At 43.4% G+C, this 72,089-nt stretch overlaps 1 protein-coding gene across 1 annotated transcript; it reads left to right on the top strand.

Moving 5' to 3' along the window:
* The first annotated feature begins 13,266 nt into the window (after nt 1-13,266).
* LRRC8B (leucine rich repeat containing 8 VRAC subunit B) lies at nt 13,267-47,336 on the top strand. Its single transcript, XM_029618520.1, has 3 exons — nt 13,267-13,638; nt 43,872-46,024; nt 46,561-47,336. The coding sequence occupies exons 2-3, from the start codon at nt 43,898-43,900 to the stop codon at nt 46,834-46,836; spliced, it is 2,403 nt and encodes an 800-aa protein (XP_029474380.1). The 5' UTR covers nt 13,267-13,638; nt 43,872-43,897; the 3' UTR covers nt 46,837-47,336.
* The last annotated feature ends 24,753 nt before the right edge of the window (nt 47,337-72,089 follow it).

Below are 72,089 nucleotides of genomic sequence, written 5' to 3'. Positions count from 1 at the left end.
GTATAAAAGGGGAGGTTTAGGATTTTGGAGGATTCAGAAGAGTATTAAGATGGATTAGGAAGAACCCAGTCAGGGACTAGGTTTCAAGTTTCTGGTGTTTATCCAATCAACACCCATTTTATTCTGTTTGCATTGGGAATCTTTTATCAATGTTTATCGGTTAAAACTTAAAATCAGAAGGCTAGACTTTTGATAATATAAGCTTGGTTCTCACAGATTCCTATCTCATTGAAAGAAGCAGGTGGACTGACAGAAGCCAGGTGAACTGAAGATTCCCGGAGGTTACAGCTTTAATTAGAGGTCTGGCACCAGCAACAGAATTCAGGCCTACTATCTATTTACAAAACACAGAAGATCAGAAGGATCAGAAGGAACAAAGTGCATCAAAGCCATGTTGATAAAGGAACTTTTTATGGTGGGAGGAGTTTTCTCAGGGTAGAGGAGATTAGGTTATGACATTGACAAATTGGTGAAGGATCCTCTCACAAGCATTTTCTATGTATGGGTTAAACTATAAAATAACAGCGTGTACTAGAGATTACAAGACACAGCGTTGCTATGCCCATCTTGAAGGATAGCTCCTGTTCTTCCAAAGATATGAAATATTAAAATTATATTTGTTCTAAAATTCTGAGTCATATCTTTGTTTGAAAAAGTGCTGACAAGCGTCTTATGAAAGTCTAATATTTAGACATTTTATAATCACACATATTACTAGATAGAAGGACAAGTAGAAAAGGATTTAAGACAGAAATTGTGACTTGCATGTGGGTTATTAAACTCCTTTGTTTCAATTGCTAAAGGACACGTACTACAATGACCATACTACTGATAGTGCCCAAGTGGCTGAAATTTGTGGCATAGTTACATAGTAGTAAGGCTTTAACCAGATAATCTTGGGGAGGCTCATATTCAGAGAGTGTTTAGCACTTCTTAGCTGGATAACTATAACTTATTTGGCTATATGGCGGCTGCTGAAATATCTGGCTATGTTCAGTGGCTGCCACTTAGCTGGATAAGTTGATAGCTGGATAGTCAATGGGAGCGCAGTGAATGGATTGGGGCGGTGCTACTTATCTGGTTAACAAACAGATAAGTAGCAATATTCGCTGTTATTCAGTTAAGTTAATCGGATAAATTAGCATGCCATACCAGTCTAACTTTGCCAGATATAATTTATCCATAAAAGTAGTCTTTTGTGCAGATATTCAACAGCAAAGCCATGCTGCGAAATATCCTATGTAACTTAGCTGGATAAGTTATATTCCCTGCTAGCATCAGTTTTGTTCTCAAGGCAACATTTTCTCCTTTCAGGACCTCAGTAGCAGATTTGGATTGAGGGAGAAGGATAAGTATGTTTACTGACAAGTTAAACATTTTCTATCCAATAAATTGATATTAGCAGGAGTAGCTAGACCTTTAACGGTTTTTGAAAATCTTTGTACCAAAAGTGCTTCAGAGAAGGGATTGATGTCTAAACTATATAACATGTTGTCTCCAGAACCAACAACTAAACCTAAACATATAAGTGAATGGGAAAAAGATTTTGGGGAAAGAGCTAGACGATATTATATGGGATCAATACTAAGACCGTACCACCAGGAGCTCAATATCAATACTGATTGTAGAAAATGGATATATGATTTTGTGCTGCTGGTTCCTAACACTCAGCAAGTTACATAAAATGTGTACATTAGTATCAGAGAATTGTTTGTGATCATGTGGTCATAATGATAATTTTTGGTTGTGAGAAGATCCAGATATTTTGGAAAAGGGTGAAGAAAATACTAGATGAAATATTGGCTATTGCTGATTTTTATATTGTCTATTGTTCTCAAGCAATGGCCCAAAAAGAAGTTACATTTGATGATACAAATAATCATAGCAACCAGAGGTGAAATAGCTGCTAACTGAAAGGGGGATGGTATTCCGATTTTAGATTCATTACAGGGGAGGATATTTGATATATATTATATGGGCAAACTAACATATATACCAACAACCTCAGTAATTTCCAAACATTATGAGCAGCCTATGAGGCTTGGATTTCTGTCAAGAATTAAGTCTTTGTTATAATATATTTAGTAGTTGCAATGCTTGGAATATCTCACAATTATACGAGAGCAAGAGAAGGGATTTGGAGAGGAAGGGAGGGCGGAAACGGTTACAAAATTATTGTACTGAACCTTGAATGAAAGAATGTATACTGTTTTGTGATATTTATTGATCACTGATTTCAGTGGGTTGGTCCTTTCTAAACTTTAAATTAAAAAAAAAAAGTTACATACCTTCCTTACTACTATTTAACATTTCTATAGTCCTGCATGACTTATGAAGTGCTGTACTGGGCCCTTAAATTTTGTGCCTTCTTGAATGCAAAGTCAGGAAGTTCATGAACAATTTCAAACCCACTAGTCCAGTGTTTGAGAATAATCTGACTTGGTGGGCATAAGAAGAAAATAGTAAACACACATACTTATCTGTTTGTAGATTCTTTAGCTTTAACAATAAGAAGCAGATCTCTATTATTGTCACAATTCCACCTGCTATGTAGCCTCCCTGCCAGCAGAGGGCAGCAGCGAGTCTTGCTCACAGCCACTCTACCAGATCCCATGATGTGGCAATTCCAGCCCTACTAACCCCAGTCTGTTGATTCTTTCCTTGCCTCTTTATTGAGTCACCTCAGCTCCTTGACATGGCCATTCATGCTTCCATGCCTTGTTTTCCTTCCTTGGGGCCTACCTAGGTCTCCTGCCTTGCTCAGTGGCCTCTTGAGCCTCCCTGACCTGCCTTGTGGCCTTCGAGCCTTCTAGGTTCACCTAGCCAGCCTTGTGCCCTATTTGGGATTTTTTGTTTACTGTTGCTTGTCCTGTCCAGTCCTTATACTGTCTAATTCAGTTCAGCATGCCCTGCCTCCACTTCCAGACTGGTATCTAAGTCCTGCATGTCTCCAGCCCTAGCCTGGCCCCTGTCTCCAACCAGTGCCCCCAGCCTGTGCCTGAATCCAGCCTGTGCCTTATCACTATGATGTTCTCCAGAAATAAAGTCCTACTGGCCTCCAGAACCCAAGGGCTCAACCTTGGGGGAAGGGTTTGGTTAGGCAGAAGACTATCTCTAGTCCTGCCTTGCAGTCCTATGTCGCTTCTGCGAGGGTGATCTCTTATTCCAGCCTGTCTGACCATGACAATTACCACATTAAGCACTTTTGTATGCTTGATATTGAATAAAATGTTTGCCCATATTAGCCGACTGACATTTATACTATCTCACAGTAGCACATTTATTCATTTATTTAGTTTTATCTGTCGTATCATAAATGCCCAGAATGGATCACAACGTAAACATTTATAATAAACAGATACATCCAAATACAAAATATAACTAGCACATTAATCCCTAGCCCCATTTATTTTTCCACTCCCCCAGTAATGTCTTAAATATGGGACCTGTGCCATGGGAATGTTTTCTTTCAGTGCACGAGGATGACAACTATAAAAAGATACAAATTTATTTTTATCTGGTAGTTTTCTAAAAATAGTGGCACTAATACTGCATTCTTCCCGAGATCTTAATATATTCAAAGCGGAATCACTGACCAAATCAATCTGGTATGTGTATTTCAAATTGGGATAACCATGATTAATATATTGAAAAAGTGAAAAGAAATTCTCTTTAGACTTTTGCCATATCATGAATATGTCATCAATATAGCAACATACAGGGAAAAACACAGTCCATATGCACATACATATATTATAACAGAGCCCTCATAATAGGAACTACCGGCTTAGTATAGAGGCCTTCTATTGCCTTATATTAAATCATTGGATTAGTCCGTGGGTAAAATATACCACAACTTTTTTTTTTTAAATTACTTAACTTATAACACCATAAGCGACACAGTCATGAGAAAACCCAACATGGTTCATGTTTCGAAAATAGGATTCTGCAACAGAGGGTATCCACAGGCAATAGTAACAATCCAAATGTCTTTGAAGGACGACGTGTTTCTTCTTCAAAAGTACATTCTTTCAAATATAAAAATATAAAAGAAAATGCACAGTAGTAAACATTCTTTGAAATCTACACAGTTCAAAACTCTGAGGAGCTGACCTGGTAGGGACAGCATCTGCTAAATGCACGCCAACAGTGTATCCAGAAGTACAACCTTATAAAACCAGAGACAACTTAATCAGAGAGTACCAATCAATCTCTAAATTGAGTCCGCCAGAAAACAAAATCCAAAACTTTTTTCTGAAGTTTAGCAGAGCCTGCCAGTCGCCACCCCTGGAGGGAGAGGCAATCTGTTCCAAAACACCCCAAGTGAGATCCTGAAAGCAGCAATTAAAAGTCAGTGCTAAACAACTGGAGCCTGAATTTTTTGTGTTTGAATATAGTTCTAGTGTTCAGTTAAGTTAATCTTAATCATTCTCGTTGTTCACCTAATGTAATTCTTAGGGCATGTGATGAAATAGATCATGTAAGATTATCTAGAATTAGTGAGAACATAAGAAATTGCCATACTGAGTCAGACCAAGGGTCCATCAAGTCCAGCATCCTGTATACAACAGAGGCCAAACCAGGCCACAAGAACCTGGCAAGTACCTAAACACTAAGTAAATCCCATGCTACTGATGCCAGTAATAGCAGTGGCTATTCACTAAGACAACTTGATTATAGCAGTTAATGGACTTCTCCTCCATGAACTTATCCAACCTTTTTTAAACCCAGCTACACTAACTGAACTAACCACATCCTCTGGCAACAAATTCCAGAACTTAATTGTGCGCTGAGTGAAAAAGAATTTTCTCTGATTAGTTTTAAATGTGCCCCATGTTAACTTTATGGAGTGTCCCCTAGTCCTTCTGTTATCCGAAAGAGTAAATAACTGATTCACATTTACCTGTTCTAGACCTCTCATGATTTTAAAGACCTCTATCATATCCCCCCTCAGCCGTCTCTTCTCCAAGCTGAACAGCCCTAACCTCTTTAGCCTTTTCTCACAAGGGAGCTGTTCCATTCCCTTTATCATTTTGGTTTCCCTTCTCTGTACCTTCTCCATCGCAACTACATCTTTTTTGAGATGGTACTATGTAAAGTAATTGATTTTTAGAAACAGGATCTGTCCTTGATATGAATGTTGTAGTTAAGGCACAAAAAGAGCAACTGCCACAGGGAGAGTGTCCGCTCTGTCGGGGTGACTGAGGATTGCTCGGCAAATTTTGAGAATGTACAATCAAATCACATATGTTATGTCCTCTTCTATAGGCAATCATAGGAGCAAGTTGAAATGTTGAATAAAATTGTAAAATGAACCAATATTTGTATATTATTGATGCAATTTCCGAGGCTGTGAGTGAATGTTGTAAAACAAGCACGAGTGTCTGAAGGTTTTTTTTTGCTGTCACTCAGAAGCCACATTCTCTCAGCATTGAATGCCCGTTTTTAAATACATTTAATCACATAACAAAGGTAACTCCACTCCAGTAATCTCACTCTCAGAAGAATAAAATCATGATTATCAAAGCATAAGCGACGTATCCTTAGGAACTGGCCATCTGGTAAGATGGCCCACAACCGGTAAGGATGGTAGCTATTGAAAACCAAAAGGTTGTTTCTATCAACCTGTTTGTGGAATAAAGTAGTCCCAATCCTTTGGCTGTCACAGTAAAAAAGGATGTCAAGAAAGGGGATCTGCAGATGATAAAATTCCATGGAAAACTGCAAATGTTGGTCAAGGGTATTCAACCACGAAAAAACTGGCGGAGGGTTAGCGATGAGGCCCACCTTCAAGGGTTCACTTGTTATCTACTGGAGATTATGGGAGAAGAGAAGTAATAACAGTATCAGTTTGATACTTTGAGGAAAACACGAGTTCAGGAAAAGAAAACAGTTGGGGAGGTAGGAGATATGAAAATATGTATTTGGAAGAATATCTACATTAAATTGGACTATTAATAAACAATATTAATGGGGGGAGCTTAGACACTTGCCTTTAACCACAGGGAAGAGAAGAACTAACAAACTGGCTTTATCATTTTAAAGTTTAATAAGACTAATTTTTTTTACAAATTTATTAATACGTGGATGATAACATTTGTCTATTGAAGAGAACAGCTGTAGAGAGCATTTCATCATTGCGCATCATTTCGGTAAACATATTGTTGGAAACCACTTCAGCTTCCAGTGTGTTTTTTGCTGTATAGTGACAATTGTGCTTGTCACTGCAGTATATAAGAACTTATTCTGGGGAATAAGTACATGCAATGCACAGGGTCTAGAAGACTCGTCTTCCTTCTGCTCAGGAAATCCTGGATTTTATTGAAGAAGATCATAAAGGAAAATGCACCTCCAGAATCTGTATTTGCGATATGGGCCTCTGGAACCTCTAGCCAGGAATAACCAGCCCAGGGGTTACATCCAAAAAGGTAGAAAAAACAGCATGTCCTCCTAGTTCTAAAAAAGAGAGGGGCTGAGTTGCCCTGGTTTTGAAGTATTTATTTATTGTATTTATACTCTCTGCCTTTCAATCACTTCAAAGTGGATTACATTTAGGTACTATGGTTATTTCCCTGTCCTCAAAGCGCTCATAATCTGAGTTTGTACCTGAGGCAATGGAGGGATCACAAGCAGTGGCAGCAGGATTTGAACCCTGGCTTGCTGCTCTAACCATTAGGCTACTCCTTCCCCTTTCCGGGATATTGTATCCCAGAAAAAGGGAGAAATGAAAAGTGGTGTCTGTTGTCCAGCAAGTATCACTGTAAAAAATAATCTAATTTTTATCTAGAAAAACAAACAAGCCATCTGTTTTGGCTTCTGACTACTCTTGACTTGAAAGATAACATTGATTACATACTGAAATGACATTTCAAAGGAAGAAAAAGTTCAAATTTGGGGAGTTTTCTGTAAAAAAAACCCCAAAACCTGAATCAACTATTGCTGCTCTTTTTAACACAGTGGTTCTCAACCCTGTCCTGGGGACCCCGCCCAGCCAGTCGGGTTTTCAGGATATCCACATTGAATATGCATGAGAGAAAATTTGCATACATGCATACATGCACATTTTCTCTCTGGCATATTCATTGTGGATATCTTGAAAACCTGACTGGCTGGGGGGTCCCCAGGACAGGGTTGAGAACCACTGATTTAACAGCATCTCACAATACAGTCTGAAGCGTCTCCAGCTTCTACAGAAAGCAGCTGCTAGGATCTTGGTAGGAGCCAAAGCAACCGACCACATAACACCAATACTACACCACTGCACTGGCTCCCAATCAAAAGCAGGATACAATTCAAAACCCTCTGCTTCGTCTACAAGTACATTATTAATCAAGCCCCTGAATGTCTCTCTCAACCTTTTTTTCCCTATGCTCCCACTAAAGCGCTCTGATCCTCTCAAATGGCCCTTCTCTCCTCCCCTCCTCTAGCTTCAAGTAGATTACGCTCCAAAAATCCAAAACAAGGTACTGCTACCCTACATCTTGAGCCATAAATAAATAAATGTTACCTCTCTATCAGAGAGAAAGCTAAGGCATTGCTCTTTGGCCACACCTTCCCTTAGAGTCCCATTGGCAAAGACATTAAACTTTTCTGACTTATCTACTTAAACTGTTGAGTAAGGATTATAAATTAACCCATGGTCTCTCAATGCTATCCATTGCAAATCTGATTCAACTGTGATTGTAAATGACTTTCAACCAATGTACTGTAACGTAGTTAAAATTTATTTTGTAATCCACTTTGAGGCCTCTTGTGAAAGAAGATAGAATATCAAATGTCTATTAATAACTAACATTCATAACTGCTGGAGGGAGATTCTGTCTTCAGCCCCCCATCTGTGCTGCTTGATGAATTTTCCTTCCTGCATTTTGGGATTTTCTTTATTTATGAGTTTTCAAAATATATTACAAGGAATAACCTTGCAAGGAAATACAGAAAAAAGAAATATCTAGGAAATTTACATACATTCCCTTATGCATATAATACCAAATACAAAATAATCTCTATTGGTTTTCATTGGAAATTTAAGGAGGGAGGAGATGGAAAAATCAGAGAAGACTTCAAAGGAAATACAAATTACAGGCTTGTAACTCTCTACTATTTTTTGCCCCCCAATTAACATAATGTTATGTCCCCCCATCCAAAAACTGTCTCAACTGTTCGGGCAAAAAGAAAATATATGTATTCCTAGCTGATTTTACAAAACATTTGCAAGGAAATCGAAGTAAGAAACTCACTCCCTTGGCCAAAATCTTGGGACGCATAGCTATAAATATTTTCCTACGTTGTTGAGTGGGCCGTGAGAGGTCTGGAAAGACCCTTACCACACCACCCATAAATGCATTATTTATATTCTTGAAATATGCTTTCATCAACTGTCCTTTTTCTGCTTCTGTGAAAAATTGGGCAAAAAGAGTTGCCCTTTCTGTGACTTCCATATTAGAATTTTCCAAATATTGTGTTAAATTTATAAATTCATCCCTATTTTCTCCAGAGGTAATCTGAAGACTATTCTTTCGAGGTATTAGAAAGAATAATTTCTTTACAGAAGGCACCATTGCTAATGAAATCTTTAGGGATTCAGTCACATATCGTTTGAAAGTCACTAGAACTGGTACTCCTAATACTTTAGGAAAATTAACCATTCTAACGTTTAAATGACGAAGGTGATTCTCTACAGACTCAAGTCTCCTTTGTGATATAATACAATCCTTCATAATGGATGAATTAAGTAACTGAGTCTGATTTAATTTCACAGTTAAATCCTGAATAAGGTTAGACTGGTCTTGTATTTTCTGAGAATGTTCTTTTTCCACAGTATCCAATTTCTTCTCAGATTTACCCAGTTGTTGAGACTGAATCTTCAGGGTACGGACCATAACATCCATTAAATCCCATATGGCTTCTAGTGTGATTTCCGCAGGTTTCTCAAACTCCAGGGGATCAAGCATATTTTCTCCTACCTCCTCCTGTGGTCTTTCTCTCGCTGTCTCCAGAGATTCAGTTCCTGCACCGACCAAACTCCTCGCAGGCGTTTCATGACCAAACAAGGGTGATAGGGCTATCCCAACTCTCGCCTGATCAACGGACCCACCACGCTGATCTCTTCTGGCTGCCGTTGCGTCGGGGAGTCCAGCTCTGTTGTTAACGCGGAGGGGAGAGCTACACAATGGACCTCGGAGTTCTGGCGGGCTCAGGGTGACCTCGCCTGGCGAAGAACTGCTCCTCTCAGCTCTCCCGCAGCGGCGCTCGCTGCCCCCCCCCCACTGCAGAGGGAATGGTCGCAAAGTCGGTAATATACTGCTGTCCCACCGGGCTAGGTGAGTCTGGGGGGGGGGGGGGGGTAAACTCTCACCTTACCCTTCTGCTTGTGAGGCATTTCTTTGCAAAGAATATCCGCAACTTGTGCGGTGAAGTCCAAGGAAATAGCGGGTGGCGGAGCAGCTTGATTCAGCGTCCTCAAACCGTGGCCATCTTAACTCCTCCTCTGCATTTTGGGATTTTGGTGAGACTGGCTAATAATGCATAAGAACTGAAAAATTTACAGACCATCAAGCCAATGCAATACCGTGCACTCAGGCTAGTGCATCTAAACCAGTGCATAAGCTAACAGCACTCACACATATAAATGCCTTGTTGATGAGGCTATTAGCTAGTACCCCCGATATTAAAAAAACCCCAAAAAAACATGTATCCGATGCACACATTTTAACTTTCGAAAATTAACGCCAGCCCCGGAGCTGGGGTTAATTCTCGAGGAGTCCCAAAACCTTAACAGAAGAACAGAAAATACTGCTTTTCTTTGGTTCCTCAGACTTCATATACTTGCAATACTAAGTATGAGGAACCACAGAAAGCAGCAACATGAAAGAAAAAAAAAGTCTTGACAGCAGTCAGGTTAGGAAAACGGATGCTCAATTTACTGAACCCGTGGCTGTGCACAGGTTAGGCCCATGGTACTATGTGCCAGCCTCCAGCATCAGTTCCCAGAGTGCCTGGAAGTCAGCTCTAGCCTCCCTTGTCCCCCCTCCCCCCCGCAACAGTTCCCGCCAAGGCATGTCAGGATGGGAGGTGAGGGCTCAATGTGGTGAGGCAGTTCTACAACATGCTATTCACCAGCCTATTCACCACTAAGGCCCTTCTGCAGTAGGACACCAGAAGCATCATGCTCTTCCATGACCTCAGGAGAGCTTCAATTCTCTTTTCAAGCTCCAGCCAGGTGATCGAGGCTGTTGTTTCCATGATAGATAGGCAGACCTCTAAATAACTTATGGTTTCCCTGCCCCATGAGAAGTTCTCAAGCTGGCTAGGGAGAGTGTCCACCCACTGCAGTCCTACCAAAGGGCCTGAGCATTTTGGCCCAGTTGATCTTGGCTGAGAATGCTGCCAAGTAGACCTGCTGGCAGTCACACATCCTGTCCAAGTCAGTCAGCTCCTGAGCCACAAATAAGTCGTTATCGGCATAAACCAAAAGGGTCACTCACATGTCGGGATCTCGCTGCATTAGTCCAGTGAGCTACCTGCAAAGCATGCATAGGAATAGCTCAATGGCTAGTGCATACAGTTGTCCCAATAGGAGAGCACGCTTGACATACCCCTCGTTGAATGCCAGAGGAACCAAAGACCACTCCATGCTCAAGTACAGGAAGCAGAGAAGACTCACAAAGTGATCCACCCTGTTGAAGGACTTTTCCTGATCAAATGACAAAAAGGCCACAGACAAGCTATATCTATGAGCTAAGTGCATCAAGTCTTGGACCAAAATAATATTATCAAAGATGGTCCGGCCCAGGACTGTATAGGTCTGGTCCGGGTGGATCACCTCTGCCAGCATGGACGCCATCCACAGGGAAAGTACTTCAGCTAGGATCTTATAGTCCATGTAGAGCAAGGAGATCGAGTACCAGTTCTGTATATCTCAAGGATCTCCCCCTTTAAGAAAAAGGGTCAATACTACACGACAGCAGGATGGGGCAATCGACCAGTCTTCAGGGCTTTGGCCATAGGAGGTTGGGTTCCAGCAAGTCAAAAAAGTGACCAAAAAACTCTGTTGTCAACCCATCAATGCCTGGGGACTTCCTGCACAAATCTGGCTGCGGGCATCTGTGAGGTCCGACATAGATATTTGTCTAGCCAACTCAGACTTCCCTCACTGACTTTGGGAAGCCCCTTCTACAAGGTCAACTGGTTCCAGGGAAAAGAGAGCCAAGCAGAAGTCCCAGGCTCTTGCCCTGATCCTCTCCGGCTCCATGAAGAGTGGGAACTAAGGGACCTGTGACACCCACAGCCCCCTATCCTTGGTCTGCCTCTTGGACATTCACTCACCCCTCTCCCCAAATTGCGGGACTGGGATTGTCCTCTGTTACCAGCATCCTGGGAAATAGATCTCTGGGACTGAAGCTTCCTCCCACGGCCTGCCTCTGGGGGCTGTTCCCCTCCCTATGGGGCTGTGGCCCAGCCCCAACCCAGATCAATACAAAAGGCAGAAGGTAGGGAAAGAAAGGGGGAGTAGTGAGGGAAGAAGCAAAAGTGGAGGTGGGGGCAGAGTTAGAACAGGGATAGTGCTGGGGGGTACAAAAGAAGGGTGGGGCAGTAGGAGAGGGGAGGCAAATGTACCTCTGCCTTCTGGGTGTTACAGGTTTATGATCTGGGATCTCTCAAGCTTGAAGCACATCTTTTGCAAGATAAGATCCTCCACCTGCAAGAGGAGGGCTATTCCACTGGGGTGCACCCTCTGCTGGCTGTCCCTCATTCTCAGATCCCACCATCCCTCCCACTGGACCATATCTCCCACCCCCAGAGCCATTCCCTGGGTGTTAGCCTGGCTCCATGCCCTGGCTACTGTGAAGAGGTGCCGAAGACCCATCCTCATGACCTCCACGGGCCCTGCCGCATCTGGCCAGTATCATGACAGACCCCAAAATGTATTTCAGCTACCCCACCCGGTTGTTCCTCAGCAAAGGTAGGCTAGGAGCCCAGAGAGGTGGGTCTTGCTTCCACCTTTTTGGCAGAGGCACCTCAATTTTAGGAGGAAGGGGAGGTTCCTATCTATATCTCCATCTCCTCTGAGGGTGCTTGGTTCCCTGGCCTCACAACAACTGGTTCATGTGATGGGGGTGGAGAGGGCAATCACACTCCTGTATAAAGGGGGGCGGGGTGGAAGCTCCCTGCTTTCCAGCAGAGACAGGGGTAGGAGTCCCTATATCTATCTCTGCAGGGTCTGTCCCCTTGACCTCCTCCTGTCCCTGAATACTATCTGCCTTATTCTTTGGGTGGGCAGCAGGACTTGCATTGGCCTCAACTGGGTTCCTCTGGGCCATATGTTCCTGCCCAGGGGGGGGGGGGGGGGGGGGGGGCTGTGTAGTGCTCCACTGCCATCCAAATGCTTTTTTTCCTCTCCCAGATGCTTGGTTTTTTTTTTTCCTTCTAAGGAAGTGACCTTCTTTCCTCAGAGGATTACACCAGAGAAAAAAGGCAAAGGAAAATAAAAGGGGGAGGAGTACAAAAAAAACCCCCTCCTTTTTGCTTTTTACTTGCAGAGCAGGGAACATCAAGGAGAAATGGTGGTTTAATTAGTTGAAGCAGCCAGCCCTTGGAGAGATGCTGGCTCAGTTAACAAATTGCTTGTGTGAAAAGAGGAAAAAGGCAGTTTAAGGAGGGTTGTGCAGTGCAAAGAAGAAAGCAATAGAAGCAGTGCAAAGATTAAGTAAAAATCAGTTTAATGAATGCTCTGTAACTGAAAGGGGGCGTTTAAACTGTCAATACTTAAAAGTGAGGGAAGGAGCAGGAAGGGGTGGGGGGCATTAACAATTAGTTTCAGCAGGGTCCTCGCTCCCCTCGGTTGTTACCCGACTGTTACAACTGGCTCACTAGCCTGCAGGCTTTGAGGATGGATTATGAATCGATTTCCTTCACTATCCTGCACGTTCTCCTCTCCTCCTTCTTTTAGTTTGTGCTTTTCTGAGATCCAAGTGCCTTTCCCAAACTAATGCCTCCTTCTTAAACACCACTTAATTCTCCATTCTCCTCCCGGACTTTTCCGCATAATGCCATTTTCTACCGACCCCTCTCAGTCAGGATCCCGCCCACTTCCGGCTGGAAACGAGCCTGAGCTCCAGCAGCTCGGTAAGTAACCACGCCCCCTCCTCAAAACAAACCTTCAATCGGGAAGCGGAGCCTAATCACTCACCAGAAGAGAGATTAATGCGCATCCCTAGGCAACTGCCGGCATCTAAGCCTGATGTCGTCATATGCTTAGATTCCTGAAGGACTTGCTGCTCACGGAAACCTCGAAACTTTGCCGCCTGCAGGAATATAGTTCGGCTATTGGAACACAGGGAAGCTCTGACGCCCCATAATTATTTGAACAAGTTCAAAAATATGCCAGCCAGAAAATGTAGCTCCATAATGTATTTGTTTTTAAGTAATGTAATACTATGAGTGTTTTAATAGTGCAAAATGATTGAATCATTTAATGTTTTTTTTGTTTGCTTTTTACAATGATCTAATCTACATTAAAATGATTAGGCGTTCTAATCTAGAATGAAGGAAAATGCGGAGATGGAGCCTCCAAAAAATTTTAAGAGGCATAGACCGCCTGACTGAAGCTTTTCCTACCACCTCAGCCTGACCAGTGCAGTGAGTATATACCAAACGTGTTACCTGCTACAGGTGTTGTTAGTAATGTTTCGATCTGCTATATGATGCTTTAGAAGGGTGGAAGGATGGGTCTCAGCCAATGGGAAGCCAGCTGCCTGCATGTACTGGCTGCCCCAATAATTGGTGATCACCTATGAAGTTATGGAGATAAAAGGGGGATTATTATTATAGATTTGTGCAAATGGACACTTTTTTTTTAACGTGTATTGTGATGGCAGAAACTTGGCTTCTAATGCAACATATAAACTTAACATATATTAAAATACTGTTTTAAAGCTTCCTTCTTCATATACTGATCTCTTATATATATATTCAAGAAAGCCTACAAAAAATTGCCTATTATGGCATGGGGCTGATTCATGTAGCAGCTACCTTTGATGGACGGTAACAGATCTGTTAGCCGAATGTGGGGTTGGTAGGTTGTGCTGATGTTTCAAAATAAAAATCAGATTTTGTCTTTCTGGAAATTCTTTTGCTATTTATTTCGAAGGCAATTGGAGGCCCAGCATAAGGAGTGCAAATATAGACAAACATGTAATTGCCATCTAGTTGCCACTTAAGGGAATGTGAAAGTACAAATTGTGACAGACAAGGGGTAGAATATATAACTGCCTTCTGCTGCCACACCCTCTCTAACATTTCCTATTGTCAGAGATTCTACAGAATAAACTCAGTATTTAAATGTAAAGGGTATAGAGAGAGCCTGCCAAATATTGGAAGAGAAAGTAATAGTATCAGGTGAAAAGGTTATCAGATAGCTGATATGTTACCTGTATATGTGTATACATACAAAATGATACATTTCCCATAGTCTCTTGTTTGTCATGTATGTTCATCTTGATTAGACTGTAAACTCCATGGAGCAGGGATTGTCTCTTAAGTGTATCTTTATAGTGCTGCATTTGTCTAGTAGCACTTTTGAAATAATAATCAGTAGTAGTAATACAACACATCTTATGAACTCCAAAAAGAAGCACATTGCAAGTATTAGGAAGAACACTGGCAGTATATTTGAGAAACTGAGATTGTACCAAATGTACCCTGGCTCAGAGCTTGTTACTAAGTGCTCAAAGGATTCAGAGTTTGGATCCAGAGACAGGGCTGACCCCCCTGGCTGGGCAGGGGTATCCTCCAAAGGCAGGTTCCCTGGACTTTCCCTCCCTGTTGTGATCAAAGGGCACAATACTCAGCTGCATAGTTGTCTGAGTGGCACCATCTCATTAAAGAGAGGGCCAATCGCATGGAGCAGGTATCCCTGAGTTGCCTACCTGTAGTGGGTTTGTCATCAGTGAGGCCTTTTTTAAGATTGTGAAGGCCTCTTTAAGATGTGTTAAATTGGTGTCCCACTATACACTATGACATTATGCAGGTGTACAGAGGAATAGCCTTTATGGCAGGAGTCCCCACACTTTTCAAGGGAAGAGCAACATAGGAAATTCCAAATCACTGACTGCCTGATTCACTAAAGCTATTCTCCCATTCTGTATCTATGGGAAAATGCCTTGATGAATCAGGCTCTGAGAGGGCTGTGTGGTGTTTCCCCCCCCCCCCCCCCGCCACCTTGGAGTTTCTGATGAATGGAGGGAGGGGCATAATCAAAACACATCAGGCAAAACTGACTGATACATGGGGATAACCTGCACGACATGGCAGATACTCCCATGGTAAACTTGCTGGGCAGACTGGATGGACCATCGTTCCTTTTCTGCCATCATTTCTGTATTTCTGTATGTGTGCCCCTTTTTAATGCTTTGAAATGCTGGAAAAGCAGGTACGCATGGGGCAAGGTTCCCAGGACTGTGGTAAAGAGCAATAGTAATATTTATAGATCTACTATTACTATTTATCACTTCTATTGTGTTTTATCACTTCTATTGCATTGCTTGGTGTGCACAGCACTGTAAAAACACACATAAGAGACAGTCTCTGCTCTGTAGTACATGCAATCTAATCAAAACCAGGACAAAAGAGACTGAGAATTTCATTTATTAGAAAATGGTTACAATCAATAAGGCTGTGATGGGTTAAGATTTAAAAGCAAAGGTGGGTTTTTAGAATAAGTCCAGAGAGGGAGCATGGCGCACTAATTCAGGAAATCTGTTTCAGGCCTATGATGCAGCAAGGCAGAAAGCAAGGATTCAGAAATTGGTGGTGGAGGAGAAGGGCATAGATAGGAGTAGCTTCCTGAGTAGTGGAGTTCACAAGGACAGTTATAGGAAGAGATAAGAGAGGAGAGGTAGGGAGGAGCTGCAGAAGAAAGCCTCTTGTAGCTGTCCCTTAGCTCGCTAACTTTTTATATAGGTAAAAGATTAGCCAGCTAAGGGGGTCCTTTTCTATCTGTATCGCATGCGAAAAGTCCCTTTTCGCGTGCGATACCTTGATAGGGGTGGAGTAGGGGCGGCGGCGGGGCTTCGCTGGCGGCGATAAGGTAGGACCCGTTATCGCCGCCAGTAGCGCACCCAATAGCACCACCTTTCACGATGGCGCTATTGGGTGCGAAAGCCGGCAGCCATAACACCGCGGTGGTGCGATCGCTGCCGGCTTTCGCAGGCCCACTCCCCATTACCGCGGGATTCATTAAGCTGTGCGACAATAGAAAATCCCGGCCTAAGTGAGGGGCAAGATGATGGTATTCTGGGGTGGAGACACTTGCCTGACTAATTTAGCAGGATAAACACCAATATTCATAATTATCTGGCATAGTTAATTGGATACGTTTAGAACTATTTATGCGTTCTCTGCGGCAGTACAGCAGGGTCTGGAGGTGGAAAACATGAGGAGAGGTCCACCTACAATGTTTTCGAGACAGTGGCAAGAGTGGCTGCAGTGGGCATTGGTGCCCACAGGATGGCCTGGCTTCTTGCCTTGGACCTCCAGCCGGAAGTCGAGGAAAAGCTGACTGATCTGCCCTGTACGGGAGAGAATCTCTTCAGGGATAAGGTCAGGGATGCGGTAGGCTAATTGAAGGACCACCATGAGACCCTTCAACAGCTGTCGACTAGCACTTCCGATCCAACATCCTTGCTCAGGAAGTCCTGCGACAAGGCTCGAGGAAATCCTTCTGTCATCAGAGGAAATATAACCCTCCAACCTCGCAGACTCACACACCCTGTGCTGGTTCCAGGGGTTGTTCCTGCCAGCAGCGGATCCCCCAAGCCTCAGCCAGCCCCCCAGCAGAGCCCCTCCACGGGGTTTTGACTGGGAGCAAGGGAGCGTGAGTCGGTTCTCCATACCTCCGGCATCTTGCCCCCTGGTCGGGGGCAGGCTGCTTCGCTTTGCCCACCGCTGATCCCTCATTACATCAGACTGGTGGGTTCTCACAATCACCCACCAAGGGTATCGGCTGAATTTCAGGGATGTCCCTGCAGACTTTCCCCCATGTGTCCACCCTGAGTTTCGTCCACTCCATAGGAAATACGTCTGACAGAGCTCTCCGCTCTTCTAATGGCAGGAGCAATCGAACCCGTTCCCTTCCCTATCTCTTTCTGCTATACACAAGCAGGCCTTCAGCTTGGAGGCCGTGTTAAGGCTCACTCTATGAGGGCTATGGTGGTGTCGGTAGCCCACTTGTGGTTGGTTCCCGTCAAAATTTGCAGGGCTGCGATATGGAGTTCTCTACACACGTTCACTGCCCACTACTGCTTGGACAAGGATGGTAGGCAAGACAGTAGCTTCGGCCAATCTGTCTTTCACAACTTCTGCCAGGCTTAAACCCAACTCTCCCTGCCTAAGGCCCATTATTTGGAATCAGGCTGTCTCCTCCCAGAGTTGGGTTCTGTTAAGCATTAAATCTGCTTAAAAGTGCTGCCCCATGAACACAAAGGCACCATGCCCAATTTAGTAGAAACAAATTTAAGTTTATTTTTGCATATCAAAAAGCAATGCTGGTACTTTTTGGGAGAAACGGAGTCGCAGGTCTCTCTGTTGGAGAAGTACCACTCTGTGTCTCAATGTATGTCAGTGACTGCTGTTTTTTTATAGGTAAAACATACAATAGTCCCTAATAGGGAATCCATGAGAATACCACATATTTCTTGTGTCAAAACAAGATAAATTAAACCTAAGTTAACCTGACCCCTCCCAATTGAGGCCCACTTGCCCGATGTTCCCGTCAATCTTCTGTTAGTCCTTTGTCCTGTCAGGTTGTTTCACTCTCAGGTCTTCACCCTCAGGGAGGTCTCCACGACTCCGGCCTCACTGGTACCAATTAGTGGAAACAGCCTGTGAGATTCTAACCTTTTCCTCCTGCTTTTCTGTGACCCCATAATCTTCCATCATAAGTTTGACATCTCCTGCTGCAGTCCAGATGTCTCCTGTAGTTTCTCCAATGCAGGGTCAATAAGGCAGTTAAGGTTTTTGTGGTCAGAACTGCAAACAGGCCTAGGGAGCGGAGGATTCTGGGTGAGCCATAGTTTCCATGTTGGTCTTAGTCTCAGGCACATATGTCAGTTCTCCTGTGATTAGTTGTTTTATTTTTTCGCCCATGTTACAAGACTGAAGAGGGACCCTGTGTAGGATAGTGGCATGGTGGACATGCTCGGTGTGCCAGTCAGTCAAAGTTCTAGAAACTTTGACAAAAGTTTTCCGTGCCGGGCTCCATCTGATGATGTCACTCATCTGTGAGGACTAACATCCTGCTGTCCTAGGAGAACACCTGTTATATAGGTAAGCAACTTTGTTTTCTTAAAGGACACCTCATAGGAAACCATTTCTCATTTTGGTTCACAGATCTGGTAAAACGTTTTTTTCTTTCATTACCCCTAGGGTGAAAATCTCATACTAAATGGCCCAGGTTCAGAAAATATTGCCTGATTCTTCAGGATGAACTGCTCTAAGTCTTTATTTTGACTTGAGGACAGTTGCTTTCATATCAATGCTTTGGCTATTAATATTTATTTATTTATTTATTTATTTATTTAGAAACTTTTCTATACCGGTATTAGTGGGGACATCATACCGGTTTACATTTGAACAAAAAGGCTTGAAAATACATGTTAACAGGGGAAGCAAACTGGAAGGGGGATAACAAGGAGCAGCGTGGAAGGAAAGATTAACATAACAGCAACAAGCATAAGTTAACAGTATAGTTAGTTCCTTAATATAAGGAGGTTGTGATCACCATGCAGGGATGGGGTGGGGGGGGGGATCTATTCAGGATAGGCTTGTTTGAATAGTAGCGTTTTTAATTTTTTTTTAAATTTGAATGAACATGGTTCGAGGCGCATGTGTACAGGGAGGGAGTTCCAGAGAGAGGGGCCTGCAATAGAGAGGGCGCGATCGCGAGTGGAAGAGAGGTGGGCTGTTTTCAGAGAGGGAACATGTAGTGTGCCCTTGTTGGTGGATCTGGTGGGGCGGGTGGACTGTGGGGTATTGAAGGGGATGTCGAGCCAATTGGAGTTGTGGGTGTGGATGGATTTGTGTATTATGGTCAAGGTTTTGTAGTGAATGCGGGAGAGGATGAGGAGCCAGTGAAGGTCTTTGAGGATGGGGGTAATGTTTTCGTATTTGCGTGTGTTAGTGATGAGTCTTGCTGACGCGTTTTGCAACATTTGTAAAGGTTTTATGGTAGAGAGGGGGAGCCCTAGGAGGAGTGCGTTGCAGTAATCAAGTTTGGATGTTATGGTGGCTTGTATTACTGTGCGGAAATCCCGGGTGTACAGTAGGGGTCTGAGTTTCTTGAGTACGTTGAGCTTGAAAAATCCTGTTTTGAGAATGGAGTTGATGTATGGTTTCATACTTAGTTGATGGTCTAGGAAGACACCGAGGTCCCTGACAAAGGGTTGTGCTGTGATGAGGTTGAGTTTGGGGTTGTTAGGCTGAAGGGGGGTGGGGGCGGAGTGTGAGGATATGAGGAGGAGTTCAGTTTTATTAGTATTGAGGGCAAGGTGTAGGTTAGTGAGCAGCGAGTTGATTGCTGTAAGACAATTTTGCCAGTGTTCTAGTGCATCAGAAATGGAGGTGTGGATGGGGATGATGATCTGAACATCATCCGCGTAAAGGTAGAATTTGAGCTTGAGTTCGGAGAGTAAATGGCATAGAGGGGTAAGGTAAATATTGAAAAGGGTTGAGGATAGAGATGAGCCTTGCAGCACTCCTTGTTGTAGAGGGTATGAGGTGGAAAGGTTGTTTCCAATTTTGACAGAGAACTTTCTGTTAGAGAGATATGATTTGAACCAAGCAAGGGCTAGACCAGAAATGCCAATGTTTTCTAGTCGAGTTAGGAGGTGATGGTGGCTGATGGGGTCAAAGGCGGCTGAGATATCGAGGAGGGCAAGGAGGAAGCTGCGGCCTTGGCCAAGGCCATTGAGGAGATGATCTGATAGGGATAGGAGTAGGGATTCGATGTTAGTGTTTCCGGAAACCAAATTGGGAAACATGGAGGATGGCATGATTTTCTAGATGGGTCCATAAGTTGGGAGTTAACAACCTTCTCCATCAGTTTGGAGATGAGAAGGAGGTTGGATATAGGGCGGAAGTTGGAGGGGTCTTTCGGGTCTAAGGAGGGTTTTTTCAGGAGGGGTTTGACTACTGCATGTTTGAGTGAGTTAGGGACTGTCCCATGTGCTAGAGAGCAGTTGATAATATCAGCTAGGGCTCCGGCTATGGTGTTGGGTATGGCTATTAGGGCTTTAGTTGGGATAGTGTCATTGGGATGTGAGGCAGGCTTGAGCTTTCTGAGGATATTGATGATCTCTTTAGAAGAGGTGTAGTCGAGAGTGGCCATTGCAGGTTGGGAGGATGTGGAGAGGAGCGGTGTGTTGGGGGGGGGGGGGGGCGCATTTATTGGATGGGGGAAATCTAGTGAGGATGTTGGAGATTTTGCTTTGGAAGTAGTTGGCCGGTTCCTCACATTTGGCTGCTGCTTTATTGTCTGGAATGGTGGGTGGTGGAGAGGTGGTGAGACTTGTAACGTATGAGAAGAGCACTTTGGGGTTGAACCTGTGGTCATGGATTCTTGTTGCGTAGAAATCTCGCTTATGTTTGAGGGTGGAGAGTTTGTAGATGTGTAGGGCTGTTTTGAAGCTGGAGGTGTGTTGAGGGGTTGGGTCCTTGCGCCATTTTCTTTCTTTTTGTCTAAGGTTGTTTTTTTAGGGTTTTTAGCTCTGAAGAGTACCAGGGCTTTGTGGGTTTCGAGGAAGCATCTATGACACGTTTGGAGAGAGGGCAGAGCTTGTTGGCAATGTCTTCGGTGAGACTGTTCCAGGATGCTATAGCTGTGACGGGGTCTGAACATGTTAGCCTTGGTAGGGAAGACAATAGGACTTCTGCCAGTTCGTCGTTTGGGCAGGTTTTCCTGAATATTATGGTGGAGCTATGGGTGCTACTCGGGGGGGGGGGGGGGGGCCTTTGGTGGTGAGCAGGCTTTCTATGAGGCAGTGGTCGGACCATGGAACAGGAGTGCAGGAGGGTGAGTTAGATGTGTGGATGTCCGTATTGATGAACATCAGGTCCAGGGTGTGCCCGGCTTTGTGTGTGGGAGATGATATGATTTGCCGGAAGCCCATGGCAAGGAGGGATTGAATGAGGGACTCGCAGGAAGCGGAGAGGGGAATTGAATCTACATGGAGATTAAAGTCTCCGAGAATAATGGAGGGGATGTCTGTTTTTATCCATTCAGCAATGAATTCAATTAGGGGGGAAGGGTTGGACTCGAGGAGGGCGGGGGGAGCGTAAACTAGACAGATTTGAAGTGTGGCTGCTCTAAAAAGGCCTATTTCAAGATTGGGTGGTTGGGAGTGCTAATAAGCTTGAGATTTAGGAATTTTTTGGCCGCCAGTAGGAGTCGTCATCCTCTTTTCTTGTCGGTGGATAGGGAAGATGTCATAGGAGGTTGTGGGGAGTTGATTAATGAGTACAGTGTCTGAGTCTTTGAACCATGTTTGGGTGACGGCACAGATGTCTGGTTTGCAATCAATGAGAAGGTCATTAAGGATGGGTGTCTTTTTGGATAGGGATTGGGCGTTGATAGATTCACTGGGACTTCCAACTCAAAGTTGGCTGTGGTAAGCGCTTGCTGGACAAAGGTGTTGATGGGTATTGTCTTTCTCTTTAGGAGGTTGATGTAGTAGGCCTGTGTCTTCCTTCATTTCTTGGGCCAGGAGACCTTTATAGCTGACCAGTCCTACTTGTTTGACTATCTCATAGGGCCCCTGCAATTAGATTAGAAATTTGCTCTTAGAGAATGCAAGGAGGACCACAATCTGTTCTCCTATTTAGTATATTCTGTTAGTGGCTGAATGATTATTATACTTGGCCTGCATGGCTTGAATGTTCTGCATGCAGGCCTTTACTATGTCATCCACTTTCTTGAGATGAGCTTGTATTTGTAGTACATAGTTCACTATGTTTTTCACCAGATTTTGGTAGTATTCCTAGATTTCTTGGGTGACATCTTGGATTCCCCAGTGTCTTTGTCAACTAGGGCTCCAAGGGAGATAAGGTGGAGAAGACCCAAGGGACTGTTCTAATTGCAAAGAAGGGGTTTGGCAGTAAGTAATCCCAATCCTTGCCCTCCATAGCAATAAATGTCTGCAATATTTGCTTCAATTTTTTGTTGAAATATTCAATTAGGCCTTCAGTCTTTGGCTGAGAGATGGGGGTATATGGAATATCTTGATTTTCATGAGCATAAACCTGGTTTGTGATCCTAGATGTGAAAAGGATGCTGTGATCTCTTAGGATCTTCTCTGGGTATATCCACTCAGAAGAATATTTCCATGAGAGCATTTGCAACTGTCTTGGTCTTTTAGTTTGACAGCCCCTGGGTAGCATGTGTCATCGTCCAAAATTACCAGGATAAGTTGGTGCTCTTGGGTGGACTTCTCTAGTCAGCCTACCAAGTTCACAGCAGTCTGCTTGAATGGGGTTTCTATAATTGCCATAGAGGCACTACTCTAGTCCTTTGTGAGCTTGTCTGTTGACAGGCAAAATTCCTCAACCTTGCAGTAGATTCCTTAACAATAAAACCATGGTAAAAGTCTGAGTTTTATCAACCTACAGATGGCCTCCCAACAAATGACTATGGATAATTCTCAACAGAATGGTCAGGATATGGGGAGATTTTCCCATACTTCCCTCCCCCCTCCAGATTTCCCTGGCAATTTGATAGTAAGTTTTTCTTTATCATGAAGAAAGGGAGAAGAATGTCGCTAATTCCCCATTTCATGGATTCCCATCTTTTAATTGTGCCATTCCAGAGCAAACTTAAGGGAATTGTTTTCTTGCTATGCTCACTTGATGCTGCCTGGGCTGCTTTTCCCTTCCCATTCTAGGGATACTTTGAGAGTTTCCACATTAGTTACATGATCTTCACTTCCTGCAACTCATTATGGTGACCTGAGGCTATTATTATTATTTATTAATTTTGATGATTGCATTTCTTACATATGTATATCAATGCAATGTATATAATCAAAAACACACATACCATACATTTAAGCTAACAGTGATTAAAAACAAATTAAAATTCAGGTTCTTAAAACTAAAATTAAAATTTGAAATCTTAAAACAATGAGAAGATAAAATGAAAATTAAAAAATCAGATACAAACAATAGTAATTATAATAAGTAAACTTAAATACATGTAAAATCAGAAAACTACTAATCTGGGAAGGCCTTTGAGAAAAGGAAGGTTTTAAGAGACATCCTAAATTTAAGATAGTTTTTTTTTTTTCAAGGCATAACACCAAAGGAAAAGTATTCCCAAGATGGGGAGCCAAAAAAGAAAAACATATTTCACAAGTGTGCTCTAGCCTTATCAATTTAGGCAAAGGGAGAACTAATAGCTCTTGTTGAGAGGAACATAGAGTGCACGTAGGCAAGTATGGGATAAAAAGATTGGATAAATATGAGAGTACCCCAGTGGAAAGTTTTGAATGTTAAATGCCTTGAATTGAATCCTGTAAGAAACTGGGAGCCAATGGAGTGACATGATCATATTTTTTCTTACCAAAAACTATTTTTGCTGCTGTATTCTGTACTGTTTGAAGTCTGAGAACTTGGTTGGAAGAGAGGCCGTATAGTATGGTACAATAGTCTAACCTGGTGAGTATAAGAGATAGGTGAGCGTCTTCAAGTCATTAATATCTAAAAATGGTCTGAGTCTTCAGATGAAGTATATGAAAAAGTAGGAATGCTGAGTTAGAGTAGAAACATATGAGGAAAATTTGAGTGTATCTAGTTGAACCCATAAAGAAGTTACTGTATTCTTCAGAGGTATTGGAGTTCCAGCCATGATAGGAGTAGGTAACTCCAAGGAAATGCTGTTTCTGGTGAACCAAACAGCCTCAGATTTTTCAGGATTAACTTTAAGTTTAGAGGACCGAAGCCAAGTAGCTATTTCAAAGAGGCAATGATTGAATTTAGTAAGAGGGTCACCCTTTTTTAAATTAATCTGCATAAATATAGCCTGCTGAAACCAATACTTTGAATCAATGTAGCATGTGGGGAGAGAAACAAATTGAAAAGAGTAGGAGAAAGGGCAAAGCTACAAGTAAATGAGTGGCTAGATGAATCAATGAATTCCTTCACTGCCCATCACGTACAACTCTTTTGGATTGCTGGACCCCAGATGCATGACTCTGCACGTCTTGGCATTAAATCCCAGCTGCCAAATCCTCGACCACTCTTCAAGCTTTTTTAAATCACTTTTCATTCTCTCTACTCCTTCAGAGTGGACATGCCTGAAGGCGGTGAAACAATGTAACAAGGCGATAGCTAAAGCCAGAAGAATGCTGGAATATATAGAGAGTGGAATAACCAGTAAGAAAAAAAGAGGTGATAATGCCCTTCACAGGTCCTTGGTGAGGCCTCACTTGGAGTACTGCGTTCAGTACTGGTGCCCATATCTCAAAAAGGATAAAGACAGGATAGAGGCGGTCTAAAGAAGAGTGACCAAAATGGGGAGGGGTCAGCATTGGAAGGCTTATGAGGAGAGGCTGAAGGATCTGTATATGTATATCCTGGAAGAGAGGAGGTGCAGGGGGAGATATGATACAGACCTTCAGAAACCTGAAAGGTTTTAATGATGCTCAATCGACAAATCTTTTCCATTGGAAAGAAATCGCTAGAACTAGGGGTCATGAAATGAAACTCCGGGGAGGATGACTCAGAACAAATGTCAGGAAATATTTCTTCACAGAGAGAGTGGTGGATGCCTGGAATGCCCTTCCGGAGCAGGTGGTGAAGACGAAAACAGTGAAGGAATTCAAAGGGGCACGGGATAAACACTGTGGATCCCCTAAAGGTTTAAGGATGGAAATAAAGAAAAGAATGCATGGTGGTAACTGGGGGTAACTTGCTGGTGTGCAGTTGCAAATAAGCCTTGATACTGTTAATGCAACTCCATCATTGCTCTCTATTTAATGGCAGTGGGGAAAATGGGAATTGAATTCAGACAGCAACCAACAAGGGTCCTGACTTTTATGATTTGGGGAACAAATAAACATGGGGGTAACCTGCTGATGCGGCACTTACTACCCTTAATCACTAAGCCTGATACTTTTGATGCAACTCCAGCATTGTTCTCTGCTTCCACGGCAAGGAGTAAGGGAAATTGGATTCAAACAGCATCTGAGGACCCTGACTTTTACGGTCTGGGATACTGATAAGCATGAGGGTAACTTGCATAGTGCAGCAGATACTGGCATAAGCTTGCTGGGCAGACTGGGTGGATTATTTGGTCCTTTTCTGATGTCATTTCTGTTTTCTGTATTTTTACAGTGTATTTGAAGTTTTGTTTGTTCTAGATAGGATTTGAATCAAAGAAGAGAAGAGTCCTGAATACCAGTGTCAAATAAACAGTTAAGAAGAAGCTGATGGTCAATTGTGTCAAAGGCGGTACTTAGGTTGAAAAAAAACAACACAAACAAGAAGACCTTTGTCCAAATTTAAACTGATTTCCGAATCATTGCAGTAAAGGCTCCTTCAGTAGAAAAAACCTTTTCGAAAACCTGATTGCCTAAGGTGTAATACCAAGGTTTTGTCAAGAAAGTTATTAAGTTGTGCATGTACAACTTTCTCAAGGATTTTTGATAGGACAGGCAAATTGGAGACAAGTCTATAATTTTCAGGTTTAATAGAATCAAAATGTGGTGTTTTTTTTTAATGGAATGAACTGTGGCTACTTTTAAATTGGTAGGTAAGATACCTATTTCTAGACTATGATTAATGATTGCTGCTAATGGAGGCAGGAGTCCTAAATCAATATTTTTTTAATGAATTTAAAAGGAAAATCAAGAATAGATGATGCAGAATTCATCTGTTTCAGCATTAAGGCTAAGCTGGAGGGTGTAATTGAGTTGAACATGGAAAGCTTGCTTGTGAAAACACTATTAGTTGTGGTAGAAAGCAACGTTAAGACTATGGAGGCCAAAGAGGGAAGAGAATCTGAATTGAAATCAGCCTGAATATTTCTAATCTTTTCCTCAAAACTATAAGCAAACGCCTCTGGAAATAGTGTCTCTGTTTTTGATGATACAGACTGTTGTGTCCCTGAAATTTCCATGGCAAGTTTGAAGAGAAATTTTGGTCTGTTTTCAGCTTTACTCAAGAGGTTCTTATAGTAGATTTTTTTTATTGTACTTAATCTCCTTGAGATAATTCTTAATGCTGTTGTGCAGCATTAATTCATCATTAGATGACTTGCTTTTGTGCCAGCGCCCTTCTAATTGACATGTCTGCCGTTGTAAAGTTTTTAAAGCAGAGTGATACCAGGAGACATCACCAGTAGATTTTAGTATTGTAAAATGAATGGGGGCGGCCTGCTCATAAGCAGAGGATAAGATGTGATTCCAAGATGAAATGTTATCTTCTAATGGTAAATAAAAAAACCTCAGAAGAAAATTCCAAAGCAGAGGCAAGCTTGTCCTGGTCCAGATCTTTGGTTTTCATGACTGGGACCCTAACCTCAGATGATGAGGGCTGCGAAGATTGACCACATAAGGAAAAAGTAAGCATAATTGGTCAGTCCATATGAACTGTGTAGTCTTAAAATTTGAAGCAGAAGGAATAACATGTTCTGTAGAAAAAATGAAATCCAATGTGTGTATCCTTATGAGTGGTATGTTGACCCATTGGGTAAGTGATAGGTTTGACATTGCTGCAAAAAACATAGATTCAAGAGGTTTTGTGGCCTCGTTCGTGTGTAAATAGAAATCTCCTAGGGCAGGAAAATGAGAGCTTCTAGTGAAGCAGTTGTTCATAAGGGCAATTATATCGCAAAGATTTGAATTATTAATGGTCGGGGGGGTATGATTAAATCAGAAGGAGATTACATTTTGAATTGCTATCCAATTGAAGATGGATGAGAGGGAGTGGATAATTCTTTGATTTTAAGTGAAGAATGAAAAATTACAGCAATGCCCCCATCTTTCTTCTTTGGCCGGATTTAAGAAAGAAATTAAAATTAGGAGGGCAAGCTTGTTTGAGGCAACAAAAATCACTTGATTTGAGCCAGTTTCTGTTAAGAAGAAGATATGCAATCCATGAGAAATAATGAGATCACAAATAAGCTGAGCTTTATTTGTGATGGAGCATACATTCAAAAGTGCACACTTTTAAGAGTGAGGACGGAGACGGTTTATTGATGGAAGGTAAGAAAGTAAAAGCTGGTGAGATAACAGAAAGGGTAGATGCTCTTGGAGCGTAGGCTTTGGGGTAAAAACCCCTGGAAGAATATTTCCCATTTCCCTCACAAATGAGAATAGTACACACATCTAACATTAAGGTTAATGCAAGGAATAGGCAATAGAAAGAGGATGAAAGCAGCAATCTACAAAAGAGTGCACAAAGGAGCATGCTCCTTTGTTCGCGCTTCTTTGTGCATGCAACAAATGCACACGCCCCACTGGCATGCACGCCTCCAACATCAGCACAGGCGAGAAGTAGCAGACGAGCCCCTACATCATCAGGGTTAGTGGGGCTGAGATGAGGTGGTCAGCTGGGAGAGTCAGCAGAGCTGGAGAAGCAAGCAAACAAATCTTTGCAGTATACTTCCAACACAACTTCCCAAAGAAGGTCCGGAGACATGGGGGCCAAACTGTTTAATTTCCTGATACAACTATCATTTAATCTGCTGGATTTTAGGATGGCTGACAAACAGGTCCAAGTCCTCCATAGAAAACTCCTCATCAGATGGTCTCTTCTTTTTAGAAGAGAGCCTGCTTGGAGCTCCAATGGCCCTATCATGGTGCCATCGAGTGACTCTAAACCTGGAGAAATCCTATCAATAATTACTAGGTATGGGAGTCAAGATAATACTCACTTGGTCTGGCAAGGGATATGAGCATAATCTATGCCATTGGATTCTGTTGTAGTGAGTCAGCAGGGACCCTCAGTGGGCCATGTTCCTTGGTGCTCAGTAGGGCTTGGAGGTCCTGCTGGTTGCCATGTTTCCTTACACTGCCACAGGATATAAGCCTGCCTCTCTGAGAACTGGACCTCAGCTAGCTTCCATGTTTGATCCTTGTAGTGGCCCTCCACTGTTTTAGCTCTAGTCTTGCATTTAGTCTTCTGCTTTGTTTGTTTGGCCCTCATTTTGTGGCCTTCTGGATCTATATGCTCTGCTTTTATTTTGGTTCTTGTTTATACTGACCCTACTTTTGTGACCTTCTGGTTTTGTTTGACCTGTGTCTGTCTAGTCCTGGTTTTGCTCTGTATTGTGGGCACCCTTTCATCCCCTTTCTCAACAGAAGCCCCAGCCTTGCCCTTCTGGGTGCCTTTTAGTGCTCCTCTGAGTTTCTTTTACTGTCCTGCTGGCCACCAGAACATGAAGGTTCAATCCGACGGGGAGGTGGGTCAGTATAGGCAGAAGATCCTGCCAGTTAGGCCAGTCCTGGTCTTGTTCTACCCAGCTCTAACTGCTCCTGCTCTGGGGATTATCAAATAATGGCTGTCCCGCTGTCACAGCCATCAGTTTTCATGCATACACAACAGTGCCACCTTACTTTGGTAGTTACCTGGGTCCATTTTCATACACCTGGAATCAACCAGAGCTCAGGAGGTGGTGCCAGCCAATTTGACAAGGATTCTGAAAGTCTTTTTTTTTTTTTTTTTTTTTGAAGGAGCATCAGGTTTTACAAAACTGAAACAATGGATGGCCATCAAACATGAGAATGAATTAATCTACCTTTGAGGAGCTTGTGTGATGGCCCAATCCTTCAGACCTTAGGGGCCGCTAGTTTACTGTCCTGATAGTGTTGTGGGAGGTCTACCACTCACTGAGATAAGGTGTTGCTGGAAGTCCAGGGGTTGTTCCAAGACGAATAGGGCCCAGAGTGTCATGATTTCTCCACATTTCTTCGCAGACGCAACTCTCAGCAAAGTATATTCTTGAGTCAATAGATTCAACATTTTATTCAGCCAATGCTCAAAGGAGGGGGGATCTGATGATAGCCAGACCGACAAAATAGTTTGTTTAGCAACTATGCTGGCTCTATTCACCAAGGCCATTTGGGATTTGTGTCTCTATAAATAATGATGGGTAAGACTGCAGAATTTAACTCTGTGGGATTTTTTGCTTTTTTAACCATTGTCTTGCTGTATGAAATGCCCAAGTCTTTTGTCCTGTATTTTTATTTTATTAGATTGTAAACTTTATTGAGTAAGGACTGTCTTTTTTTGTGTGTTGTTTTGTACAGAGCCGCATATGTCATGTAGCATTATAGAAATGTTAAGTAGTAGTAGTAGTTTATTTTCTTTACAGCAGATATTGCTCATCAGTAAAGCAGCAAAACAAATGGAAAATGGAAAAGGAAGCTCTCAGCAAGTAGATCCCTCTACATGCAAGCTAGTCACTTCTCTTTGGGCTTCTGGCTACCTGTCAGTCCCTAGTCCTTATTCTGAAATCTATTCCTGCTACTCTCAGGTCCCTGTTATGGTTTGCTGCTCACCAGTCATGCTTTCCCTAAGCTTTTATTCTCTATACAGAGCTCAGTTTCTCTTAAGGAAGTCTAACAAGCAGGCCGATACAGAACGGTGCGCTCGGCCAAGCGCACCATTTAGCCCCGTTTGACCGCACATTTTACACGCGCTATTATTACCCCTTATACTGTGGAAAACGCGCGGCCAACCCCCCCGCGGAATATTGAAAGTAAAATGTGCGGCCAAGCTGCACATTTTACACGCAGAAATTAATGCCTGCCCAAAAGCAGGCGTTAATCACAGACAACACCGGGGAAGTGCATAGAAAAGCAGAAAAAACTGCTTTTCTGTACACCCTCTGACTTAATATCATGGCGATATTAATTCAGAGGTCCCAAAAGTAAAAAATGTAAAAAAAAACTTAAAAAAAAAAAAAGCTGTCCGCCGGCCCGCGGGTTGGAAAACGGACGCTCAATTTTGCCGGCGTCCATTTTCCGAACCTGTGGTTGTCAGCGGGTTTGACAACCGACGCCGGTAAAATTAAGTGTCGGTTGTCAGACCCACTGACGGCTTCCGCTAATGAGGCGCTAGGGACGACCTAGTGTCCCTAGCGCCTCCTTATTTGCGCGGGCCCTAATTTAAATAAAGAATCGCGCGCCCAGGAGAGGTGCCTGGGAGCGCGTCGGGAGAGTGGGTGCTCGCCTCGGAGCACCGGCTCTCTCGCAGAGTTTTTTTGAATCGGCCTGAAGGTTAGCTTTGCAAAATATACCACTTTACAGAGAGAGAGATGCTTTAAGTTTAATTTGTATAGTTGTAGTAATGACCATTAGTTACTCCATATGAATTTAGGATTAAATATAATATGTTTATAAGCATTTCAGTTTTGACTTGCTATTTGAGGGCAGGAGACTTACGAGACGTTTACTCCCCAAGTGCTTAAAGTGCTAGCACACAGTGATACTTTTCTAAATGAAAAAGGTACTGGATTGTGTCAAGCGGAGGCCTCCACTTTCCAGTGTTTTCCAATGAGGAAAAGGAGGCAAGTTCAGAAAGGATATGGGTTGGTGACTTGGCACTGAGTCACCATGGATTACATACCCTTATATGAAGAAAGTAACTCTTCAACTAACAAAGTGTTTTTTCTGAGATTTGGGTATTGGTGTGTGCCAAGAAAAATCTTTTCCCATTCCAGCAGTGCTCTCATCCCCTGCAGAGGCTGTCAGAATAACATGCTGCTTCAGAAGCTGTGTTAGGCTTCGTAGGGATCAGAGGGAATCTGGATGCACAGAAACATGACGGCAGAAAACGTTTATATGGCTCATCTGATCTGCTCAGTTCTACAGTCCCAATCATTCCCTCAGAGATCCCCTATGCTTGTCCATGCTTTCTTGATTTCAGATGTTGTCCCTGTCTCTGCCACCTCATCTGGGGGGCTGTTCCATGCATTTACTATCCTCTATGTAAAGAAATACTGCCTTAGATTGCCCCTTTACAAGCAGGCTGAACTAGCCATGCTCTCTTGGTTGACGTGATCTGATGGTGCACGATGTGGAGCTTTCTCTAAGTGGCAGAACTTTGCTGCTCTGCTCATGTGTGGCAGTTCCTACCTGATGGACTGAAGTTGAATCTCCTTAGTTCTTTTTTTTTTTCCCCATGCCATGGCACAGATGGAAGGAGCCTCTTTCTCTCACTCTCCTCACTTTTCTGAGATTCTTTTCACGTCAGCGATCCACACTTGACTCTCTGATATTAGCATGCAGCCTAAATATGGCTGGCTGAGATGCTACAGACAGTAAAATCTTTTCCCATTCCAGCAGTGCTCTCATCCCCTGCAGAGGCTGTCAGAATAACATGCTGTTTCAGAAGCTGTGTTAGGCTTCGTAGGGATCAGAGGGAATCTGGATGCATAGAAACATGACGGCAGAAAAAGTTTATATGGCTCATCTGATCTGCTCAGTTCTACAGTCCCAATCATTCCCTCAGAGATCCCCTATGCTTGTCCATGCTTTCTTGATTTCAGATGTTGTCCCTGTCTCTGCCACCTCATCTGGGGGGCTGTTCCATGCATTTACTATCCTCTCTGTAAAGAAATGCTTCCTTAGATTGCCCCTTTACAAGCAGGCTGAACTAGCCATGCTCTCTTGGTTGACATGATCTGATGGTGCACAATGTGGAGCTTTCTCTAAGTGGCAGAGCTTTGCTGCTCTGCTCATGTGTGGCAGTTCCCACCTGATGGACTGAAGTTGAATCTCCTTAGTTCTTTTTTTTTTTTTTTCCCATGCCATGGCACAGATGGAAGGAGCCTCTTTCTCTCACTCTCCTCACTTTTCTGAGATTCTTTTCACGTCAGCGATCCACACAACAGCACTTTTCACTGCTAAACATGTCTAAGAGGCAGCCAGGGTTTAAATACTGCCAGTGCGGGCACATAATGACAGCAACAGAAGGGTATAATAATTGCTACATCTGCTTGGGACCGGACCACGACCAGGCAAACTGCAGGGATTTGTGGCCACATGTCCCCTCATGCCAGATGTCAACTGGCCCAAAAGATTGTCTGGCTCCGGAAGGAAGAATATGTATCCTCAGCATCGGGCAGTTATGCCCCATCGCTCCAATGCTCTGTACATTCATCACCAGGCCCAAAATTGCAGCACCACCCAAAGCGACAACGAGCTGTAGCTATGGAGCCATCAAACAAGCCCTTGGGGGGTTCCAGAGAAAACCCTGAAACATGCTGAAGCATTATCCCTGTCTACCATGGGTAAGACTTCAGCATCGGGCTCCAAGGTGTGTGGAAGAACAACTGCATCATCTATGCCGCATCCCAAGTCGTCGCATCACAAAATTGCATAGAAACCCTTCTATGAGGTAATCTCACCCAACGCACCTCAATGCATCGTAGCGTTGACTTCACAAGCAGCATCCTCTCACGATTCAATTCCAAAGTCATCTTTGCAATCGACACACAGTACGTTCCTGAAGCAATTGATGCATGGCACAATATCATCTGCATTACAGGGCACATGACCCATGCATACCAGCTGAAGCAACACCCTACTATGCCGGTTCTCAAGCCAAAGAGCACAATGCATGCAATGCATGAGGTTTCCAAAAAGTGTCAACAACCAACAGGAGACACAACACCTCATGACTCATTGAAAAAAAAAAGAAATCAGAAGGTACAGGGCCACCTCGCATAGAACACCAGGTGGAGCCTATTCTATATCTCTGAACAGCATGGTTGTCACCTCACAGACCATTCTGAGTTCTTCAGTCTCTTCTCAGAGTGAAACGAAAGTTTATTTGGATTTTTCCCTGGAGTCACTCAGGAGGCAGCGCCAACCCCCTCTTCAGGAAGAGCTCCTCCCACTCAACAAGTCTTGCTGGAGGAGCCCATTTGTTCTCCCATCCATCGTCTCCCAGCCTCTGACATCACCTTAGTGGCCATTCCGACCAGGGGCCACAGGCATCCATTATCCTCTCTGCCTTGTTGGCCTCCCAGGGATACAGCAAGACCCCCTCTATTTCCAGGGTTTTGATTATCACAGGCTATGCAACAGATCATGTCCATCACTACTATCCTGTTTGTGTCCCTGCATCCAGATATGCAACTTCCTTCATTTCCTTCTCATCCTGTGGAACGAGACACAACAGTAACAAAGTCTCCACTAGCGTCACCTAGAGAGATCAGTCCTGTGGACTCTTCTCCTCAGAGCTATCACGCCACACCTGGTCCAAGAGAAGAATCCCTTTCCCCAGCTTCTCTGTAATTGGAAGGATCCCCCATTCCATCTCAGGCATCATCTACAGGTCTACCATCGGACCCTCTGGAGGAAACCCCAGACCCCTCATCTCCCCTGAATGATCTCACTTACTCCAGTTTTGTGGAGAAAATGGTTAACACCTTACAAGTAGAGGTCTGAAAAATTCCAGACCCCTGTTCCAAGGGTTTTGGTATCTTAAAGATCTTGGAGATTCCCTCAGAACCAATGGCATTGCCATCAGACACCATCTTGGATTCAGTTTTGCTTGTCTTGGAAGTACCCACACTTGAATCTTCCAGTTTCCAGGAAACTAGATCTAAAATTCTGCTTGCAGAAGTCCCAGGGGTATGGAGTCATCCGCTTACCTCATGCTTCTGTAATGGTGGAATCTGCTATGAAAAAAAATGAAGAAGTCAATGCTCCACTCTAACACCACCTGGGAAAGATAATAAAATTTTGGATGACTTTGGTCAGAAAGTCTTCCAGAGCACCATGCTCACCTCCCGTATTGAACAACACTAATTTTACATGTTGCAATACTTAAATGAGCGACTCCAACAATTGAAACCATTTGTGCATTCTGAAACCAGGGAGCACATAACACCACAACCTCAAGATTTGGAGGGGAGGGTCTAAGACACTTATTGTGCTCTGAGTACGAAACGTTTGAGACAACATCTTGTACATCGGGGGCCCCAATTGCAGCTTCTTGGATAGCGAGTACGATACAAGAAGATGTGCATGACAAGCTCACTGATCTTCCAACAACAATCTATTTGGGGACAAACTCAAAGAAACTGATGTCCAGATTATAGAGCAGAATGTTGCAGTATAGTCGCTAACGCTTCCATCTGACCAACAAGCCTCCTACAAATGATTCTTCTTCCAATACAAGAAACCATACTTTCAAAGAAAGCCCTACAGGCAATATTCACAGTACCACATACCATCTTACCAATAACCTTGGCCACAGGTTCCACCGGCACAACCAAGGGGCCATCAGAGCACTTGAAAAACGTACCTGTTGTGGATATTTGTGTTATGAACGCGCTGCCCGTGGGTCCCCCCGCGAGCAGGCTCACTCACCATGCTGCTTTTTTCAGCCGACGCAGCAGGACGCCGCCGTCGGCCTCTCCACGTGGCCAGAGCCGCGGACTGTAATCACTCCCTCGCGGCCCGGAGGCCGCCCGTGCTGCAGTCTTCACCGTGGCCGGAGCCGCGGACTTCCCTGGCTATCTTCACGGCCCGGGACCACCGCTGACATAGATGCCATCTTCGCGGCGCTAGGCCGCAAGCCCCGGTCCCACCTGGCGGCTGGAGCAGCCCCCGGGGAGTCCTGCAGCGGCCGGAGCCGCTGCTGATGTCAGGACCTGTGTCTAGGCCCAGCCCTGCCTCTTCCCACATCTACATCAGTGCAGGCCGCTGTCCATGGTCCTGCACAGCTCTCCTGCCTGCTTCTTAGGTGCCGGCCCTCTCTTCAGGATTTAAAGGGCCAGCCACAGGAAGTGTGCTGGCCCCACCTAGGGAGTGGACTTCCTGCCCCAGCCATATGAAAGGGCTGCTCCGTCATTCAGTCTTCGCCTTGGATTGGAGTTACTTCACTCTGGAGGCTCCTGCCTGCCAGAGCTCCATCAGGTCTTCTTGTCTTCTCCATGGAGTTCTTGTTGCTTCATCTCGTCATGCCAAGTCATGTTCGTGCCTGAGGTCCCCGTCCAGGTGTCCTGGTGTCTCATCTTGGTCTTCTGTTCCTGATGTTCCAGGTTCCCTGATGTTCTGATCCTGTGTCTTCGTCTTCAGCGCTCTTGAGCCTTCTGGTACCTGTGAGGCCGGGGGTCCCTTGGATGAGGTTGTGACCGAGTGGACCAGCCTACAGGTGGACTGGTATCCTGTGCTGTTGAGCCGTCATGTCCTGCCAGCCGTTGGTGGAGCTTCGGACGACATTGGCTCCGTTGTTGGAGTTCTGCTTCGACTGGATCCTTCCCTGCGCTTGTCCCGCTCCCAGCGTAGTCCGTGACCAGCCTCCTTGGGCTGTGTAGGGCACGCAGTGGGACAGGGTGGTCCGCAACTCAGTCCCGCGGGTGGCCTGAGTAGGGCACCCTGAGAGACAGTGCCAATGTCCTTCCGCCCAGCTTCTTGTCTCGTCTGGACTTTGTCAAGTTCCTCATCTCGTCTTGGATGCTGTTGCATCATCTTGGTATCATGTCATATTCCTGATGTCATCGCATCGACCCTGGTCCGGGATGCCGTTGCATCGACCACTGGTCCGTGATGTCTTCGCATCAGCTTTGGTGTCAGGTCTTCGTCCACGATGCCGTTGCATCGATCCTGCTGTCAAGTCTTTGTCTGCGATGCAGTTTCATCGAGTCTGCTGTCATGTCTACGTGTCAAGGCCTGTCTGCCCTCAACCTCAGGCTAGGCCTGCTGCTCCATGCTGTTCCATGCAGCAGGTCCGAAAGGGCTTGGAATGGTTGGAGGACCATTCACATTCCATCATCATCATGTTGTTGGCCATTGGAGCTTGCTGGCCTGGCAGAGGGTAGACCGTCAGTCATGGTGGAGCATGCCGTCAACCCTCGGTCTGGTCCTGGATCCGTCTGGGGTCGGGCTGAGGCCCAAGGGTACACTAAAACACCAGAGTGTAACAATTTTGCAAAGCTGCAACATGGTCATCTGTATACACTTTTACAGCCAACTACTGCCTAGACCAACTTTCAGCTTCATACAGTTCAGTGGGAAGAGTGGTTTTGAGTTCGGTCCATGAGGGGTAGAGACTACCAGCCAGGAAGATGGGTTGCAAAAAAAATAAAACAAAAAAAAACTCCTCATAGCAAGAGGCAAAGTAGTTGCAACCCTTAGCTTGGGATTCCCCAGGATAGCATGGCTAATTCAGCCTGCTTATCGATGGAAAAAAGTAAGTTTGGTTATCGTAAACTGTGTTTTCCGTAGATAGGATGAATTAGCCATGCATACCCACCCTCCTCCTTAGTTAGTCTCTACACTCCTTGGAACATAGTCCATAGTCTTTGTTATGAACTGAGGAGACTCAACTTTGGTAGATTGCGGGGAACTGCTGTGCATGAACAGAGCAGCAAAGCTCTGCCACTTAGAGAGAGCTCCGCATCGTGCACCATTGGGTAAAATCACCCAAGACAGCATGGCTAATTCATCCTGCTATCTTCAGAAAACACCATTACAGTAAGCAAACTTGCTTTTATGTCTCTTTACTCCCTTTCACCCTCATCCCATGATCCCTCATTCCAGATTCTTCTTTCCATTAAAAGAGATCCATCTCCTATGTATTGATACATGTAAGGTATCTCTTTATCAGATCCCTCCTATCTCACCTTTCCTATCTCACCTTTCCTCTAGGGGTATACATGTTTAGATCTTATGCTTTCCAATTAAGATAATTGATTATTTTAGTTGCCGCCCTCTGAACAGACTCCAACCGGTTTATATATTTTTGAAAGTGTAGTCTCCAGAACTTTACACGATATTCCAAATGAGGTCTTTCCAGGGGCAATATTGCCTCCTTTTTTCTGTTGACCATTCCTCTTCCTGTGCACCCAAGCATCTTTCTGGCTTTTGCTGTTGCCTTATCCACCTGTTTGGCTACCCTGAGATAATCAGATATGATCACCCCCAGATCCCGCTCTTGTTTTGTGCATAGGAGAATTTCACTCCCTATACTGTTCTGCTCCATGGAGTTTCTGCAGTCCAAATACATGACTGCATTTCTTAGCATTGAATCTTGGCTGGCTGCCTATCAGGGACTGGCAGGCTGGAGTCAGGGAGCACCCCCCACAGGACAGGACAGGCTGCAGGACAGGAGTAAAGCTGGTCTTCTGCCTAACCAATCCTTTCCCCTGCAGGTTGAGTCTTTGAGTTCTGGGGACTGGTAGGACTTATCCTCTGGGGAACATCAGAGCGCAGACTGTGAGCTGAGGTCAGGCTTGGATGGACAAGGCAGGCTGGACTAGACAAGTCAGACTGAGGTCTAGATACAGGGACTGGTTGAGGGCTGGATACAGAACACAACCTGGGGATGGATCTTAGGCAACAGACTAGGGCAAGGCCTAGGGAATAGATAAGGGACTGTATTGGACTGGGCAGGACAAAGCCTAGACAAGGACAGGACTGGACTAGACAAGTTACAGTAAACAAGAAAGCCCAGCAAGACTGGGCAAGGTAATCTTAAGAACATAAGAAATTGCCATGCTGGGTCAGACCAAGGGTCCATCAAGCCCAGCATCCTGTTTCCAACAGAGGCCAAACCAAGCCACAAGAACCTGGCAATTACCCAAACACTAAGAAGATCCCATGCTACTGATGCAATTAATAGCAGTGGCTATTCCCTAAGTAAACTTGATTAATAGCCATTAATGGACTTCTCCTCCAAGAACTTATCCAAACCTTTTTTGAACCCAGCTACACTAACTGCACTAACCACATCCTCTGGCAACAAATTCCAGAGCTTTATTGTGCTTTGAGTGAAAGAATTTTCTCTGATTAGTCTTAAATGTGCTTCTTGCTAACTTCATGGAATGTCCCCTAGTCCTTCTATTATTTGAAAGTGTAAATAACCGAGTCACATCTACTCATTCAAGACCTCTCATGATCTTAAAGACCTCTATCATATCCCCCCTCAGCCATCTCTTCTCCAAGCTGAACAGCCCTAACCTCTTCAGCCTTTCCTCATAGGGGAGCTGTTCCATCCCCATTATCATTTTGGTTGCTTTTCTCTACACCTTCTCCATCGCAACTATATCTTTTTTGAGATGCGGTGACCAGAATTGTACATAGTATTCAAGGTGCGGTATCACCATGGAGCGATACAGAGGCATTATGACACTTTCCGTTTTATTAACCATTCCCTTCCTAATAATTCCTAACATTCTGTTTGCTTTTTTGACTGCTGCAGCACACTGAGCTGATGATTTTAAAGTATTATCCACTGTGATGCCTAGATCTTTTTCCTGGGTGGTAGCTCCTAATATGGAACCTAACATCATGTAACTACAGCAAGTGTTATTTTTCCCTATATGCAACACCTTGCACTTGTCCACATTAAATTTCATCTGCCATTTGGATGCCCAATCTTCCAGTCTTGCAAGGTCTTCCTGTAATGTATCACAGTCTGTTTGTGATTTAACTACTCTGAATAATTTTGTATCATCCGCAAATTTAATAACCTCACTCGTCGTATTCCTTTCCAGATCATTTATATATATTGAAAAGCACCAGTCCAAGTACAGATCCCTGAGGCACTCCACTGTTTACCCTTTTCCACTGAGAAAATTGACCATTTAATCATACTCTCTGTTTCCTGTCTTTTAACCAGTTTGTAATCCACGAAAGGATCTTATCCCATGACTTTTTAGTTTTCGTAGAAGCCTCTCATGAGGGACTTTGTCAAACGCCTTCTGAAAATCCAAATACACTATATCTACCGGTTCACCTTTATCCACATGTTTACTAACCCCTTCAAAAAAAAAAATGAAGTAGATTTGTTAGGCAAGACTTCCCTTGGGTAAATCCATGTTGACTGTGTTCCATTAAACCATGTCTTTCTATATGCTCTTCGATTTTGATCTTGAGAATAGTTTCCACTATTTTTCCCGGCACTGAAGTCAGGCTTACTAGTCTATGGTTACCCGGATCGCCCCTGTAGCCTTTTTTAAATATTGGGGTTACATTGGCCACCCTCCAGTCTTCAGATACAATGGATGATTTTAATGATAGGTTACAAATTTTAACTAATAGATCAGAAATTTCATTTTTGAGTTCCTTCAGAATCCTAGGATCCATTCCATCTGGTCCAGGTGATTTGCTACTCTTTAGTTTGTCAATCTGGCCTACTACGTCTTCTAGGTTCACAGTGATTTCATTCAGTTCATCTGACTCGTCATCCCTGAAAACCATCTCCGGAACTGGTATCTCCCCAAAGATCCTCATTAGTAAACACGGAAGCAAAGAATTCATTTAGTCTTTCTGCAATGGCCTTATCTTCCCTAAGAGCCCCTTTAACCCCTTGGTCATCTAATGGTCCAACCGACTCCCTCACAGGTTTCTTGCTTCGGATATATTTTAAAAAGATTTTATTATGAGTTTTTGTCTCTATGGCCAACTTCATTTCAAATTCTCTCTTCGCCTGTCTTATTAATGTTTTACACTTAACTTGACAATGCTTATGTTTTATCCTATTTTCTTCAGATGGATCCTTCTTCCAATTTTTGAAGGATTTTTTTTTGGCTAAAATAGCCTCTTTCACCTCATCTTTTAACTATGACAGTAATCATTTTGCCTTTTTTCCACCTTTCTTAATGTGTGGAATACATATGGATTGCGCCTCTAGGATTGTATTTTTAAACAATGTCCAAGCCTGTTGAACACTTTTAACCTTTGCAGCTGCACCTTTCAGTTTTTTTCTAACTATTTTCCACATTTTATCAAAGTTTCCCTTTTGAAAGTTTAGTATTAGAGCTGCAGGTTTACTTATTGTCCCCCTTCCAGTTATTAGTTTAAATTTGATCATTTTATGATCACTGTTGCCAAGTGGCCCCACCACCGTTACCTCTCTCACCAAATCCTGCGTTCCACTAAGAATTAAATCTAAAATAGTTCCCTCTCTTGTTGGTTCCTGAACCAATTGCTCCATGAAGCAGTCATTTATTACATCCAGGAACTTTCTGTCTCTAGCAAGTCTGTCTCTAGCAAGTCTTAGTAGGCCGGAGGCCGTAAGGTAAGACAGAAAAGCCCAAGAGAGTAAAGAGCAAGGCAGGAAGACCTGAGAGGCTGCAAAGCAAGGCCAGAGGGCCTGGAAGGGCCCAGAGCAAAGCAAGTGGCCGATAAAAGTGCACAAAGCAAAGTGAGAGGCCAAGAGAGGCCACACTGTAAGGCAGAAGGCCCGAAGGCCACAAGGCTAGACAAGGCAGGAGGCCCAGAGGCCAAAAAGGTAGGCAAGGTAAGAGGTCCAGGTCAGAGAGCCGAGGTGACTCAATGAAGAGGCACTGAGCAGGGTGGGTTAAGTAAGGTTGAGGCTGAAGCATCGTGTGACCAGTGAGGAGGTAACTGGCAGCACTGTGAGTAAAGCTTGCTGAGGACCCCTGATGGCAGGAAGGTTACACAGCAGGCAGAACCTTGGCACAGGGAGATTGCATAGCAGACGAAACAGTGACTCTACCAGACTTTAGACCATTCTTCAAGCTTTGCTAGATCCTTCCTCCTGTTTTCCACACCTTCCTGGCTGTCTACCCTGTTTATATGAGCGCTGTAGGGGAAAGAGGATCCATTACCACAGCACCCTTTTTCCCCAACTTAGAAGCAACTCCTGAAATCTCAGAGATGATAATTGCTAATGTAAATGTTACATTCTTTGTTTGAGGATGGTTATCATTGGATTTTAGTGCTATACACCCTTGAAGAGTATTTTAACTTTTGTCAGCATTATGAGCAATGGAGCTGAAAGACTCTTTTAAACAACCTATGTGGGTGATATATAAGGTGCAGTCAATTGATTTCATTACCTATGAAGTGGTTCTCAACCCAGTCCTTGAAACAGATCCAGCCAGTTGAGTTGTTAGGAAAACCACAGGGGTAGATTTTAAAAAGGTGCGCGCACATGTACATCCGATTTTATAACTTGCGTGTGCATGCGCGTGCAAGTTATAAAATCAAGGGTTGGCGTGCACAATTGTGCACTCCCTGGGTAAGGTAGAGTACTGCTGCTGTACTAGAGGAGCCAAACCTACATAAAATAATTTTAAGGCAAAATTGTGACATTTGTAGATAGAGGATACAGCAGAAGAGAATCCTGCCACCGTCTGCATTTCCTCTGACATCACTTTGTTGTTATGCCAAATGATAGAATGAAAAACAAAACAGTGTGAGGCTGAGCAGCCATTCGGAGAGACCTACTGCAGCAGGAAAATGGCAGGAGCTGTTTGCAGCCGTTTGGAAAATTGACAGGCTTTGGATGCAGAACACATTTCCAGTTTATCCCATCCGAAAGAATCTTTTTCATCATGGGCCTTTCATTTTTATTCACGTACTGATAGTTGCATTTATTCATTTTCACTGTACTGCAAGCTGCTTGCTTTCCAGATGGCAGATTTTATTTTTAACTTTATAAATAAGAGCTTGTTTATCAATCTAATTGGCCAAAGCTTTCTTCAGTGTATACCACAAATCTTGAATGTTACCAAACTTGAAATAGGGAGGCAATTCTTGGCAATGTAACATATGAAAGGCAAGTTATGCCGTTGTGATGACATCTACCACAGTTTTGTCTGTAGGGATTGCTCATAACAAATTTATGAGAATATTTATTGATTTATACTTAAACATTTGATATTCCATCTTTACTAAACTGGTCTCAAGGCAGATTATAATCACATTTAGAATTATATTCCTGTTTCACAGTGTCATTGTTTCAGTGATATAGGGAAACATGAGAGGGTGTATTAGGGAGGGAATATGATCTGAGTAGAGCTGTCAAATCTTGTCACAGTTATTGAAGTGGATTTCAGGAAATGCCTGGCTGAAACAGTCTTTTGCTTACATGACAGCCTTAAGTGAATAGTGACACAGGTAGTTCATTTTAATTAAATTAGTAACTGGAATACTATGCATTCATCAAAGGAAATGATAACATTTATACATGTTGAATTGTAATGTTTAAAAGGTAATCCCTCAATTTCAAAACAAATAAAGTATTAATTTATACCTCCGTGCAAAACATGGTCACTGGGTACCACACTTCTATAGATCGGTTTCTCAGTATGAGTAATTCCCTTAAGTGAAGGCCTAATATATGCTCAGAAAAGAAAAAGCAGCCTTGATGTTGGAGGGCAACTGGAAGCAGGTCCCTTGATACCTCCTGAGTGCTTGTCAGAAAGGCATGGTCTCTTTCTAAATTGTTAGTGTTTATTGTTTTGGATTGGTAACTCCTCTTTCTGTGAAAAAGCACTCAAGAAGTGAAACAAAGAAATAAATACAAGATAAATATACAAGTCCCCTTCTTCTGCATGGTTCCAGCCACCTGTGATTGGCAGTAAGAGGAAGCTTCTTTCCATCTGCCTCCCATTCTCTCTCTTAAGCAAGCAATTAAGTTCCTCTTGGAGCCCAGCAAAGGTCTCCCTTCTCAAAACTATCCCTCTGCTCAAATCCAGATTTCCCTTTCTTAGCTGTAATATTCCTATATTGATTTTTCTTTTCTTGGGTGGGCAGGCAAGAGGCATGGCTTTATCTGGCTAATTCTCCACCGTATTTAGGGACTGTCACCGTGCACAATTGTAGTTTCTTAAAGGGCTCAGTAAAGAAAAGGAGTAACTTTTTCCTTCTGCTACTGTGCTTAGATACTTTAGGGCCATTGCACCACTGTGTTGATTTATGATTTTTGGCTCCCACAAGACCCTCAGTTAGTTTCCTCTTTCTCTGTGGACCTCTCTTCGCTGAACTCCACTCCCTCCCTACTCGCTGCATCCACCTGCACCTGGACTTCACTCACCCAACCCCAACTAATTGCTCCATGGATTCTTGCTTCAGCTACTGAGGTAAAATCCATTTTGCCTTTTTATTCTTGTGTTTTCTTATTTCTGATAGATTGCTGTTTAGATATATGAGATGAGGTACAGGTTTACCATTGGCCAATATCTGTAAAGGTTACATTTCACAAGTACAAAAACCACAGACATTTTGAAGTCTACTTATTCATACAGACAGTTATTTTTCAAGAGCTGTTCGCTCCACGGTGAGCCTCTGTATCGCTCCATGGTGAGACCGCACCTTGAATACTGTGTACAATTCTGGTCGCCGCATCTCAAAAAAGATATAATTGCGATGGAGAAGGTACAGAGAAGGGCGACCAAAATAATAAGGGGAATGGAACAGCTCCCCTATGAGGAAAGACTAAAGAGGTTAGGACTTTTCAGCTTGGAGAAGAGACGGCTGAGGGGGGATATGATAGAGGTGTTTAAAATCATGAGAGGTCTAGAATGGGTAGATGTGAATCAGTTATTTACTCTTTCGGATAGTAGAAAGACTAGGGGGCACTCCATGAAGTTAACATGTAGCACATTTAAAACTAATCGGAGAAAGTTCTTTTTTACTCAACGCACAATTAAACTCTGGAATTTGTTGCCAGAGGATGTGGTTAGTGCAGATAGTATAGCTGTGTTTAAAAAAGGATTGGATAAGTTCTTGGAGGAGAAGTCCATTACCTGCTATTAAGTTCACTTAGAGAATAGCCACTGCCATTAGCAACGGTAACATGGAATAGACTTAGTTTTTGGGTACTTGCCAGGTTCTTATGGCCTGGATTGGCCACTGTTGGAAACAGGATGCTGGGCTTGATGGACCCTTGGTCTGACCCAGTATGGCATTTTCTTATGTTCTTAATTACTCAGGTACATTTTCTGTAAAAAATAGCCTTTGATACTATTCTGCCATGAGAGAGGTATAAGATATAGTCAGGAATCATATCCATGTATCCCATTTAGTATCACACCCCACGAAAGAGAAACTTTTAATTCTTACATGCAAATACTGAGAAGCATTGTTTTGTTTTGTTTTTTTAACTTTCAGCTGCCGCAGTTCTGCAAGTGAAAGCCATGATTACAATAAATGAAATTCGAGATTTGGTGGATTCGCAGTCTTCTTATAACATACTAAAGCCATGGTGGGATGTCTTCCGGTACTATATCACTCTGTTGATGCTGATGATTGCAGTCTTGGCAGGTGCTCTCCAGCTTACCCAGAGCAGACTGTTATGTCTTCCTTGCAAGCTAGAAGAAAGCAATCAATGTATAATGCCTTTGGATTTGGTTACAACCAACCACAGTGCACCATATGACTCTACAGAAAAGATAATTCATACTACTGGAATCCGGAATGACCTTGATCGACAGCAATATTCCTATATCGACGCGGTATGCTATGAAAAACAACTTCATTGGTTTGCTAAATTTTTTCCATACCTGGTCCTTCTGCATACTCTGATTTTTGCTGTTTGCAGTAATTTTTGGCTTCACTATCCCAGCACAAGTTCAAAACTCGAGCACTTTGTAGCCATTCTCTATAAATGCTTTGATTCTCCATGGACAACACGGGCTCTCTCAGAAACAGTAGCTGAGCAAACTGTGAAAAAACTGCCATGTAGGAAATCCAAACTATTGACTATGTCATCTTCATCAACTGAAGAGGGAGACTGTGACTGGGAGTTACTGCAGTCTGCAGTGGAATCCACAGTAATAGACAACAACAGTTCGAATATTCTGGACAAGAAAGAAGATGAGCAAGCGAAAGCTTTGTTTGAAAAAGTGAAGCGATTCAGAATGCATGTTGAGGAAAATGATATCATATACAGATTGTATATGAAACAAATCATTGTGAAAGTAATTGTGTTGCTAATAATTGTTGCTTATGTCTCCTATTTTTTAACACATATAACCTTTGAAACAGACTGTATCGTTAATATTCAAGCTTTTACAGGATACAAAAGATATCAGTGCGTTTATTCCTTAGCAGCAATTTTTCAAGTGTTGGCTTCCTTTTATGTTATTTTAATAACGTTTTATGGATTCACGTGTTTCTATAGTTTGTGGTGGATGCTGAGCAGTTCACTAAAGCAGTATTCTTTCGAGACAGTCAGAGGAAAAAGCAATTACAGTGATATTCCTGATGTGAAGAATGATTTTGCGTTCATCCTCCATTTGGCAGATCAGTATGATCCTCTCTATGCAAAAAGATTCTCAATATTCCTTTCAGAGGTGAGTGAAAACATACTAAAGCAAATGACGCTCAACAATGAATGGACAGTAGAAAGGCTTAAAAATAAGCTAACAAGAAATTCATGGGACAAAGTAGAGCTCTCCTTGTCTGTCTTAAGTGGACTTCCAGACAACGTCTTTGAGCTAAGTGAAATAGAAGTTCTAAGGCTGGAGCTTATTTCAGAGGCAAAGCTCACCCCAGCCATCAGCCAGCTGGTGAATCTCAAAGAGCTCTGCATTCACCAGTCATCACTAATTGTGGACTTGCAGGCGCTGAGCTTCCTAGCAGAGAACCTGCAGGTGCTTCATGTGAAATACTCTGCAGCGGAGCAGATTCCCTGTTGGATTTTTCATTTAAAAAACCTGAAGGAATTGCATTTATCAGGATGTCGTTTGCTAGATAAAGACGGCTCTACTTACATTCAAGGCCTTCAGGAGCTAAAAAATCTCACGGCTCTTTATTTAAAAAGTCGTCTTCCCCGTATCCCGCAAGTGATCACTGACAAGCTGCCTTCACTGCAAAAGTTGTCCATCAATAACGAAGGCGACAGACTGATGATTCTAGTCTGCTTGAAAAAGATGGTAAACCTGCGAAGCCTGGAACTGATGAACTGCGATTTGGAACGCATTCCTCACTCTCTTTTCTGTCTATGGCAGCTGCAAGAAATAAACTTTAAAGGGAATAACCTCAAAACTATTGAGGAGATAATTAGCTTTCAGCACCTGAAAAAACTCACCTGCTTAAAGTTGTGGTACAATATTATTGTCTATATTCCACTGCAGATCGGAGTATTAACCAACCTAGAACAACTCTATTTAAACTACAATAATATTGAAACTGTGCCAGTGCAGCTCTTCCTGTGCACGAAACTTCACTACTTGGACCTCAGCTGCAACAATTTAACCTTTCTTCCCAACGAGATCCAGTATTTGAATAATCTCCAGCACTTTGCTGTGACAAAAAACAATGTAAGTATAAGCATTCAATTAGTTTGTATATTTATGCCAGTGATCTGATGATAGGGCTTAGATTCCCTTTCATGTTTATATATTTACTATAGTTGTTAGTAAAACACTCCTGACAACCCTAAATATAAACCGTAGTTGCTAAACAGGATGAGTCAGTTGTTAGTGGACGTGGATACAACAGTTTTACATAAGATTAAAACAAATGGTACATAAATAAGGCTGTTAGTCTGAACTATTCATGTAAAGAGTTCAGCTCCTATGGGGGAAACTCTTCCTTCCCAAGCTTGCTGATTAAAGCATTATGCATTTAATTTTGAGTAACCCCAATTCTAGACTTTGTGCATAGACTACAAATGTAGATAGAATTGCTTCTAAATGTAGAATACCATTACTTAAGGTTTGCCTGTTTTTGCTTCTGTTTTATAATTAAAAACTACCGTTTGAAAAATACATTAGGCAATGGAAAATATTTTTATCAGCTTGCAGTTTTCTGTAGGCTAACCTATTTCAATGTCCTTGTCCTCCTTCCTTCCTAGATCAAGATGCTGCCAGATGGATTATTTCAATGTAAAAAGCTTCAATGCTTACTTCTGGGAAATAACAGCTTGACCAGCTTGTCCCCTCATGTTGGTGAACTGTTGAACCTTGTGAAGATAGAGCTTTTTGGAAACCAGCTTGAATCACTTCCTGTTGAATTAGAAACATGCCAGTCTCTGAAACTGAGTTGCCTCATTGCAGAGGAAAACTTGCTGGACTCTCTTCCGTCTTACGTAAAAGAACGTTTAAAGACAAGAGAAATTCTAGATATCTAAATATTAGAATCTAAAATACCCAAGCCCACCCCCAATCCCCCAAATTATTTGGCTCTATTCAAATTTTTGAAGCGAGAATGTATCAGGATTATTTTACCTGTAAAGCCCGATTTGGCTAACCTGATGGGTCCAGGAGGGTCACATTGCTCAAATGTAACCGTCTCTTTTTAGTCAGTAAGGAGGTCCAGACAACTGATCCGTAAAGATAGACTTTTATTGCCAGCAAGATGCAGCTAAGACAAAGGCTCAGTACAACTGCATGCCACGCCCCCTTAGGAGCAAACTTTTATGCACTTTACAACTCTTATCTTTCACACATGCGTTCTGAGTTTTGCTGAACAAACAATTCACAAACTGCTGAATAAGCATTTGCTAGCGTGGTCTCCAGGAGGTGTAGCTTATGATCACATTATCGTTTCGTCATTTAATTGACGTGTTAGACATTTTACAGCGGCATTCGTATTAATACAATACAAATTATTATTCCAAAATGGAGTTACGTTACGTTACGTGTTAGTGCGCAACTGCGTCACTACGCATTACGTGTCATTTGCGTTGCAAACATTAGTACATTCAAAATGGCTGTGCGTTCCACTGCTGGCATGATTAGTCGGAAGACTTTCAGTTGTTTCATTCTTCAGGGGTCATGAAATTGAACCCCTTCATTCCCCCCTTTGATACTTCAACTTCGGGGAGAAGGCAGAAGTATCACCCTTCATGATCTGGGTAGTAACTGAAATGACAAAAAAAGGAATTAATACCAGTGTATTTTGAATTGAGCCCTAAGTGTTGCTAGGTCGCTGGTTGCTTCACGGGTTTGAGACGGGTGGACCCTATTGGTGTCACCCCCCCTTTGTAGCCCGACTTACCCTAGTGAACAAAGTGGCTCAATAAGGTTAGTTAATTTTAATGAGTGCAATTTTATAGGTTAGTGGTTAGGTATTCATTATCAGAATCAACATCAGAAATATCAGAATCCTCGGTAGTGTCATAGTCAGATGAATCATGTGAAGGGAAGGTGGAGACAGACACATACTTATTGATCATCATGACATGAGCAGCCGCTCGTCGATCAGCAATATTTTCAATCATGGATCGGAGATTCCTGAAAATAAGAGGGAGACATAAAGGGAATAGAATACAGTAGGGGTGTGCATTCGGATTGACCGCATTAGTAAAACGCAACTCATATTTTTTTTTTACTTAAAAAATTGATTCGACATAAACGATCGGATTTCCCACATATCGAACATAGATATGTTCGATATGTGGGAAATCGCGATTGTTGAGCCAAAATAAAAATATAAACCCCCTCACCCTCCTTAATCCCCCCCCCCCCCCGAACTTACCACAACTCCCTGGTGATAGAGCGAGGAGTGAGGACGCCATTTCTGCAATCCTTGGCGAGAAGCATGTGACGTCGGCGGCACGTCGAGTGACGCCGGCGTCACGTGATTCCCGGCTCGTTCGGCCCAAAAAGAACTTTTGGCCAGCTTGGGGGGGTCAGGAGGCCCCCCAAGCTGGCCAAAAGTTCTTTTTGGGCCGAACGAGCCGTCCGGCGCGAACGAGCCGGGAATCACGTGACGCCGACGTCACGTGATTCCCGGCAAGTTCGCGCCGGACGGCTCGTTCGGCCCAAAAAGAACTTTTGGCCAGCTTGGGGGGACCCCCTCAAGCTGGCCAAAAGTTCTTTTTGGGCCGAACGAGCCGTCCGGCGCGAACTTGCCGGGAATCACGTGACGTCGCGTCTGAGTGACGCGGCGCCACGTGATTCCCGGCGAGTTCGCGCCGGACGGCTCGTTCGGCCCAAAAAGAACTTTTGGCCAGCTTGGGGGGGTCAGGAGGCCCCCCCAAGCTGGCCAAAAGTTCTTTTTGGGCCGAACGAGCCGTCCGGCGCGAACGAGCCGGGAATCACGTGACGCCGCGTCACTCGACGTGCCACCGACGTCACATGCTTCTCGCCAAGGATTGCAGAAATGACGTCCTCACTCCTCGCTCGATCACCAGGGAGTTGTGGTAAGTCTGGGGGGGGGATTAAGGAGGGTGAGGGGGTTTACATTTTTTTTTTGCACATATGTACATATACCCAACTCATTGGATTTTTTTTATGTCCATATTGGCCGCAAGTGGGACCCCCTTTCGGACATAAAAAATATGAACATAAAATTTTGCTCTGCACATCCTAGAATACAGGTTAAAATAAGAAATAGGACAGGAAGGAGGAGTTCTTTAAGTCCTGGGTGGGTAAGGATGCTGTCCAATCAAGAATTCCAGTCCACGTCTGCACAGGAACATGTGCCAGTCGGATCATTCGATCAGTAATCTCTTCAATGACCTTACTCTTGTCATCGACCTGTAAACAGCAATTAGAAAGATTAAATTTTCCACATACACCTCCTTCCTGGGCTAGGAGGTAATCCAATGCCAATCGATTTTGGTAAACAGCGGTGATAATTTTGGTGTTCTGCTTGGCGAGGATGTTGAGAGCCAAGGCAGAGTCATTTGTGAGTAATTCTAGTACTGCTTGTAGTCGGATAATACGGTTGAGCATATAAATAGGGGTTCTATATCCATAAGAACCATCCTCAGCCCACGTAGCTGGACCGTAATATTGTACAATTCTTTCAGGAGGCCACTCCTGATCTTTCCAGTCTCCAATGGATACTTTAGAATTTCTACGACGTTTGTTTGGTCGCATGGGACTGTATACTGGTACACCTAGGGTTTCTCCAGCAGAGATAGGAAGTAAGAAGAAACTGGGTCGAATTGTAGCTAAGAAGCAGGTTCCGTACCAGTGTGTTGGCAATTGTTCATATGCTCTTCGCCCACATACGAAATAGTAGCCATCCGGGGCAGTAAATATGGTAGTGGGCACGCCTGCAGCAGTCCATGTCTTGTTCAAGGTTGATTCAGTCCAGATGGGAGTAGGCATGGTAGAATTTTCCGTTTGCCACCATGTATGGTTGGTTAGATTGGCTGTGAGAACCCCAGTACATGGAGAGTTTCCAACAGGTATGATATAGATGCGTGAACGTTGTCGGGATATACATTGTCTGCCAATCACATCAGTCTGGAGGGCCCACTCATATGGATGAGTTTTACGGTTGTAGGTAACAGTTGTGTTCAATGTATTAAGGTCAGATTGGAATGCTTCTTTGGCTTCCCAAGGCCATTGCTCTCCTGTATTAGTTCCTCCACATACAAAACAGTTCTTGACTTCGAGAGAGAGAGCAATATTCTCAGCCAAATTAACGAACATGTTCTTTGCTTGCTGGGAAGTTGTATGTTTCTTTAATTCCTCCGTTGCATGTGATATTTCATCGAAGAAAGACTGGTAGCCCACTACGGTGGTCTGGTGAATAATTGGACGAGGTTTGTCTCTCCGCTGTGTGATAGTAATGTATGTCATGGGGTCTTTCCCAGTTCCATTGATACCAAATCCCCAAGTATCTTGCCAGGGGACTCCTTCACTTCTTATAGGCCATTGTATAGACACAATGTTACCAGCTACTTCAGTTAGCCGCCCTATTCCATGGCAACCATGGTAACCTCCTCCAGTGTAGTCGCAGACTAGAGCCCATCCTGACAGTGTAAGGTCCCCTACACATGGTGTCCAACTGGATGGATTGGCGACTCGGTTGTATGGACAGAGGTATTTATGCTTGGACTTATAGGAATTTTTCCAGGCTTGAGACCCACAATGGAGTGCATTTGGGTGTTTATCAATGGCTTCACAAGCATCAAAGGTTATTGTCACAGTAGACTCTCCTCCCATGAAGACTTTGGTCGAGTTGATGTAGTACAAGATACCTTTTCCTTCTGGTATAATGCTTGATGTGTAGCTTTTTGGTAGTCCTGCAGTGAGGGTAACATTATAGTACTTAGGAGTAGTTGGAGTATGACAAATGATTTTGCTACCCTCTAGACATCGATGAAAAGATTGATAGCCTTGGGTAGTATTCAAGGCACAAACAGGTAGGGTGGTACAGGACGCAGGAGGCTGAGATTGGTGGATGATTGTTGATACAACTTGGAATCCATCTTGAGTTGTAGTGCGGATTAGCTTGATACATTCTGTACAATTCTTGCTCAGTGGCAGGGAAAGAGAGGTTATAGACTTGCAGAAGAGTAGTAAAAGGATCTGTAGGCTGATTGACAAATTCCAGTAAAAGGTAGTTGCTGCGTAGATCTTTGAAGTCAGTATCTGTGACATTGCTTTATGACGTAGATAGTTGCAGTCATGAGTTATGGAGTCTGAAAGGAAGGAAAGAGATGGACACGTTAATATTGTTTAGAAATTACTGAGGTCTTTTACTCAGGACTAGCATCGTGCCTGCCTTGGGTGAATCTTAACTTGTGGTCCCCAATCCTGGAGACTTGCCAATTGGATGCAGCTGGTTTAATTCGTGACCAATGAATCCATGAAGGGCATCCAAAGACTTTAACTGCTGTTGGAGTGGTCAGTAGCACAGTATACGGTCCTTTCCATCGGGGTTGGAGGAAATCAGACTCATCCCAATCTTTTATCCACACAGAATTTCCGATCTGGAATGGGTGGATCGGGGTTAGCAGGACTAATGGCTCAGTGTCACAGGTGTAATTTTGAATTGCAATGACTGTGTTATATAGTCCTTTGAGTTGGTTACTGAGGGACATTTCCCCTTGTATCTGCAATGATTCAGGAAAAGATGGAAGGGGTGGTGGTCTTGCATACATCATTTCATAAGGTGTTAGACCAGACTTTCTTGGAGTGCATCGGACATGTAGTAAAGCTAATGGCAGGATGTCTGGCCATTTAGTTTTTGTTTCTTGACACAATTTAGCTAACTGATTCTTTAAAGTCCTGTTAGCTCGTTCAACTGCTCCGCTGCTCTGAGGTCTCCAAGTGCAGTGCAGGTGCCATCGGACACCCAAAATTTGACTCAGTCGTTGTGTGACTTCACTGGTGAAAGCTGGCCCATTATCTGAATTTATTTGTCGTGGTAATCCGTATCGTGGTAAGATTTTATGGAGAAGCAAAGACACTACCTCCTTGGCAGTCTCGGTTCGTGTAGGTATGGCTTCGATCCATCCGGTATAAGTACAGACAGCTACCAGCATTGCTCTGTATCCTTTTGAAGGAGTCATGTGGGTGAAGTCGACTTGGCAAACTTGGAACGGAGTAGTCCCTCGTAGTATATGTCCAGGGGCTGGACCAGGCCCATTTCTTGGATTGTTTCTTGCACAGGTGACACATTGATTGACAGCATATTTAGTTAGCTGTATGAGTCTGTTAATGTAGTAAGTTTTTGCCAATAGAGTTGCTAATGCATCGCGACCAAGATGAGTTTTATTATGGGCTTCTTTTACAATGGTCCAAGCCAGTGCGTCGGGTATCCACACCCGGTCTCCTTGTACAATCCACCAACCATCCTGCTGGTGGAATTGTTCAGTTTGCGCCCAATCATTTTCTTCTGCCGAGTAGACAGGGATTTCAACCGGAAATTGCAGTAGTGGGCAGGTTTTAGTTGAGATGTGTAATTGACGTTCACGTGCTACTTCTTTTGCTGTCTTGTCTGCCCATTGGTTTCCCTTGGCGATGGGATCTGATTTCCCGGTGTGGGCTTTACAATGCATGACAGCTACTTTCTTTGGTGCCCACACGGCATCTAGCAATTGATGTATTTCAGATGCATTAGCTAGTTGTTTCCCTTCAGCAGTTAGGAATCCTCGTTCCTTGTATAAAGCTCCATGTTCTTGGATAGTAAGGAAAGCGTACTTGGAGTCAGTATAGATGTTAACAGTTTGTCCTTCCGACAACTGTAGAGCCCTGGTGAGCGCAATTAGCTCTGCTTTTTGCGCTGATGTCCCCTGGGGTAAGGGCTTGGCTTCGATAATGTCGTCCTCAGAGACCACAGCGTATCCAGCGACCCGGACACCATTTAGAACCTGGCTGCTTCCATCGGTGAACAAAGTCCAGGCTCCCTGCCAGGGTTGATCGCGTAGATCGGGTCGGCTGGAATGTACTGTAGCCATGATTTCCTCACACTTATGAGTGACTGAAGTGGGAGTTGGGAGTAAGGTTGCAGGGTTCAGATTTTTACTGTCCTGTATTTGGATCTCTGGAGTTTCACATAACAGAGCTTGATACTTTATGAGACGTGAATTAGTCATCCATTTTGGCCCATGAGTCTCTATTAGTCCTTGAATAGTATGGGGAGTTGTTACGTTCAGAGTTTGACCAAAGGTTAATTTGACTGCTTCTGGAATGAGTAAGCATGCAGCCGCGATGCTTCGAAGACACCCAGGCCATCCTTTTGCTACATTGTCCATTCCTTTTGAGAGATATGCAACAGGTCGTTCCCACGAGCCTAGAGTTTGAGTCTATACCCCAATGGCCATTCCTTTCTTCTCATCAACGTATAGATGGAATGGTTTCATTACATCTGGCAACCCTAGAGCAGGGGGTTCAATCAAGGCGTCTTTCAGTTGCCGTAAGCTTGCTAGCTCGTGCCCTTCCCATTGAAAAGTTTGAGATTCTGATTCTTTGCCCCGCAACTTGTCGTACAGAGGTTGGGCAATAACTGCATAGTTAGCAATCCACAGTCTACAGTATCCTGCAGCTCCAAGGAACGCTCGAAGTTCCTTCTTACAAGTGGGTACAGGTTGACCTCTTATTGAACTGGTGCGAGAAATTCCCAGGCAACGGGTTCCTCCACGTATTTGGAAGCCTAAATATTCCACTTCCAACTCACAGATTTGCGCTTTCTTTTTACTTGCACGATATCCTTTTGAGTACAACGTCTTTAGCAGCTGAAGAGTGGATACTTCACATTCGAGGTACGTCTCTCGAAACAACAGAAGATCATCCACGTATTGTATTACTGGCCCATACATGACTTGGTACATCTTCAAGTCTTTTGCCAGTTGCTCACCGAACAGCGTAGGTGAGTGCCTAAACCCTTGAGGCAAACGAGTCCATGTGTACTGCTGCTTTATTCCAGTAGGTGCATTTTCCCATGTGAAAGCAAAAATCTTCTGACATTCCTCCGCCACCAGGACGGAGAAAAAGGCATCTTTGAGATCAATGACACTGTACCACTTTGAGGCAGGGGAGACTTGGGCTAGGATGGAATATGGATTTGGCACGAGGGCTACTAGATCTTCTACTTGGCTATTCACTTTCCTTAGGTCCTGTACTGGTCGATAATCATCAGATCCAGGTTTCTTTACGGGCAATAAAGGGGTGTTCCAAGCAGATCGGATTCGTCGGAGAATGCCCAAATCGTACAGTCTCTGCAGATGTATCTGGATTCCTTGCCTGGCCATATATGGAATGGGGTATTGAGGTTGATTAATCACCTGTGCATTCAGTTTCATCTCAATCCAAATAGGGGTAGCATTGATGGCTATTCCTCCTGGGTTTTGTTCGGCCCACACTTTAGGTACACTATCCATTAGCTGTCTGCGCTTTTCGTTGAGGACGGTGTTCTCTCCATAGCGGTGCGTGATGTGCTCAACTACAGGAAGGTGTAATCTCCATTCTTCTTGGAGTGGACAAATGAGAGAGACTGGGTTATCTGCGAAGGATGCTTTGATTTCTCCAGTGGATTCGAACTGTAAATTGGCTCTTAATTTGCAAAGAAGGTCTCTCCCTATGAGTGGGACTGGGCATCCGGGGACATAGAGGAACTGATGGGATACTAATTGTCCCCCTACTCGAACCTGTCGTTTCTGGAGAAAAGGAGCGATAAGTGGCTTTCCGGAGGCTCCTACGATGGAAATAATTTTGGAAGTGGGCGTGGTGATAGCGGTAGTCATGACTGATCTTTGTGCCCCGGTGTCTAACAATCCTTTAAACGTCTCAGTCCCTACTTTGATTTCTACTAAGGGATCCAGGGGAAGATTTCCCTTGTCTAGTCATGTTTCACTGTCATCGCCGGAAGTTTCTCCTACGGCCATCTGCCATTCAGCTCCTTTTGGTTTGGACGGAGTGTATCCTTCCTGCTTCATTTGCAGGGACTCAGGGCATTCAGACTTCCAGTGTCCTTCTTGTCTGCAGAATGCACATTGATTGGCTCCCAACGGCATCCTTCCACCTCTGAACGATCCTCCTCCTCTATTCGCTCGTCCTCTGGCCGGCTCCCTCATGGGCGACCTGCCCCTTCCTCTTAGTCCAGGATATCCTTGGTAGTGCCTGGACGAGTTTCCGAAATTAGTTTCTTCCAACGCTGCAGCTAACAGACTAACACTTTCTCTTAACTTTCTACTTTCTTTCTTTTCCTTCTTATCTCCGTCCGGCTCTCGGTTTACATAAACTTTGTCAGCCATGGCTTTTAGTTGGCTAATAGTCATTCCCTCAAACCCTCCCGACTTTTGTAACTTCCGGCGGATATCGGGATAGGATTGTCCGACAAAACTCATCACTATAACGGACTGACTTTTGGGATCCTCTGGATCAAATGGACTGAATTGCCGATATGCGTCCATCAATCGCTCCAAAAAGATTCCAGGGGACTCGTCTCTCTTTTGCACCACGTCTTGAATCTTTCCCATATTTACAACTTTCCTCTTCCCTTTCTTTAAGCTTCAAGAAAGGCGATTTGGTATGCAGCAATGCGCTCGCGCCCTGCTGCGGTCTGGAAATCCCAGTTGGGATCGGCAACTGGGGCTTGTGCTCTCACTGCTTCATCCGGATTACTGTCTGCCCCAGCTCTTAATCGGGCTGCCTCTTCCAGATTTAATTGTATTTGTCGGCGCTCTTCAGTGGTGAAAAGGATGGAGGCTAGATGCCGAATGTCAGCCCAGTTGGGGTTATGGGCTGCAAAAATTCCCCTTAAAAAATCTATTATCTGATCTGGTTTATCAGCGTAAGAGGGACCAAGCTGTTTCCAGTTAAAAAGATCACTGGAAGTAAAAGGTATGTAGGTAAATAACTTTATTGTTTGCGTAGTATGATATTCGTTTTCTTCAGTCGGGACCACGGGAACTACAGTGGTCGTTTCTCTAATTGGTAGCTGCAAACTTGCGGCTTGGGTTTTACTGCGAGTGCCACCGGCTACGGACAACTCGCCGCCGTCTTCAACTTTTGCCGCTGCCGCTTCAAGCCGTGCTTCGGGAATCGGCACTAGTTCAGGATCAGCTTGGGCGGTGGCGGGGGCTGAGGGACTTGGTGGCGCATTATATGCTGGGGGGCAGCTAGGGACATATGGTGGCGGCAGAAGATATTCTGCGTCAGTCGGTACTGCGGGCGGCAGGGGTTTAACTTTTTTTTTCTTGAGTCCGTGCATTCCTTTGCACTACAAACATGGCCGCCGCAGATGACGCATGGTCTTGTATTCCTAAGATGGCTGCCCTTCCCTTTCTCTTCCGGTTTGGGGATTTCCGGTCTCCCATTTTGTTCACTTGCGCCACCATTACGAGGGCGGCTCCCTCCACTAACTTCTTTGCCCATGATGGAGGATTCTCAATGACTGCAAGCCAAGCAGTTATGTACGGTAAATCCTCAGGGCAACCCGTTTCTCCCGGTTTCAGGGCTATATTCAGGACCCTTGTGGCCATTTGGAAATTGAAAGTTCCTGCCGGAGGCCAATTTACACACAAACTGGGCCACCTATGGGTGCATCGCTGAATCATTCCGGGTTTCATACATTTACGTTTATCGAACACTTCACTATAGTGCTCCGTCATGGCTTTTAGCGGAGTTGAATAGCCCCCTCCCATTAGGATAGAATTACAGACAGAGGAGGGAAGGGAAGACGGATAGGTAAGGGGTCCGTATCCGCCAGACACAAAAGGGTCACAATTGCCCCGACTAGAACGCGGTCGCCCGGTCTAGAACTGCGAGGCCATTCACTCTCTTTCACACAACAAGAAACCTATTCCCGCTACTTTATACTTTACTCGTTACTTATAATTCTCTTCTTTTGCACGTGGCTTTCGGAATACAACTCCTACTAACCCACGGCGTGGGGTGTGATCAAAGCCCCCTCGGTCCGCTTGGGGATGGACCGGTTATTTGCTACTCTTTTAGCTATTCTTTACTTTTCCCACCATTCCCATAATACTCGCCTGCAGGGTTCTTCCGATCGTCACGAAAGCCTTCTTCCCAGATCACCAGCCCAGAGGTCTCAGAAGACTGTCTGTGGAACGGTCCCCTCAGAAACCTGATCGCTGAACTCAGTGGTGGCCACTCACCAGGTGCGTCTGGGGGATCGCTCCGCCACCAACCCACCGGACTCACTGGGGGGCTAAAATAGCGTCCCCGGTACCTCCTGGCTGGCTCGCCAAATGTAACCGTCTCTTTTTAGTCAGTAAGGAGGTCCAGACAACTGATCCGTAAAGATAGACTTTTATTGCCAGCAAGATGCAGCTAAGACAAAGGCTCAGTACAACTGCATGCCACGCCCCCCTTGGGAGCAAACTTTTATGCACTTTACAACTCTTATCTTTCACACATGCGTTCTGAGTTTTGCTGAACAAACAATTCACAAACTGCTGAATAAGCATTTGCTAGCGTGGTCTCCAGGAGGTGTAGCTTATGATCACATTATCGTTTCGTCATTTAATTGACGTGTTAGACATTTTACAGCGGCATTCGTATTAATACAATACAAATTATTATTCCAAAATGGAGTTACGTTACGTTACGTGTTAGTGCGCAACTGCGTCACTACGCATTACGTGTCATTTGCGTTGCAAACATTAGTACATTCAAAATGGCTGTGCGTTCCACTGCTGGCATGATTAGTCGGAAGACTTTCAGTTGTTTCATTCTTCAGGGGTCATGAAATTGAACCCCTTCATTATGGGGTACTCATGATTTTTCCTAATTTGGATGAGAAGCCTTTAATGATACCTGGCAGCTGACTTCACCCAATAACAGACTACCAAAAATGAAATGTGGGGCATTTTTCTAATTCAGGGTTAACATTTTAAAAAATACAGATTTATCCAAATGTCAGTAATGAAACCTAGAAAAAATGTTTAATGGTCCTACTGATCCACAGAGTGTATAGTAAAACAACCCCACTGGAGGAGCTCATTAATATCGGCTCTCTTTCCACTCCAAAACTCATCCAAAGTGCTTAGAAGCTTAACTCTGTGAAATATCGGAATCATATCCTTCCTGCATGGATCACCAATGGGCAGATCACAGTCACAAATGGTACTTTTCTTCTCAATGTAGCTCCTATTTATTAGGTTCTTTTCATAAAGTATGACAGCATCTTTAGGTTTCTGTAGTTTGCCTGACCATAGGCACATTTCTGCCACTGGTTCAATGAATTTATATCCCTTTTTCTGAGATAAACTATTAGGGAAGTGGAAAGCCAAAATGACACCATTCATGTTTAGAAGATAGATCCAGCATGACTATTTACCTATTTATGTTTTGTATATATAGAGGAAGGCATATACTGGTCCTTGTCAGTTTTACTGCTCCTCAAGGCTGCTTACACTCTATTGATGTCACAATGCTAGCTCCTCCCACTCAGCTAGGTTCTGTCTACAGCATACACTGTTTGAGCTTGCATCCTGTTGTCACAATGCTAGCTCCACCCCCCCTCCCTACACACACACACACACACATACACATAGGATCTCCGTCCATAGCATGCACTGTATTGTTTGAGCTTGCATCCTGCTGATGTCACAATGCTAGTCCCTCCCACTCATCTAGGATCTCTGTCCACAGCATACACTGTTTGAGCTTGCATCCTGTTGTCACAATGCTAGCTCCACCCCCCTACACACACATACACACAGGATCTCCATCCATAGCATACACTGTATTGTTTGAGCTTGCATCCTGCTGATGTCACAATGCTAGTCCCTCCCACTCATCTAGGATCTCTGTCCATAGCATACACTGTACTGTTAGTTTGCATCCTGCCGATGTCACAATGCTAGCTCCACCCCCTACACACACACATACACACAGGATCTCCATCCATAGCATACACTGTATTGTTTGAGCTTGCATCCTGCTGATGTCACAATGCTAGTCCCTCCCACTCATCTAGGATCTCTGTCCATAGCATATACTGTACTGTTAGTTTGCATCCTGCCGATGTCACAATGCTAGCTCCTCCTACTCAGCTAGGGACCCTCCCACACCACACACTGTTTGTTTACTGCTGGCCCTACAAAGTTACTGAAACAGAAGAATACTATGAAGCGTGCCTTCTCCAGCATATTCATATTTAAAAAGAAAGCTGGTTCTTTTTTAAAGGCTGATTCGGTGATAGTGCTACTGCAGGCCTCTGTCTCCAGCCTTGATGTCATTGGAATTCCCAAAGCATGTTTAACAAAGTTGTGACATCTTCACTCTGAGCTGTAGGGAGGATGATGGTGAGTGGGAAAGCTACCTGTGTAACTTTACCCTCATATTTGGCAGAACAAACCCGGTAAGTGTTCTGCTGAATATACCTGGCTAAAGCAGGAAGCTGGTTTTCTGACCCCACTTACTTAGCTAACTTTCAGCTGGGTAGCACTGAATATCCGGGTTCACCAGCTAAAATTTAGCCATACTCCCATCACTGCCCTTTTTTTCATCCAGCTCAGTTTAGCTAGAGAGTGGGGGGGGGGGGAAGTTTAGTTCTCAGTTTTTGTCTGCGTGCTTCAAAATGTTAGCCAGACGAAGCCTTTGGATATGGGCGTGGGAGAAACAAAGTGCCATCAGTGTTATTTTGCATCCTGAAATTTTTTTCCTGGTGACCCGACAGTGTTTACATTCAGTCCTAAGGTATTTATTATTGATGGTAGCTCATAGGAATCAAAATGTAAAATAATCATAAAGAGGGTAATTTCCAACAGTAAGCATAAGTCAGCACACACACACAGGCGAGAGCTCTCACAGAGTTCTGCCTGTCTTTTTTATAAGCTGTGTGCCATATCGGCCTCGAAAGTCTGGGCGGATGTTTCGGTATGTTCAGTTTTGTTTTGGTTTTTTTTTAATGCAGGGAGCTGCATCCTTTCTATACATATTTTACCAAAGTTCACACATATGTACGAGTAATATAATTGTAACTTTCACATAATTATTGTAGTTTGCACACTGAGGCAGGTATTTTATAAATAGGGGCTCTGATTTTAGGTTTTAACCCGATTAACCATTGATAAAATGCCCCTAGTGCAAAAAAGTTTAAATAATTGTTCATTGGATAAACACCAGAAAAGCCCCACTCCCCTTACTGCTCTCTCACCCCTTCCTTTGCCTTTTCTGTGCTGACAGTGCCTCAGCCGGACAAATGTGTGTATTTAATTCAACTAGAAAAGGTACCCCGCAATAGGACCTGTGCCACAGAAACACCAAGAAACAGATTTTTTTTTTGTACTCCCACAGGAGCCCCTAATTAGCTGGAAAATAAATACCTAAATGTACTATATATAAATGCCTAGGAACAGAAGCCCTGTTTATGAAGTGTGCATGTTTTATGAAAATATATATGTGCACATACTTTTAATCACCATGTTGCTGTATCCTCTACTAATTCACCCACACTTCTACCAGTTCATCTATACCCTCCACCACTCCACCCTGACCTCCCACCCAAAAACAAGTGTCATTTCAAGTCCTTGACTCCATTAGCAGGTGTAAAAGCGTACATGTAAATTTGATAATGTATGTGCGTATGCCACTTACCAAATAGTAACTCGTTCACAAACTTCCAAACACTGCCCCCAGAATTCCTCTAAGCCACCCTTTTTTTTTTTGTCCCCACTGACATTTACACACAGCAGTGCTAATACGTTCCTAGTTCAGGCTTTTACAAAAAATACTACTGGCACCTGTGCATGTTATTTACACATGTAAATAACTTCCAATTTTACATGCTGAAATCTTTTGAAAATTACCCCTACATATAGTAGTCTAATGAATATGAAAAGACATTTTTACAAGATCTTTTTGAAATACCTTTTGTACATATATGTTAAAGATCAAGGGCAACATAAACAGTACACTTGTAATATATTTTAATAAAAATATCCTGTGCTTTTTTTTTTTTTAAATGATTCCACCTTCCAAAGCTAACAACTACACAAGAGTTCATACATTTTAAGGGGCAATTGTGTGCTTTAAATAAGCCACCTTTCTTAATATGCAGCCTGGTGAGAGAGTTATTCTCCCACGCTGCAGCTTCTGAGCGCATGTGTCTTTTTATACACAGTATCAGCAGCAGTCTGTGATATCTTACTAAAAAAAAAAGATAAAAAGATGGACAAGCTGAGAAAATTGCTCCTGCATATATAGATGGAGCCAGCAGCCGAGGAATGGGATTTTCTTAGTAATTTAGCTGGAACCAACTTTTTTTTTTTTTTTTTTTTAATACACGTATCCACACCTTGAGACTTTCACCTGCTTGTATGCTAGAAAGAGAGCTGCTGGTTTTGAAACATTACCCTTTAATTTCAGAATAGAATTGATAACATCTTTCACTTTTTAACATCTATCCATCAGCAAAGTGTTCCCTCTTTCAAAATCTAACACCCAGTGAAGGAGCATGAGGGTTGTAAACAGACCATAAAGGGAAGTGGCTCTCTCAGCACATTCCTTTCCAGTCTCTGAAGCTGCTCCAGTGTAGAGAGTATTATGGAGCACTGGTGCCCCGGTGGCAGAAAACACACTTCCTGGCCTGAGATTTCTGGACTATGAATCTCGACAACGTTACTCGATTCATACTTGAGGATTTTTATTCTATATGGACCTTAATTTCCTTAAAAGGGATTTTTGTTCTCCTCTGACTGACATGTTCCTTTTAACGTTTCATAGGTTCCTGTATTTCCCCCTTAGGCAGTAAGATTTATGGCTGCTTTATGTGAGGTGGTGGAATGTTCTTATTCTGAACCCAGAGCACAGCCATATTGGAACTGTCCCATCTCTCTTCTAAAGTCTTTCTCTTACCCTCCACCTATATTAATCAGAAAATTACCCTCTGGAAGGTCTAAGTATCCCGTCCAAAACCCTCATTATTCATAGTTGTAGATCTTTTGTCAGCTAGGAAGTGGCATTTTGCATATTGATGAATTGAGAAGTTGAGTTTTCCATGCCCCAGGCTGTAGTGAGGGTGCATACTTTCAGGGAAAGTACATTTTGTATCATTTTCATGTTTTTCAGGCATAAGAAGATTTTTTTGAAATAGAATATAGCTAATTCATTGCTCTGTAGTTTTAGTTGTGTGAAACTTCACTCATTTCATGTGGGAACATTACAGACTAATGAATAATAAGTTTACGCAGGGCTTTTTTTTTATGTAGTATGTGCCACTACCTTGACTAGCACCCTTTTAGCCCATTGTGTAAAATAAAAGGTGCTTGTTTTTTTTAAATGTATCTATCCATCCGTGATACTGATGTCACAGGCAGACAAAAAGATAAGAATAGGTGCCAAGGGCGAGGAGAGAAAGCAGCGTGGCTGGTGGGGATCCCCACACCCTGCCCGCTGAAGATATAGAGGAACCCATGGAGAAGGTAAATGGCTGACAGGGCTCTCCGGAGCCTGCCAGCTGAAGACCTAGGGGAGCCATGACGGAGAAAAAGTGACTGGCAGGGATCCCCAGGCCTCACCAGCCCAAGCCAAGGAGTGTCCAGCAGCTTTTCTGCTGTGGCTATCTGCCCCAATGCTTCTCTGCCATCTGCTGACTGCTGTCTGCTATGCTGGTGGAGCACGGAAGTAGACAAGGATGAGAGCCTGAGGGAAGAGAGGAGGAGAGAGCATGAGGAATAGAGAGAGAGAGAGAAAGTGAACATAAAGGATTGGAGTGGGAAGAGAAGTAGACTGATTGCATGCAGTTCTACTGTAAATCAAATATGTATTCTAGGGACCAGGGAGCCTGGCTTGAGAGGAAGCCCAGCTTCTGTCTGAAAGCCTCTTCAAAGAACCATGAGGCCAATATTCAAAACTGGGAAAATTGATAATATATCAGTGGGATAAACATAACTGGATAGTCTTTTGAATATTGCGAGTTAGGTATCGATTTATCCAACTGTGATTTAGCTGGCTAACTTAAGTCTTAACCAGCTGAGAGAGAGAGAGAGGACTCTGGGGAGGGCCTCACAGTGTGCAACTATTTATATCTCTATAGGAGGGCCATCTAATAGGTTGAGGAGAGGTGCTGGTAGTGCTTTAGGGTTTAGGAGTCAGTTTCCTCATGTAGAGTGAGATGTACAAACAGCACAGTACACCTTAGTGAAGATTTGACGTCATTTGGAAAGTCGCACAAAGATGAAAAATTGTACTATGTTATCTCACCTTAGCTTGGGTGAGAGAACATAGTAGAAATGTCATCTATTAGATGGCCCTTCTATAGAGATATAAATACTTCACTACCATGAGGCCCTTGTAGATAGTCTGTATCTCTCTCTCTCCACATTTTGATGAATCTAGGGTAGGGTTGCCAACTTTAAATTTTTGCCTTTATTTTTAAAAAATGTGTTTATTACTTGCCTTATTACTAGAAAACTGCACAAACTGGCCAATGCAAAGGTTAACACATGATTGGACCCATGTTTTGGACATGCTTCCATAACCCCTTATGCAATATGCAAAACACGCCCAAACCAGTGTGTAGGTCATAGCGCTCATCACATGTAAATGCCATATTGATGAGTCTATTAGTTATTACCCCCTTATGTAAAAAGAAATGTGCAGCTAACACTCATATTTTTACTCTCAAAAATTAACTGCAGCCCTTGAGTTGGCATTAACTTTTCGGGCTCCTCAAGACTTAACAGAGAATACTGCTTTTCTGTAGTTACTCCAACTTAATATCATGGCGATGTTAAGTCAGAGGAACCAAAAAAGGAAAACCGAAAAAATAAAAAAAAGAATGTCTTGCCAGTGGTCAGGTTAGGGGAACAGACACTTGTAAAATTGAGCAACCCTTTTCCTGACACAGCACTTCTCCTGGGCTTCCGATGCCATGGAAGTATTAAGGACGCACAATTTATCCCTAGCGTGTCCTTTTTAGAACGGTGGCTCATTTGTCTATTGCATCGAGTGTAGCTTATTTGTCTGTTGCATCGAGTGTGCAGAAGAGGTGATCGTGTGCGCATTAAAAAAAAGTGCATCCAGTTTGGACACATTTTTAGCACGTCAGTATTTCATCGGCCTCAAAGTGTGGTGCAATTATTGATCCCAAATATAAAAATGCCAACAAAATCCTATTAGAACAGTCAGGAATATTACAATTACCTAATAACTGCCACCCCAACCATTAGGAAAAATTGTCTTTTTTTTTACCTTATATTCCACCCCTTTACCCACCACTGCCATCCCAGGCCCGGCGCAAGGATATTAGATGCCCTGGGCCTAGGCAAAGCTTACAGCCTTGTGTGACCCCCTCCCCACATACACAATTAAAAAATTATGCAGTTATTGTAACAGATTTTACAGGGAAAAGGACATTCAAAGTACAGTCTTCTGAGGTAAAAATATTCACAACCTGCACATTATATTTACATGCACTGCTGTGGTGCCAACTAGAAAAACTCTGCAAAAAAGACACTTGGTGCCCATATAGTATTAGGCCTATTGCAATGTGTGTTGGGTGTGGGCTTGACCCTCCGAAATACATAAGTAAACTGAATTACAACTACAACGTAGTACATGTCCTAAACCAAAACCACACTAATTTGCTAGCACTCAAAAAGCCCTACCTAAGAAAAGGCAATACTGCAAATATTATACTGGGCCCTAAAACACCAATACGCTTATTAAGAGAGCAGAAAAAGCCAAGCTGCTATAGATCTGTACACAGAAACCACATGCCAGCACAATACCTCACATTGGTGGTACATGCAGAAAATAGACAACCCTCATCAAATGCAGAATAAAAAGACCATAAAATATAAACAGAAATATGCAGAAAAAACTGAACTGGAAACTCAACAAGCCAGACTCATATATAGTACAAAAATGGGAAAAACAACATCTTCATTCCGCATAAAACATCAATAAAATCAATAAATATAAAAATCATAATAGTGAAGCCATTCAAATAAAAATACATTTCAAAAGTTAAAGAATTAACTAACATCCAATAATTAATAACTCATTAACAATTTAAAAAATGTACCAAACAATAACATGTCAAAATAGCAGACACATCAAATAAAGTCCAATAGTTAAAACAAATGGGGTAAAAAATAACCCCAGCTCTCCATACCTGGGAACTTGATTTCCAGTCACCCTGAAATTGTCATAGATTAGTGGGGGAGAGGGAGGATGCAGAATTTACTCTCTGTCTCTCATATAAACAACTCCCTAACATATGTATTCGTTCTCTCTCTCACACATGTTGACTGTCATGCACAATCCTCCTCTCTCATACATACAAACACACAGGCTCTCTCACAATCATTGGTGCTCTCCCTACTCCCTCACACACACACACAGGCTCTCTTCCTCCACCCACACACCAGGCTCTCTTCCCCCTCTCCCACCCCCACACACCAGCTCTCTTTCTCCTCTTCCATGCCCCCCCCCCCACACACAAGCTCTTTCACACTCACTAGTTCTCTCCCCAGCTCCCCTCCCACCTAGACAAGTTGTCTCCCCAATGCACAGGTGTGTGTCCAAATGTGTGTGTGGTCAGGCTATTTTATAGTGTACATGCATATGTTATAAAATAGCCACATCCCTGGGTGCAGGCCGACGAACACGCGTATATGTGCACCCACGCACCCCTTTGAAAGTTATCATCCCTGCTAGCAGGTCCAGCCAGCTCTTCTTCTGTTGGCAGGGCCTGGTCTCCCCACCATCAGCAGTCTAGGTTGCTTTTTCCTTACTGGAAAGGCCTAGGAAACCCTGCTAGCTTTTCTGTTACTGCTGTACATAAAATTTAAAAAAGCTTCCTGTGCAGGTTGGGTCCGGCCCATGGGCTGTAGTTTGGGTTTGCTTCCGCCAGGTCGCTGCGGATGGGATTCGCTCTCCGCAAACCTAGCTACTGTGCCTCCTCGGACTTCACTAGAGGTACCTGCTCCTCGGGGGCCTCGCTCTCTCTTTTTCATTTCAGCTTGCAATCCGGAACTGGAACCAGTACTCGCTCCGAGGGCCCACGTCCCGGATCAGCTCCTAAATCCCACTTCTGCTAAGAAGTCAGCGCTGCTTACAACATTAGTGAGTTTCCATCTATCTCTCAGAGCTTTCCCTGGGACCAGGTACTCGCTCCGTGAGGGCCTACTGCATTCCAACTCCTGGGCTGCCTCAAGTGACTATGGTGTGAGTGTTATCATCAAGGACTTGTTCCAGAACTCTGCATATCCCATCTGCTCACTTTCTTAGTTTCTCTACAGCTCAGCCACCTTGGGTTCGCTGTTCCTATACCTAAGGGACTACAGCCCAGCCGGGCACTTCTAGGTCACTACTGCCACCTTTGGCGGTTTAATATATTGTCTAATAAAAAAACTAGTGTGTGTCTGTCTCCTACACTAAACCTGAGCAGTGGTCCCTCTCGGGATCTCCCCGCAGGGCGTGGTCACCTGCCACTGGACCAAGGATCCACCCACAACTATTCTAAATAATAACAGATTGCTATTTCCAGCAACTCCGTTAATAACAGATTGCTAATTCCCAGCTTTAACAACAGAGCTTTATTAACACCTGGAGACCCAATAGAATGGAAGTTTGATGTGATGTGCTTCCTGTGCTGCTGAGATGCCTGACCCAGCTTGTTCTCAGGGTGGATTGAAGCCCTGCTACCGTCCTTTCCCGCCTGTGAAAAGACTGACAGGCCATCTGAAAAAGCTACCTATTTGTATTAGACTTTATATTTATTACCATGTTATAATGTAAAATATTCTTATATCTATTTAATACCATGTTATAATGTAAAATAGGGCTGTTACCACCCTATTCCTTTAGTTATCTGGAAACCGATGTGATATCTCGATCGAATGTCGGTATACAAAAGAAATAAATAAATAAATAAATAAATAAGAGTCACCGTGCAGTTCATAATGGGTTTCAACACTTTTAGATTCCCAGTGAACTATACTTGAGTTTTAGCAGATGTGTAACTCAATGGATTTTTTTTACAGATAATCTGACTCTTCTGAAAATGTACAAACCAATAAAAAAGTTGAGGATCTTTTCCATAGCTGATGTTTTCAGAGAAAGGAGCATAAAATAATGCAGTTTAGCTCCCTTGCTGTCTTTACCAGCTTACCTTGCTTTCACTGTTCACAGTATTCATATTCCCAAGTACAAATGACAGATCACTGTGGATTCAAATAAATATTTTAACAATTCTTCCACACTTCCACTTCATTGGTCTTTATTATCTTCCAGTTGTATTCAGTTATCCAATTGAAATGCATGGGTTTATCCCTTTACCTTGTTTTCATGATCTTTTGAGGAAATGCTTGTTCCCTTATAATTATAAATATATAGAGAGAGGTCCATATTCAAAAGCCATTTAGATAATGTAATAGTTATCCATCTAAATGGAGTTGAGTTAGCCAGCCATAAAGTGGGGGGGAGGGAAGAGAGAGAGAGACCAATATGTCACTCTATTATTTATATCACTGTAAGAGGAGGCACTATTACCTTGGGGTGAAGTTTGGGTGGTGAGGTAGGTTTTGGGGGGCAGTTTTACAGACACATTCAGAGGTACGAACAGCAAAGGTGCCATCAGTGAAGATTTTCTGTCATTTGGAGTGATGAAAGGTAAAAGAAGTTGATTTGTACAGTGAACTCTCTACCTAGCTTGATTGCATTCTCTATGATGTTTAAATTTTACCTGAGTGTTCTTGTTTTGCAACTTTGAGTAAATTACTTCTAGAACACTTGAATATATATCTGAACTGCCTCATTAGCATATATATATATATATATATTTTACATACACAATATTTTTCCTTGATCATGGTATCACCTTTAATTTGTCACTTACTTTCCTTCCATATTCTTAACCTGACTAACTCTTTGCAATACAGCATATACAGGTAGGGGCAGCATAAATCTAATCATATACATATCTTATACATCAAATTCAAAGTGCAATATTTTTATTCATTATATATCATTTAACCACAAAATTTGTGTACATAATATACCGTATACACATTTTTTCCAATCCCCATATACAGTCATGGTTAACACCTATGCAGGGCTGGTGCAAGGGTATTGGGCTCCCTAAGCGACCCTTGTGCTGCGCCCCCCTGGTCGCGCACCCCTTACCTGTTTCGGCGCCGACTGTATGCTTCTCAGGGCCGCAAGCAGCACACTGCTTGTGGCCCTGAGAAGCACACAGTCTCTATTTCTCTTTGCCGCAAGCGGGGTAGGCCCCATTTGTGGCACCACATGGCTGCTCTTCGGTGCTCCCTACGGCTCAGCACCCTAGGCGACCGCCAAAGTTCACCTAATGGACGCGCCAGCCCTGCACCTATGGACATATCAAAGAGACATTCCACAACTTATATAGTCATAATCATATACCCATATGAACATGTAAACAACTCTTACTATTGCCACACACCCATTCACACATCATACCATACACACAATGGGGTAGATTTTCAAAGGGTTACGTGCGTAACCCTGAAAACCTCCTGCGCACGCAAGCCCCGGGACGCGGGTATGTCCCGGGGCTTTGAAAAAGGGGCGGGAAGGGGGCGTGGGCATGGTGCCGCTCCGGGGGCGAGACTGAGGTCTCCGGCACAGCGGCTGTGCCGGGGGCTGGCGCGCCGGCAGCCGGCTGACGTGTGCAAGATACGCCTGCCACAGGGAGGCGTAAAAAGTGAAACATGGTGGGGGGGGGGATTTAGGTAGGGCTGGGGGGGGTGGGTTAGATAGGGGAAGGGAGGGGAAGGTGGGGGGGGAGCGGAAGAAAAGTTCCCTCCGTAGCTGCTCCGATTTTGGAGCGGCCTTGGAGGGAATGGGGAAAGCCATCGGGACTCCCCTAGGGCTTGGCGCGCGCAGGGTGCACAAATATGCACCCCCTTGCGCGTGCCGACCCTGGATTTTATAACATGCGTGCGGCAGCGCGCGCATGTTATAAAATCGGGTGTACATTTGTGCGCGCCGGGTAGCGTATATATATCTAAAACCTTCTTCTAAAATACCAATATACTTTCCCACTTCCCACTCTGCAATGCTACTTCTCCAACACTGCCAAGATATGCCATCTTCCACTGAAGGTACTTCACTTTGGCAGTTGCAAGGTTTAATCTTGTAAATCACTGGTAGTTTTATGATTCATAACCAGAAAACCCAGCTCATTCTCTTTCTTCCATGATTCACTTGTGTTCTGGCCTCTGTTTAAGAAATGCCATTGACTTATTCTCACCTCCAGGATACACTTGAAGATTCCCATCCCTGTACCCTGCCATTTATTTATTTATTTATTTTATATACCGACGTTCGATCGAGATATCACATCGGTTTCCAGATAACTTCACATGCTCACACCTTTTCTTCCCTTGAGGCTCCTGCTCTGGTTAGCTTGGTGGCACTTTCTTGTGATAGATTCTTTCCTACAAATTCACTCCTGTTTCCACCGCATTGCACTTATCTAATATATATGTCTGGAATATTCTGTCACGTCATGTTCTCTTTTCATCCTCCCTCCTGTGTCCCTGCGGTCTCTTCTCTTCCTGCCTCTCCCAGTCCCTTAATGCTCCTCAAACAATTTCTCAAATTCCACCTGTTTCCTCCTTTGTTCCTCTGCTTCCATTGCATTCAGCAAGCTTCGCCCCTCTTTTTATACTGTTTCTTACAGATTACATAATGCACCAATACAATTATATTCTTCTACCAAAGTCCTATTCAGCTCAACAAATTTGAATAAGTCTTAATGAACTAAAATGTATATTTTTGTATTAACATATCCCCATAATGACCTTTCCTCTCTATTGTTTCTAGCTTCTATACGGTTGTTTTATTTAAAAATGAATATCCTGCCTCGTTCAAAATATCTTGTTCTAGGCATATTACGAAATAAAAACAATTAAACAAAAAAGACAGGCTATGAAAAAATCATGATAGCAAAAACAGTATAACTCAAAACAGTGCATAATGTAAAATAGAAAATTAAAAGATATAAACTAAAAATATTCTTAATGGAAACTTTCCTTCTCACATATTTCAGAGGCCAACTCTATTACTCAACAATTGCAAAATAGTCCAGTTTTAAGGTTAGCCCAACTGTGAAAGTAACTGGTTTTATTTAAATTACTTATTGAATATTCATATGTGTCTCTTATAGGTTCACTGTGGGTATCCTGAAAAAACAATGATTTTTAGCTCCTGAGGACCAGAGTTGACTATCTCTAGCAAATGGAAACAGTGATTGGGAACCATCCGTAGTTAACATTCTACAGACAAGATTAGAGTGGGGAGGAGACAAAATGCTGCAGTAGACACTGTGTGCTGGTACCTTTCAGCTTTAAGGTCTGCATTTGTTTCTGTTTACAAGTGAAAGGAGTCTGGTATTGACAGCTAAGCCTGGGAGTGCCTTCTTCAGACAAAGCAAATGCTCAACCTGCCACGAGGGGGAAGAATCTACTTTCTGGAAACCCAGAGCAGAATAGCATATTTCTTATAAATCAGCACTGCAGCACAGTGATATAACAGAGTGGGAAACAAATGCACGCTAATAGTACAGACCAACTTAAGGATCTGGAGCAAAAGTGGAGGTGGAGGTGAATATACAAAAACTTTGCAAATCAATTTCTTTCTCTTTTTTTTTTTTTTTTAATGGAGATGGCAATTTCTTTCCATTCCTTTGGGTTTCCAGCTCAGTTGAAACCAGGGTTGGGATGCAATTCCTATTAAGGTTTATTCACAACTACAACGGGATATTTCTCTCTGTATTATATCTGCTCCCAACTCACTTTAGTCCAGTCATTACAATTAGTCCATATATTACATTTAGTCCAGTCAGTGACTGTTCTTAGGCATGGGCCATGCTCCAGGACTCCTTGCAATGCTGGGCCTTTAATCTGGCCAGTAGGTGTCGCTATTGTATGATGACTAGTTGTCCCTCAGCCCCAGCTGACCCAGGGAGCGGAAGGCTTGCGCCAGGAGTAGAACCCAGCTCTCACCACATGGCAACGCTCAGCAATACCATGGAACCAGCCAGAGTCAATTCACTTTAATAATTTTGAAATTATTTATATTTTTGCCCAAGAATTTTTGTTTCCTGTAACTTCAGAAAGGGAAAATAATTCAAGGCAAAATATGTGCAAGCAAAAACAGTTCTGGAAAAATGAGAGCCCGCTTTTTGTCCAAAAAGTACTAAATGAAAGAATCTCCTCTTCTTCCCTTTGAGCTTCTCTGTCCCTTGTTATAACAAAAATGAAAGGCACAGCAGCACCTCCGAAGTACTGCACCTACTGCCACCCATACTAGAGGAGAGGAGAGCTAGAGGGAAGGAATGGCAGCGTGGGCACAGGCAAGTTAAATCCACTCCATAATGTGTTCTTTTCAGCAGAAAGTTAAAAGTGCTGCAGGAGAAGTTATCAGCCATTAGAAAGGACTGAACTTGCTGCATGCCTCTGATTATACAGCACTTTGTAGTCCAGATTTGAATTCCGCTTTTCCTTGCATCGTCAGGAAAGCCGAATCATGTGGAGGAGCTCCTGCCATTCTACATGCCAATTGTCATGCCCACGTTATGGGACCAATGGAACTGAAAGAAGAGTATGAGCTCTCAAACATTAAACAGAGATTTCTTTACAAGTCAGACATTACATGAAAACTATACTATTAGTCAATAATCAGTCCCTTACACCAAGTGAGATGATTCAGGCACTTCCCTCCCCTGTGTTGGTCAAGAAATGTATCTAGACTGTATGAATTTTTTTTTTTTTTTTAGGAGATCCCTCTGTTTTGGGCAATGATAGTAAATGAGATAAGATGGCCAAACGTAAATTCATTGGCCATATGTGTATTAGTTAGTGTGGGTGACAAATATGTTCGCCCATGTGTCAGAAAGACTCTGCTTATTGCTAGGAAATGTATTATGCTGTGCTGGTTAGGAGATTCAGCTCCAGACCATGCACTTTGGAGGATACAGTTACATCATATGATGACAAGGGAGTGGATGACACTGCTAACCACAACACTACATTCAGGGAACATTTTTATACCAACGAGGAGGCAGCAATCTTATTTAGAGGCACCAAAACAAAGCTGCAAGTCCGTACTATCCAACTGAGAGGCTGCTTCTGTCACTGATAGAAAGAGTGTGATCAAAGATTACATAAATGCTGTTTTCTTTATTGTCAAATAAACCAACCTATTGTGACAAATAGTGGTAATAAGGTGGGGG

This window comes from Rhinatrema bivittatum, chromosome 10, assembly GCF_901001135.1.
Source record: "Rhinatrema bivittatum chromosome 10, aRhiBiv1.1, whole genome shotgun sequence".
NCBI lineage: Eukaryota > Metazoa > Chordata > Amphibia > Gymnophiona > Rhinatrematidae > Rhinatrema > Rhinatrema bivittatum.
The sequence above is the reverse complement of the archived record's forward strand: the minus strand, read 5'-3'. Positions and strand labels throughout refer to the sequence as shown.

Bases quoted from the DNA above. Each gene is read 5' to 3' on its own strand.
- LRRC8B (XM_029618520.1), top strand. From the start codon at position 43,898: ATGATTACAATAAATGAAATTCGAGATTTGGTGGATTCGCAGTCTTCT. The intron at 46,025-46,560 runs GTAAGTATAAGC...CTTCCTTCCTAG, and splicing joins TTGCTGTGACAAAAAACAAT to ATCAAGATGCTGCCAGATGG.